Source organism: Coenobita brevimanus, chromosome 2, assembly GCF_032717465.1.
Source record: "Coenobita brevimanus isolate Jiangsu-jjx chromosome 2, ASM3271746v2, whole genome shotgun sequence".
NCBI classification, from domain to species: domain Eukaryota; kingdom Metazoa; phylum Arthropoda; class Malacostraca; order Decapoda; family Coenobitidae; genus Coenobita; species Coenobita brevimanus.
The window spans coordinates 17,223,661-17,295,749 of record NC_136955.1 but is presented as its reverse complement, the minus strand read 5'-3'; the positions used below and the strand labels follow the sequence as shown (position 1 = coordinate 17,295,749).

Below are 72,089 nucleotides of genomic sequence, written 5' to 3'. Positions count from 1 at the left end.
ATGGGTGGCTTGACCAAATACTACAGTAAGATATGTGTATTGGTGTATTATTTGGATTTTGGTGGTGTTTGTAAATACAGTTAAAAAATATTAACTTACCTACAGTGTTATCTTGAATCCATTTCCTTAATGATGTCTTGAACTATCTCGCATGAAAATTCATATTATACTACCTTAACAGGCACAAATTATGTATTGTGTGGTCTACAATGATATATATGACACGTCGTGGAATGTGTTTTCCTATAACACAATATTCTTATATAGTTACACTTGCTACCATCATTGAAATGCTCATGATGTTCAGCACACAATATTAACGGTAACTGAGCACAACCCATATCTATGAAGCTTGCATATTGTGGTGTGGTGTTTAAACAGTAGAGACCTAATGACGAGTTGTCTAACTCCTGGGACTTTACTGTGGCTCTTCCAGTTATGTGTTGAGGAGAACCCATGCAACCTTGAATAATATGCTGTCACCGCCATCTCACGTTCCCTTACGAAAGGAGAGGTTGGGCAAAGCATTATTCTTCTCTATCAGCAAGAGCTGAGAATAGGATGTATAGAACACGTCGAGGTGACGGTAACCCGAAACAAAGTTCACATGGATTCGGTGTGGGTCACTGAGCGTTGCTGTAGTGGTGGTTGTGTATAGAGTTGGATATGTGTTGTGACGGGCGGCCAGTCCCCGCACTTGCCCCCCCCTCCCCCCCACACACACATGGGCTTTCAGTTCCAACCCATGACTGGCATGGGTTGGAACTGAAGAATTGGAACAGTCATGTAGATTAACTCTGAATATTATTTTGCAATACTGATAACTTTTCACTCCACTGTTTTTAACATAAGTATACTGTATATATAATATTGTATATTATCACAAATATTTATTAAGTATATATATAACATTGCATGTTATCATAAATATTAAGCAAAGGTTGGGTGGAATATAAATATATATTACCATTTTCTCATTGTAAGAATAACAAAATTGTGACCTGGTCGGTGAGTAAAACTAGCCGACCAAGGCCCTTCACCCTGATCTTTTTCACTTTTATCCTTACTGTACTCCATTCTCTATAGTACCATTGTGACCAGAGGGGTAATAAGCACCCAGGGCACTGCACCTGTTCCACGAATTCGTAACCATATCGAAACAACTGTAAGACTAAACGTAGTTAAAACCGTAGCTTGCTATTATGGTGGTATAAGTAATAAACTACTATACTCCGTTCTCTAAAGTATCATTGCTACCCGAGGGGTAATAAGCACCCAGGGCACTGCACCTGTTCCGTGAATTCGTAACCATATCGAAACAACTGTTAGACTAAACGTAGTTAAAAAAAAAATTATGGTGGTATAAGTAATAAATAAACTACTATACTCCATTCTCTAAAGTATCATTGCGACCCGAGGGGCAATAAGCACCCAGGGCACTGCACCTGTTCCACGAATTCGTAACCATATCGAAACAACTGTAAGACTAAACGTAGTTAAAATGGTAGCTTGCAATTATGGTGGTTTAAGTAAGAAACTAACTACTCTTTAGAGAACAATTTAAGACCATATATTATGTAGCAGTCCGGTTGACGCCAGACGGTTCTTTTTCCTTAGCCTTGTTCATGTTTGTAACTTTTTCTTCTTATGGATAATCCCAAACCCCAACCATCCTACCCTCCAAAGGGTCTTTCACCCTAGAGTCCATGATCATCCAATTACGAAAATTCATAGCTTTTCCCTAAATTTACTGCAGCCATCAGTGGCAGTGACAATGCAAATACTGTATACGAATGCTCGTTATAAGACGTCTGTGCCGCACACTTGCAGAAGCATACATGTCCGAATGACATCATAGGGATAAATGGAGGGAGGTGAATCGCTGCGGTGCAGGGAGCTTTGTCACACATCTCCACTGAATATAACGTTTTCTATACTGCTGTTCTAACACCTGAGATACTGCTACGTGCAGTAATAATTGTTCTACACGATTATACTAATTATGCTGCTTCAGCCTCGTTTTCTTTTTGTAACACCGCATTACAATTTATATAATTGAATCTTATCAGTTATATAAGCCATCTCTGTCACATTTCTCATGTTATCAGTATCGTGTATAGCGTTCGTGATAATGTTCCAATCACACACAACCTGCCTCTCATCCAGCCCCCACCTCCTCCATTCTCCCCACCCACCCCCACACACTAAAGAGGGCGACATCTGTTGGCCGACCATGGCATTTCCCCCTGCTGTTTCAACTCAGGCTATTCGAACCCTCACTGTGGCCGGGTAGTGGACAAGACTTTTGTGCACGATAGTACATTAAGGGCTGTAGATACTACTGTTGGATTAGAGAGTTGGACAGTAAATGTGCTTGAGTGTGCATGAGCTAAACAGGTGTTTCATGCCCTCTATAAGGGCCAAGGAATTCAAACAAAGAATGAAAAAGAACAATGATCAAAACAGCGGCCACAGAAGTGGGAGAGAGGCAGATGTAGCATCGTAGCGAAGAGAATGTAGTTGAAGGGAGTCAACAATAGAAGAAAAGTTGATGAGACAAAAACATTTTATTTCGTACCCAATTTAGATGGGCCGTTTGAGGCGAACGTGCTTCCATTTGAAAGCTGTACATAGGGATTAATAAATACACAGAGTCGGTTCATCACATCTAACTTCTGCAAAGATATTTTTACCAGATACCCAGTTTGATCTTTCAAAGACAGATTAGCAGAACAGAAATACCAAGGATAGTCATATGAAAGATTATGCCAAGCTGTGAGAGGGGGCAATTGAGTTTTTGAGGCAGTAAAAGTGAAATGCGTGGCATACAACATAGTGCCCCCGAAAACGAAGCAAGTGAGGAACAGCATAATGCCCCCGAAAACGAGACGAGTGACGTACAGCCCAGTGTCCCCGGGAACGTACCGACACCCCCACCCGGACCCCACGGAGTAGCAGCAAGCCGGACTATGGGATGCCATGCAACAATGACATAAGTCAGCCCGGGCCGTGCGCCCCTATAACACTCAGCCGTCGCACCGTCACCATAGCAGGAGGAGGACACTGCCTTTGGGGAGTGGGATTGCCGGATCAGCTAGGGGTGGAGCTGCTCATATAGCTCCAGACAGCGCCCCTCAGGAGACGGCCTACTGCCGCTCCGAAGGTGCTTCTCCAGAGTCGGCCTATTGCCGCTCCTCCCTCCTGCAGAAGGAGACGGCCTACTGCCGCTCCTGCCTTCGCCAGACAGCCTATTGCTGCTCCTAAGGTGCTGCCCCTGAGTCGGCCTATTGCCGCTCCTCCCTCCGGCAGAAGGAGACGGCCTACTGCCGCTCCTGCCTTCGTCAGACAGCCGATTGCCGCTCCGAAGGTGTTTCCCCAGAGACGGCCTACTGCCGCTCCTCCCTCCTGCAGAAGGAGATGGCCTACTGCCGCTCCCACCTTTGTCAGACGGCCAATTGCCGCTCCGAAGGTGCTCAGAGGCACGCTGACTCCCCCACTCAGGCCACGGCCAAATGCCGGGCCTTGGCGCCTAATAGTTGCACCCTTGGGCAGCCACGGCCAATTGCCGGGCCCCACGGCCAAAGGGAGGTGTTGATTGAGTCATCGCCCCAGCAGGAGACAAGAGCCCGGACCTCCAGTACTGGAGCGCTCCAGCCCGGCCTTACGGTCTCCCCTGGCCTCCGCTCCCTACGCCTGGCTCTGGAGAAGACCCACCTGACGGACCCTAGTTCAGGTCGTGCCGCAGCCCCTCCCTGACGGTGCCCCTCGACTCTGGGGACCGTAGTCCTCAGTCACTCCAGACCCTTCCCAGGACGCCTGGGCATGATCTCCCCACGCCCACGAGGCGGCGTAAGACTTCCATCTCCGGCCGAGACATGAGCCAGAGATTTCTGGATCTGTTCGGCCCCAGTCCTGAGGGCCACACCCCTGAGCCTAGCCCGGAGACTGCGGGCCCCTTCGCCACCTGCAACCCCGGACGCGAGAGGACGCCCCTGCGAGTCGTCCCGTACCCTCTCGGCACGCCCCCCCTTGGCGGTGTCCCTATCCCGGCCGAGTTATCGCCGGCGTGTCTCCCCGCCGCCCCCGCGATATAAGTGACTCATGATAAGTGTGGTGTTGCCCCAGAACTAGTAAATTGATTTAAGTTAAGTGTGACGTTGCCCAGACTAGTGTAACAATGATACAGTGACTTAATGGGTGTTGAATATCGGGGCAAGTGAAATCACGGGTGAATGAGTAAAGGACGAGTGCAAAAACTAAGTTCTGGTGAATCAGACTCTCGAGTGACGCCCTTGCAGAAAACTAGTAAGACTATTCCTCCCGAGAAATCCTCTGTAGCGAAATACTCCAATATCTTCGGTTATCAGAAAACATTAGAGAAAGTGTTAACAATATTTTCCCACTTGTATTACCAGTGAATTCCCAATGTCATTCCCTCTCTCCAGTAACTAGCGTGAACGTAAACAAGAAGCAGAATCAATTGTCAAAACCCCTTTGCTATCAGGAAATATTAAGTTCAAATTAATACTACTTACTCTTCCCCATTATTACTATAACTCTGTTCTGACCCGCTGCGAGTCAATCCCCTCGCCCCCCCCCCCTTCCCTGTGAGCCTCACTCCCCTCGCCCCGCGTGCGCCTGTATTCCCTGTACAGCTGTGCACTAGAATTAACTGTATTGGCATCAGTATCAGTTAAGCCAGTATCCTGCGAGATACTAATATCCTAGTTAAGGTTTTCTTTCTTTGCTATATATTTTGTTATCTGCTGTTTTTGTCCTGTGTCTGAATATGTTAATATACGTGTAAAGGTTATTGCCTGGATTTTTTGTGTCCTGCCTCTCTATTGCACTAAGCCCCGGTCTCGAAAGAGGACCCCGCTACACGTTAGGTGTTCTAGGACCGAGAAGTAGAGCCTTTTACACCTAGCATTACAAAAAGTAACATGGTTCCTTATGTCCTAGTCAGCAAGAAGTGACCAGAAATAAGACAGCTGTTCCACAGCCTAATTCCGTGATTGTTGTTGAGATTGCTGTGATGGCCGCTGTGGAAAACAGGTTGAAAAGTGATGGGTGGAATTATCAGCATATGAGTAAAAAAGACTATATAATCATATACAGCCCAATAAATTATTTATGAATATGAAGATGAGAGGGAGGTGAAAGAACAAAACTTTGAAGAACTCCACTATCGATACATTCAAAAGAAGAGCAGTGGCCGTCTAAAATATAGCTATAGAATGACGGTAGAAGAAGTTTGAAATGAGGGCACAGAAATATTGATGAAAACTCTGAGAAGGTAGTTTGGAAAGAAAAAAAATTGTGCCAGACTCCGTGGATGAAAATTCAGATGTCTAGAGCAATGGTAAACAGTTTACTGAAGTACCAAAAAAAAAAAAAAAGTTACCAAGGATATGAGAGGAATTGCAAAAGATCACCAGTGTTGTCCCAGGACTGTACACTTTACTAACACTGGGATTAAGAGAGGGCAGAAAGTACAGTACAATATTTATGGAGATTTTAATTATAGGTAAGTGAGTGTTGGAAGGGGAAGGAGGTGGAAGAGTTCTTCCAGAAACGTCCAAAATAGAATTAGAGAAGAAAGTCTGCACAAAATAGTCACCTTCATCAGAGCAAGAAACAGTTAAAGAGCCACCATAGAGTTAAGTATTAGGAAGAAATGGGGAGAAGATTGGGGGAATATAACAGGATGAGAGGATGGAATATGATGTGGAATGCTCATAGTATCTGGAATGTACGCTGAACCACAAACTTAGCAGAATCCCAAGCAGAAATATATGGTACACATGATTCTGGGTTAAGGTGGTGTTTGTACCATTTGAAAACCACCTGTGTGTTGTGGATAGTATTAGAAACATCTTGATTAAATTAGTTTATTTCCTTCTTTAACTAAATTTTTATATTTTTATTTTCAATTATATATTCCTTTGCTATTCAATTTTTCCATAAGGAAGGAAAGAGGAAAGTATGTTCCCATCCCCAAGATGATAACTTCCATAATGCACGATGTGCACGGAGATGGTTCTCGAATATGTTAAGTATAATCATTCCAAGAAATGTAAGAAAAATAAAAAGTACAGGTACAACACTGATTTCCAGGCATTCTTGGTTCCAGAGCCTTGCCCGATGAAGCATTTTGCTAAACGAATGGCTGCTACATATGTCACATTTAATAATTCAACAGGGAACGGTGGACCCACTAACTTTCTGCGTTATACCCACGTTCTAATTTCAGTTCTTTATGGAACAACTGAGCCTGGTTCGTTATCACTCTATCTGAGAAGGCCATTTTCCACATCAACTTGTCAAAACCATTCAATCATCACTTGATCATGCTCAGTACTTTTACCTTCTTTCTTATTTTTACTAATGCTCATTTGGTTCTTCGAATCACTCTCGGCACAGAATTTCAATATGCTCTGCTTCTTCATACCATAAACAGCTGACCAACCAATACCATGCGTGTCACACAACGTCCACACCAGAACACCATGGTTCATATGTTTTAACAGTTCTACCTTATCCTGGTTTCCTTTTTTTTTTTTTTTTTTTAAGGATAAAAATGTCTTGCATCATTCCCAAAAACCTTATTAATACGTCATTATGATCAGACAGGCGAATGAAAATATATGTGAAAAAATGGGTGGTCAGTGTGGTAGGTCATTGGGTAGCCACGTATCAGACACTGTGGTAACGGCGAACCTCGCGGTGACTGGCTTCCACATAAAAACAACTCCTAAACGTAATAACGCTTTATGCACTCCACACTCACTCGTAAAGGCTTTCAGTACATACCACTGATAGAAATTATCTATTGATTGACCGTGATAGTATTTAAGAATAAACTGAAGTAGCGATATAGTATTTACAGGTACTAATAGAGCTAGAATTGTGATGAGACATGACATATTGGTAAGAACAGAAACTGATGGTTAGGAATGGTTAATAGCAAGAATCTCGTATTCACCAACTGTATTACACTGATAACAGTGCTGGATGACAGTTAGTTAGGAGACATACGAGAGAAATGGATCGTCTGGTTCAAGATCAAGAGTAGAAAAAACTGTGTGAACTTTTCTGTTCCAGTCCCTTCAGTCTTTTTTATGGGTTGTTATTCAGATATCAGGCAAAAAAGTGAGTATGAAGCTGTGGACACTGAACCAAATAATATTTATTCCTATTTACTAAATTATTTGGTTATTAAAGGGTTTCATCATAGTCGTAGTTAGGCAGACCAGATAACCACGATCTGAGTTTACTGAAATAGACTAGTGTTTACACCTGACACCACCACTGACACATGCATCTTCTTTACATGCCACAGCTAGGGTTAATTGTAAGAAAAATAAATATCAGACAATATACATGAATCACCACCAAGGCCTGCAGTGTAAGCAACCCTAGTGAGTATGCACTGGTCAGCACTATCTGTGGCTGCCCGGTAAACTAGTCCGGCGGACGCTATAATTTCAAGTGCCCCTGCACAATTTTGTCCGGATTAAAAGAGATACCGGGCCATCCGATGCCAACAACTGGTGGTGTACCTGTATTGCCTGACGACCCCTTTATTTACAGGACTAAAACGCCACAGATGCAGCCTTCTAGAAGGGTTCACAGGCCCTTCTCGAGAATTTTATAAGGTACTGAGATAAGATGTTAACTGAGTATGCTTGAAAACGAACAAAAAAACAACAACAACAATAAGCACAAATCAGTTGTCAGAAGAAGATAAAATATATTGGAACACTCTCAAGACGATCAGGGATACGGTTAGGAGGATGTACATGCTACAAGTGGTTACAGGATTAGAAAGATTATGGAGGCAAAGCATTATCTGGGATAAAAGGATAGAAAAGATGACAGTTTGTTTTCCAAATATATCACTATAATCTGATCTAATAAGGTGACACCCCAAGACAAGAATGAGCAACCATGTTCACTCAAACTAAACCCATCAGCTCTTGTATGTAATGGTATACGCAACGCACTTTAAGACATCCACATACACATCCCACTGATTTATGATATATCCCAACTGCTTCACTTCTTATCCATTATCCATCAATGTCAGATGGCTATATTATCTCCCCATAAATCAGTTTTTTTCCAGTTTGTTCTGTTCTGCACATGCTTTTCACCCTCCTGGATAGTCAAACCTCTAGGATGACACAAAAATTTTCACACCATCCTTCCATCTTCACTTAGGCCTTCCCATTCATCTCACTCCCATTTCTTGCAATCTGTACATATTCAGTACCAATTTCTCATCACCCATTTCATCCATACGACCATGCTATCTCAACACATCCTGGTTTCCCCTTTTCATTATAACTTGTCTGCTTCTGCACCTCCACCCCACTACCATTTCTCTTCCTGTCAAACATTCTCTTCTCACTGCCTCCAGGGCACTATCATTTCCGGCATCTCCACTCTTTCCCAGTATTCACAAATCAAGCACACGCCACATATATCGCACAATTAGCACCACTTTGCTCTCAGACATATTTATCATTGCCAGAGTATTCACTGAACTGTTCTAGACAAGTGAGAAATGTATAAAATAGGAACGAAGAGTCTGATTGTGTTGGTATTTCTTCTTTTATGCATTTTATTTTGCTGAGGGAAACACCTGTAGTACAAGGGACTTACAAAATTTCCATTTAACCTATCAGGTGACTGGACATCACCTGAATGAGGCTACCACCAGACTGTCATTCATCTACCCGTGCAGGTGGTCCCAAAGTGAATTACTAAAATTCATTCAAAGCAAGAGAATGGAAGCCTATGATATATATATATATATATATATATATATATATATATATATGTATATATATATATATATATATATATATATATATATATATATATATATATATCCCATTGGATCCCAGGGGTGCTGGGCGAGGCATGGCACAGGCTGCGTACGCAGCGTACCGCCCTCCGCCGATAGGCTCATAGGTCCCTGCCCGGGGTTCCCTACTTTATAAAGACTTGCAAAATCCCAGTTCTGTCCAATATTCCGGACACCGGGCTCCAATGGGATATATATATATATATATATATATATATATATATATATATATATATATATATATATATATATATATATATGGTGTTGCCCTCTCAGAGGCCGCTCCCACCGTGGAGTCGGGGGAGTCCCAACCAGCCTCAAACTTGGTCTGGATGAAACTTAACCACGGTCCTCTCTCCCAGTGGCCTACATACGTTCCACCTTACCTAAAACCTATTTCGAGTGGAAGTCTGTCATTGTCAAATTTTCGTTTTCTGAACACACGCCCCATACGGCATAGACCACATCTTACAACTAGACAGCATCACAGTGCACAAACCTCCACCACGGGTACCAGACTACTCAGATCACCACCAAAATTTAATCCTCACTCCCTTGACCCATGACGCACATATTCACAAAATTTCATTCAAATCCATCAGTAACTCTTGATATATATAATGGACAACCAACAAACAGACTAACAGGAGTGAATGCATAACCTCCTCCAGCTTTCTTTGGCAGAGATAAAAAGGTACAGTGACTCAATGAGTGAGTGACAGTTCAGGACAAGCACTGTTTTTAGCCACCTCTGTAAGGCGCCAGAAAGAGTGAAAATACTGGTAAAGTGGAGCAGCAACATTAGCAGCAAATCCATCATATTTTGTGAAAACATCTGTTAACCGATTAAATGCACTCTCTTAAACATGAATTTTAAATTATGATAATTACTGCTACCTCAGGGGTCAGCAATTACTGGTCAGCATTTCATACGGTTATCTTGCCGTACCCATATAGTTCACCCATACTAAAATGAATAAGGCAATAAATTAGAAACCAGAAAGCACTCTGGGGACGTACACCTACGCCAACACCTACATAAATTATTATTTACTGCTGTAATGCTTCTTTGTTACGAGTCTAACGCTTTCACGGTCTTACATAGTCATTTAAATAGACGGTCTTATTTTGCCCCGCTACAAAATCCTAGAGAGTACATACCTTCGTCATTGCCAATAAAATTTATGATTTATACTTGCATTTGGGTTCTGATCCATTTCAAAAATTAATTTAATCAAGTCTTTCTTTGACCCACTGCCCAAATATCCACCAGATTCCACTGAAATCCCCCTGGGGGTAGGGTTTTTTTTCAAGAATACTCCCCCAGTATCCCTGCTTGTCGTAAAAGGCGACTAAAAGCGTTGGAGGTGGGTTAGTGCCCCTCCCCGGAAAACAACTAACTAAAAAAAACAAACAATAAGCCTCGGACAAGGACTGACCAAACGATGACGACCAAGGACCGGACAAAGGACATGGTTATCGGAACGTGGAATGTAAGGGGAGCGAATGATGAGGTGAGAGAGAGATTGTCCAGGTGCTTGAGGGTGCGAAAGTGGATGTATGTGGAATAACTGAAACAAAATGGAGAGGAGAAAGTGTAAGAGAGTGGGAGTATGGATGGGGTATATGTGCAGGAGTAGGTGAGAATGAGAGGGCAAAGGAAGGAGTATGTATAGTTGTGAGTAAACAATGGAAGAAGAGCATAAGACAGTATGGATCAGTTGGGTCAAGGATTGTGTGGGTAAAGGTGAAAGTTGGAATACAAATGTGGGCGATTGTGTGTGTGTATGCGCCAATGCAAGATCGTGCTAGAAGAGTGAGAGAAGAGTTCTGGACAAATGTAGAAGTGTGCATGGAAAAGTTTGGAAGGAAAGAGAGAGTGTTTTTGATCGGTGATATGAATGGTAAAGTTGGGAATGTGAAGGTTGATGGAATAGTTGGTGAGTGGGGTGTGCCTGCTGAGATAGATGAGAATGGGAGTGAATTAGTGGACAGTTGTGTTGGGAGGGGGTTGGTGATAGCCAATACCCTCTTCAGGCATAAAATGATCCACGGGTATACATGGCGAGTGATGAGAAGGGTGGGTGGTGAACTGAATGAAAGGAAGGCAATGATTGATTATGTGTGTGTGGATGAAAGGATGCGAAGATGTGTAATGGATGCAAGAGCTTATAGAGGTTGGGGGAGTGGACTTTCTGACCACTACTTGGTGGTGGCCAGAATTAGGATTCAAGTAAGATGGAGAAATAGAAGAAGGGAAAGACGAGAGGAAGGAGTAGTTGCAAGGAGAGTGGAAAGGTTACAAAAGGATGAGAAAAAGGCAGAGTATAAGAGAGAAGAGGAGGAACGATTGGGCAAATATGAATTGGAGCAGATGGGAGACGTGGAAGGTGTGTGTAGGATATTTACAGAAGAAATGTGTACAGCATGTGATGTGGTGTGTGGCAAGAAGAGAAGACGGAGGGGGATGCAAGGAACAGCGCGGTGGACTGAAGAGGTGAGACAGGCTGTGGCACAAAAGAAGAAAGCATACAATGAATGGATGAGAAATAGGGGCGTGGAAGAAGTTGAGAGGCGGAAGAGAGAGTTATATGTAGAAAGAAAGAGAGAGGTGAAAAGATTAGTAAGAGAGAGTAAGAAGAGAGTGGATGAGGAATTTGGAAGTAATTTGAGCGTAAAGTGGAGGGACTGTAAGAAAATGTTCTGGAAAGAGTGGAAAAGAGTAAGACAGGGTGGAAGTGAAGTTAGCAGGGGAGTGAAAGATAATAATGGTAGATTACTAGTGGAGAAGGGAGAAAAGGTGAGCAGATGGAGAGAACACTTTAAGGAATTGTTGAACATAGAGGATGGAAGTAATGCGAGTATAAGTGGCTGGGGAATGGCTGGGAAAAGGAGGGAGGTGAGAAGATAGGAAGAAATCAGTAGGATAGAAGTTGTGGAAGCAATGAAGAAAGTTAAATCGGGGAAAGCCCCAGGAATTGATGGAGTGTGTGGTGAAATGCTGAAGCATGGGGGAGAGATAGTAGTAGAATGGATGTGGAAGATGTGCAGATTGGCCTAGGAGGAAGGTAGAGTTCCGGAGGATTGGAAGTCAGGTATAATTATTCTCTTGTACAAAGGAAAAAGGGAAAAGAAGTGTTTGGTAATCATAGGGGCATTTGTCTTCTTAGTATAATAGGAAAAGTGTATGGTAGGATACTTATTGACAGAGTTAGAGAAAGAACTAAGAAATTAGTTGGAAAAGAACAGGGATGCTTTAGGAAGGGAAGAGGTTGTGTAGATCATATATTCATTCTTAGATCTTTAGTGGAAAAGTTTCTAGAGAAGGGAAAGAAGTTGTATGCGGATTTCATGGATTTGGAGAAAGCATATGACAGGGTGGGTAGACGAGGATTGTGGAAAGTGTTAAGAATATATGGAGTAAATGGGAAGTTGTTGAATTCTGTGAAGAGTATGTACGATGGTGCGAAGGCTGCTGTGCGTGTGGATGGTGAACTAAGTGAATTTTTCTCTTTGAAAGTTGGGTTGAAACAGGGATGTGTCATGTCTCCATGGTTGTTCAATCTGTTCATGGATGGGGTAATAAAAGAGGTACAAGGTAGGGTAGTGGATGTTGGAGTGGCCATGGTGAGAGAGGATAGTGTTTGGAAACACCCTGTACTGTTGTTTGCAGATGATACTGTGTTGTTGAGTGAAGACGAAGGGGAGCTGCAAGGCTTGGTGGATGAGTTTGGGAGAGTGTGTAAGAAACGGAATCTAAAGGTGAATGTAGGGAAGAGTAAAGTGATGGTCTTTCAGAGAGGTGAAGTCAGTGAATGTACGGCGAGGTTGGATGGTGAGGAATTGGAAAATGTGAGTACGTTTAAGTACTTGGGTAGTGTGATGAGTAAGGATGGAGGTTTGGAGGGTGAAGTGCTTGAAAGGGTACAGCAGGGAAGAAAGGTTGCTGGTTCTTTGAAAGCAGTGATAAGAAACAGGGAAGTGAGCATGGAAGTGAAAAAGTTACTACATGACAGTATTGTGATACCAACTCTAACGTATGGAAGTGAAGCTTGGACGTTGTTGGAAGGACACAATCAAGAGTGAGAGCAGTGGAAATGAGTTATTTAAGAGGAGCCTGTGGAGTTACATGGAGAGACAGGCTGACAAATGAGGATATAAAGGAGCGATGTGGTGTGGATGTGGATGTGATAGGAAGCGTTAGGAGGAACATACTGAGGTGGACTGGCCATGTGGAGAGGATGGAGGGTGAAAGACTGACGAAGAGAGTGTATGTGAGTGAGGTGGAGGGGGGAAGAGGGAGGGGGAGGTCGAGGATGAGATGGAGGGATTGGGTGGAGAGGTATATGAGAGAAGGGGGTGTGAGTTGGGAGCAGGGCAGTGAAATGGCGGGGGACAGGGCGACTTGGAGGCGATTTGTTTGTGGCCACCCCAAACGGGATTAAGGCGTCTGGCAATAGATAGATAGATAGATAGAACTTTTTGAAGTATCTTGTACATTATCAGAGGAGGACACTGGTGAATACATAATTTCATCAGCAGAGGTAACAAAATAAAATTACTCATTACCTACAGTTTGAAAATAATGTGCTTGGACCTACAGAAAGAAAGATTAGTGTGAATCTCTTGAAAATACTAACGACTTCTGCCATACAAACCGTGACACATGAGATATGCTTAGGTTCAGATTCATTCATTTTATGGGCTTGATGTCTGCCGAGTCTCTAATGAAGGTAATACTTAAGTTCTAAGAAAAATTGCAAGTAATCATCAATTAAAAGGTTTATTTATTCCAGTACTCTTAATTTTTTCACTGGTAAAGCAAGAGAGCCACATGAAATATAAAACATTCACATCCGTGCTGGCTGATACTAGAGTTATACCCTTCCATGATCGTTTATAATTTATCCCTAAGGTAGTAAGTTAAGTCATTCCAGACGGATGGAGCCAGTAGGGGTTCCATCTCAGAGGCAAGTGTGTCTGGCCACTCTTACCTTTTATGTCGAAACGGCGTAACCTAGCCCAGGACCCATATGCTTCTGATGGGGAAAATGAGGATTAGAACATGGGGGAGGATTTTTTTTTTTTTTTTTTCACTATAACCGTATGGAATGCGTTCAACCATTTGCGGACAGCCATTACAATACTTCATTATTATACCTAATTCCCTGAAGTAATGGCGAGAATTATATGTTGGTGTGCCATAATTTCCCAATATCCAGAGTTTGGTTAGTAATAAATGGATGTCCGGGGCCTACCATATAATCAGAATAAGTGGTACATTCAATTGGTAAGCTTCATTTGCTACACGGGACGGCTAGCATGATTAGCCTGGTGTGTGATAATTTGCCATGAGCCAGTGTTAGGTAAGCAATGAATGGATGTGAGGGGTATAACACATAATTAGAGTAAATGGTCTGTACTGATTACTATGGGCAATTACATCCTGGTTTTACAGTGCCGTGGTTTATTGAAAAGGGGAAAAAATGGCATACATATTGAAATGGTGTTCAGTGTATCTTCAAAGGAAGCCCATTTTCATCATGTGTCTATAATATCTTTCAATGAAAAATAATACATCCGCACACCTAATGATGACAGATTTCTGATAACGCTGCCACAAAATAAAGATAATTAGCTTAACAAAAATATACGTACATCAATGACCATGAACAATTCCCTCAGTCGATTCGTCCATTGATTAGTGAGTTCTCCCTGAAATATTAATTGCTTAAAGACTATTTATTTTACCTAAAACTTCTCATGGCACTAAAGAGTTTTCTTCCTCCTGGATATCATGAGCCACATTTTCGTTTCATTATACAGTATTAAAGTGTTTATTGTAACCCACAAAAAAAACACACACAAATGGCTAAGGAAGATGTGCTAGAGAGCCTCTTGAATCCACGGTCTATCTATCTATCTATAGACCAATGCCTTAACCCTATAAAGGGCAGCTACAAACAAATCGCCTCCACGTCGCCTTATTCTCTGCCATTTGGCTGCCCTCTCTCCAAGTCATACCTCCCTCTCTCATACGTCTCTCCACTACATCTCTCTATCTCATCCTTGGCCTCCCACTCCTCCTCTCCCCTTCCACCTAGCTCATATAAACTCTTCTAGTCAGTCTCTTATTCCCCATCCTCTCCACGTGGACAAATCATCTCAAAGCATTTCGCATTACACTTATAATCACATCCATGTCAACACCACAATGACCCTTTGCTTCCCCAGCTGCTTGTCTGTCTCTCCATGTATTTCCACATACTCCTCTCAAATAACTAATTTCCACTGCACTCACTTTTGATATGTGTCCTTCCAACAGGGTCCAATCTTCGCTTCCATACATTAAAAGGTCACAGTATTCTCAGTCTAATTAATAAACTAGTGCTATGTATGTATATGTCCGCTGTGTGTGCGTTTGTTCATTTCTTTCACTAGAACGGTAATAGATATCGACCTAATTCTTCTTGCATTAGGTCGGGGTAAGTTCAGGGAGTGTCACAAAATTCCAAACAAGAATTTTGACGATTGTGCACGATGCGACGGGGCGATTTTGCTGGAAATCGCCACACGCGAAAATACACGAAAATTATTAGTTTCGGCTTTTTGATCAGAATTTGCCATGGTGGGTTCATTGACGGTATGAAAACAAAGATAAAGGTATTTGCAAACATGTTGTGATGCAAAGGCTACTATACCTCATACCAATTAATCTGGCCAGGCATGTATGGCAACACTGTTCCAGCCGAGATTCTGATTGGCTGGAGGTGTTTGTTCGATTTCGTTGTTGCTAAAACTGATGCTCTTTTTATTATTAGATGTGATACTGAGTTTGTCGACAATACCATCGTCAAAAGCAATAAGAATTCTGTTATATACTTATCAACAATGAAATTCTCGTAGGAAGATAGAGATATTGAGTTAACAAAGTATTATAACAGTCCAAGTCAAGGTCAGCGTTCGAACAATTCCTTTAAATCTCTAACACTCCGTAATATAACAGAAAATTAAGGAAACCTGCTTAATCTAAGCGTTGGTATAACACACATTTAAAATTTAAGATCAGTCCGTACTGTGATAATAGAGGAGATATAATGCAATAGTTTTCCTTTAGCCTACTTTGATTTTTCGCGATTTTTTCAAACCTCCCTCCCCGCAGAACTCGTCTTTCCATTAGAATTTTTAATTATTCAGAGTTGTGGCACGATTTAAGGGTGCGGACTGATCTTGAAATTTAAATGTGTGTTATACCAACACTTAGATTAAGCAGGTTTCCTTAATTTTCTGTTATTACGGAATGTCAGAGTTTTAAAGGAATTGTTCGAATGCTGACCTTGACTTGGACTGTTATAATACTTTGTTAACTCAATATCTCTATCTTCCTACGAGAATTTCATTGTTGATAAGTATATAACGGAATTCTTATTGCTTTTGACGATCGTATTGTCGACAAACTCAGTATCACATCTGATAATAAAAAGAGTATCAGTTTTAGCAACAACGAAATCGAACAAACACCTCCAGCCAATCAGAATCTCGGCAGGAACAGTGTTGCCATACATGCCTGGCCAGATTAATTGGTATGAGGTATAGTCAATCCCGCAGATTTATGCGGACAAGCACTCGCACCTCTATGTATTCGAATGTCTCTGAATTGTCAATATAAATTACACTCCAAGAGCAAACATTCTCCTAGGGAGGAATGGTCTATCTATCTATCTATTGTCAGACGCCTTAATCCCATACGGAGTGGCCACAAACAAATCGCCTCCAAGTCGCCCTGTCCCCCGCCATTTAATTGCTCTGATCCCAGCTCACACCCCCCTCTCTTATATACTTTATCTCTCCACTCCATCCCTCCATCTCATCCTTGGCCTACCCCTTCCTCTCTCCCCCTCCACCTCACTCAAATACACTCTTCTTATCAGTCTCTCACTCTCCATCCTCTCCACATGGCCAAACCACCTCAGTGTGTTTCTCCTAACGCTTCTTATCACATCCACATCCACACCACAACGTTCCTTCACATCCTCATTGACAATCTGTCTCTCCATGTGACTCCACATGCTTCTCTCAAATAACTCACTTCCGCTACTATCACACTTGACTTCAGTCCCTCCAACAAGGTCCAAGTTTCACTTCCATACATTAGAGTTGGTATCACAATACAGTCATGTAGTAACTTTTTCACTTCCATGCTCACTTCCCTGTTTTTAATCACTACTTTCAAGGAACCAGCAACCTTTCTTACTTGTTGCACCCTTTCAAGCACTTCACTCTCCAAACTTCCATCCTTACCAATCACACAACCCAAGTTCTTAAATGCACTCACATTTTCCATTTCCTCCTCATCCAATCTTACTGTACATTCACTGACTTCACTTCTCTCGAAGACCATAACTTTACTCTTCCCTACATTCACCTTTAGATTCCGTTTCTTACACAATCTCCCAAACTCATCCACCAAGCCTTGCAGCTCCCCTTCGTCTTCACTTAACAACACAGTATCATCTGCAAACAACAGTACAGGGAGTTTCCAAACACTGTCCTCTCTCATTAGGGCCACTCCAACATCTACTGCCCTACCTTGTATCTCTTTTATTACCCCATCCATGTACAGATTAAACAACCATGGAGACATGACACAACCCTGTTTCAACCCAACCTTCAAATAGAAAAATTCACTCAGTTCGCTGTCCACATGCACTGCAGGCTTAGCACCCTCATACATACTCTTTACAGCATTCAACAACTTCCCATCTACTCCATAATTATATTCTTAATACTTTGCACAATCCTTGTCTATCCACCCTGTCATATGCTTTCTCCAAATCCATGAAGGCCGCATACAACTTCTTTCCCTTCTCTAAAAACTTTTCCACTAAAGATGTAGGAATGAATATCTGATCTACACAACATCTTCCCTTCCTAAAACCTCCTCATTCTTAATTCCTCTGTTATTTCCCTAACTCTGTCAATAAGTATCCTCCCATTTACTTCTCGTATTACACTAAGAAGACAAATGTCCCTATGATTACCACACACTTCTTTTTCCCTTTTTCCTTTGTACAAGTGAAAAATTATACCTGACTTTCAATCCTCTGGAACTTTACCTTCCTCCCAGGCCAATCTGCACATCTTCCACATCCATTCTACTCCTATCGGTCCCCCATGCTTCAGCATTTCACCACACACCCAGTCAATTACTGCGGCTTTCCCCATTTTGACCTTCTTTATTGCTTCCACTACTTCTATCATACTGATTTCTTCCTGTCTTCTCACCTCGCTCCTTCTCCCAGGCATTCCCCAGCCACTTATACTTGCATTACTTTTCATTCTCTATGTTCAACAATTCATTAAAGTGTTCTCTCCATCTGCTCAGTTTTCACCCTCCTCCACTAGTAATCTACAATTTTTGACTTTCACTCCCCTATTAACCTCACTGCCACCCTGTCTAACTCTCTTTACCTCTTTCCAGAACATTTTCCTACAGTCCCTCCACTTTACACTCAAATTCATTCCAAATTCCTCATCCACTCTCTTCTTACTCTCTCTTACTATTCTTTTCACCTCTCTCTTCCTTTCTACATATGACTCTCTTCCGTGTCTCAACTTCTTCCATGCCCCTATTTCTCAACCATTCATTATATGCTTTCTTTTTTTGTGCCACAGCCTGTCTCACCTCTTCTTTCCACCATCCTTTTCCTTGCACTCCCTTTCGTCTTCTCTTTACCCCACACACCACCTCACATGCTGCACATACTTCTTCTGTGAATATCTTCCACACACCTTCCACGTCTCCTATCTGCTCCAATTCATATTTTCCCAATCGTTCCTCCAATTCTCTATTATTTTCTGCATTTTTCTCATCCTCTTGTAACCTTTCCATTCTCCTTGTATCTACACCTTCCTCCCTTTCTTCCCATCTTCTATTTCTCCATTTTACTTGGACCTTGATTCTGGTGGTTGTCAGAAAGTCCACTCCCCCAACCTATACATGCTCTTCCATACATTACACACTTTCACATCCTTTCATCCACACACACACATTCAATAATTGCCTTCTTTATATTCACTTCACCACCCACCCTTCTCATCACTCGCCATGTATACCTGTGGATCATTTTGTGCTTGAAGAAGGTATTGGCTATCACCAACCTCCTCCTGGCACAAATGTCCACTGAAGCACTGCCATTCTCATCTATCTCAGCAGGCACATCCCACTCGACAACTACTCCATCCACCTTCACATTCCCTACTTTACCATTCATATCACCAATTAAAAACACTCTCATTCCTTTCGAACTTTTCCATGCACACTTCTACATTTGTCCAGAACTCTTCTCTCACTCTGTTTGCACGATCTTGCATTGGCGCATACATGCACACAATCGCCCACATTTGTAGTCCAACTTTCATTCTTACTCACAGAAACAAAAATTTTCTCTTCTCCATGCTGGGGAAGAACTAATGACGATGCAGTATCTGTTTTAACAGTATTGCATGTGAAAATCGAACTTTATCATTGCTATGCTTGTGTGTGTTAGGGGTGGTAATCTCGTGCGGTTAGGAAGGTTACTATACTTGTTATATTATAAATTGGCCTAGATTTTTTTTTTTCCATTTGCAACTTATTTCAAGTAGGTCAAAAACATAAGAAAACATCATTGTGGCTCTGCGTCTTTTCTACGGCACTCCTTCGTGACTGGCACCAAATTCTAGTGTTAATCTATTGTTACACCCCAGTATTAATGATGGAGAGATGGAGACAGGGCAGTTCTAGGCCAAACTAGAGGAAAATGGATATAACATCTTTTCCCTACTGGCTTATTTCTGATTTCGTTAACATATTCTTGCGTGTTATTCATGTAATGTATGTAAAGACGGGCCTTTGAATCTGCATGTCACTGGTATAGCGGAGAGGGTGCGAACACTTGTAAGGACATTTTACCAGGACCCACTTTGAATGTCAGCCACAGCCTGGATTCAGACCCTGGACTCGGGGCCAATGCATCATAAGAACAGTACGTTGCCCACTAATCCACGATATACTTCATAACTCTATTCCCTGATTCTTGACGGTTACGGAAGATCCCTAACATCTTTTCCTAAGCGATTTAATTTGCTTATCATACCTGTCCTCTTCTGTGTTACATCTTTCTCTATGTTAAGGCCTTCTCATATCGCCATGCTCTGCGTAAACAACGTACAAAAGGATATTTATCAATCATTTCCAAAAAATCAGTCACTAAGGAAAAGGCGTTAGGAAACTTCCTTAACCGAGGAGAATAAAAGCCATTGTGTAAACAAGACTCACACGGTTAATCCTTTGCTGTGACTTACGAAGCTTTAATTACAACAGCGCTTGAGAAGGGACAGCGGTTGTTAAGTTTTAGTCTCTCTCTCTCTCTCTGTATATATATATATATATATATATATATATATATATATATATATATATATATATATATATATATATATATATATATATATATATATATATATATATATATGTGAGGGGGTTGACTTACCTTTTTTTTTATAATAGACCAAAGGTCAAGATCAAATGGAAAGGTCAGCTTAAGCAGTTTTCATCCACTGTTTACGAAACTTAGGGAAAACCTTAAGGGCAAGGCAAGGATAAATACATTCATTGTTGAGGAGAATCAAACAAATATCAAGAACACAGGGAAAGGTCAAAGGCCAACGTCACGGAGCAGTGTCAAGTCAGTCTCTTTTCATCTGATTTGGACCAAACTTCCTGAAAGTGAGGATTAAAAAAAAAAAAAAAAAAAAAAAAGGATGAATGAACTCAGTTCTTAAAGCAATCAGTTGAAATTCAAGGTCATATGGCAAAGTCAGTCACGAGACCAATTGAGGGCGCGGGTATTACACTCTTTGAGTGCTCCTTTTTGTTTCATTTTGAACTACTGCTCAAGAGATTTTAGCCAGGCAGATAAAGAAGTAAAAAAGTGACCTTTATTAAGTCTGGCTGTGAAAATACCAACACTGCATTTTACTGTGACTGACGAGAAATAATTTTACTTAGATGCGGGAAGCCACTTCTAGCCAGAGGGTTAGAAATGGCCATAATGAACTCTGACTGTAAAGTAACAATGCAACATTTTATAACGACCTATGCTACAAAATTTTATACAGCTCAGGAAAACTCAGAGCAGACAAAGATTAATACTATCAGCCCAAGGATTAATCTCTATCCTTGCTGCCTCCAGATGATTTTCCCAAGCTAAAGAGATAGTGTTCATACCGGAGGGGTTAGATGTAGCCTTCATTAACCCTTTTTCCTTTTCTCAAGATGAACAGAACTGGTCTGGTGGTGCAGTAGCTTAATTTTAAAAAGTTTCTCTGCAGTCAATGAGTAACTTAGAAAGTGGTGATATAGAAGGCTGTTTAATGCCATTCTGTCAGGTTGCTGTTGTTATTGTTGTTGTTCAAATCCTAAATCGCTGCTAACGGCACTGGCCGTCCGATATGGGGTGCTTGGGAATGCCCGGCTAATAGGTATAGCAAATTTTCATTTCCCACTACAGAGTGAAATGGCCGCCAGTTTCTTTTGTCACCACAGCATCAAACAAGCACAGGAGAGGTGGGCAGACGGCATAAGCAGTCACCACGTGCCATGGAAAAATTATTTCCAGTTCTACCTCATCCAATTCACTCATTTCCGCCGCCTCCCACCCCACCCGCCCTGTCCGTGCCACCTTCACCTCCGCCAAGCTGCCCACTCAGGCATGGAAGGGATTAAGTGCAAGTGCCAAATGGAGGAATATGGAGGTGCTAGTGTTGCCCTGACTGGGCTGCCCTGTCCTGTGTAGATAGCCCTCCCTAGTCACGGTTTGTGCACTAATTTGAACGCAGCCTTACCACAACTCCAAAAGTGACCTGTCTTCGTCACTTTAGCACTCCACAATGCATCCACCTAGGCGCATGACGAAAATTGCAGTGGAGACACAATGGATTGGCGAGTATTTTGGCCTTTACTGAATTTTTTAGGTAGTGTAGTTGCTGAGATATGAAGGTTCGAAAACAAGCAGCTTCTGTATTTATATCCATGTACAGTGGGCAATGTGCAAATTTTAATGCCTATCATTTGGAGTTAACTCAGGCCTTTTTAGCCGAGCAAACCTGTTGACCGAAGGAAAGCAACTATTTCTGTGGGGCTATCCTATAGGTACAGTACAGCATATGCACCACTTAATGATCTGGCAGACAGCACCTCACCAGGATTGGACCAAAGTCCTTCCCTCAGCGGCGTGCAGGGAAATATGAGGAGGTTTTGATCCCGGTTGGATACAGCAATTTGTTCCTTTCACCCAGGGTACACAGAGCCACCAGGTGTAGGCTCTTCGTCACTGCCTGCTAAGTCAAGTAAGCTCCTTTAGTGTAATGACGCCTATTGAGCTTTATTCTTTCAACTTCAAAGCTTTTTGCATTTAAACACAGGAAAGATCTGCCTGATGCATTTCAGTCCACTAAGTTACTCCACACTCCATTTGTTCGTTCGGCATAATATATCCTTGCATCCAGCACTTTCTCTCTCTCTCTCTCTCTCTCTCTCTCTCTCTCTCTCTCATGGGTGATAGAGCCTCAACTTTACGTTTCCCTCACTAGTATAGTCGTAACGTGTGCCTGACATCTTCATTCACAGTACCTTCTATAGGCATAGGCCGTAAGATCTCTTGAGGTACAACTTGCCTCTCTCTCTCTCTCTCTCTCTCTCTCTCTCTCTCTCTCTCTCTCTCTCTCTCTCTCTCTCTCTCTCTCTCTCACACACACACACACACACACACACTATCACCTTTCCACACACTCACAAATTCACCAAAGGCCGTACTCAGTATAATCTCCATATTTTCCAAAGCTCCCCACCCTCCCTCCCCTTCTCTTATAAGATGCGGGCAGCAGCTAACACGTCATCAGCCCCAAATTACTTTCCGGATAAAATAGTGCCATAATATTGAAGCGTAGGTTATTACCATTCTCGTTCATCTTTTAGCTTTCGTCCTTTAGCTCTCCCCTCCTCCCCTCCCAGACACGAAGCTTATGATCTATAACACTTAGCAGGAGGATGTGTTTTAATTTTATACTTGCTGCTGATAGATGATTTTTATTTTACTTAACAGAGCTTGCAGTTTTCACGGGGCTAACATCTTGCTTAGGATGATCTCTCTCTCTCTCTCTCTCTCTCTCTCTCTCTCTCTCTCTCTCTCTCTCTCTCTCTCTCTCTCTCGTTTGTCAATGCTTGTTCACCCAATTTCTTTCAATTATTCGCTGTTAAATCTCTTTGTTACTGCTTAAACACTTAATCACTGCCTAATTTACTGAGCTCCCTTACTCTCTTTTCTCTCTTTCCCTGACACTTACCGGTATATATTATGAAGAGAAACCTGTACTTTTAAACAGGAAAAATAATTCTAACTTGCCGTAAGTGCTTGGGATAGATTAAAAGCATCTACTTGCCCGAGTGCCAGGGGGTTATCTCATCCTCTTCAGGCCCACATTGGAGGCGGAGGGACATTGGTTACAAGACTGTGACAATGTGACATACCATTTACCTGGTCGTGGTGTAGTGGTATGCTGCCTGGCTCTCATTTGAGAGTCTCGGGTTCAATTCTCGGCATATTGGTATTATAGCGGATTTTTATATAATATTTTCTTTAACTTAGCCAAGATTTTAGTCATCTGCAACTTATTTCACGTAGTTCGGTGGCGGAAAAAGACAAAACTACAGATCTACGTCCTTTCCAAGCCATTTTCTTTACAGAAAGCATTATATTTTATTGCTAATCTATTTTAACAACTCAGCATTCGTAAGGGGGAGATGGCAACTTTAGGCCAAGCTGGAGTAAAAATGTGCAATTGTTTCTTCCTATCGGTATGGTCATATAAAAGTCTGTGGAGAGGGGAGCCTTCATGTGGTGGCACTGATATTCTTGGACAGTGGAGTTGCCTGGGTATACTAACTTCCCTTAGTCCCCACTTTATCCCATCAAAGGAAGACGGCAGACTGCAGGAAGAAGACAACTTACGTCAGCAGTGCATTGGGTTCACATTTCAGATGAACCTGAGTCTACAACAACAGCTACTGCCACAACTATACTCGTTTCACTCTACCCCGATGCTGACTTTTGTCCTTTTGAGGCTTATTTCGCAAAGCTCAGTGGCACTGCTGAAGCTCTACGTGCCGTCCATGACACTTCGTCGTGACTGTCATAGTCTAGCGTTAATGCACTGGTACAGCTCAGCATTCAATATGAAGATATGGACATTTAAGGTCAACTTAGGTAAAATGAATATAATACCAATACTACTTACATTATTTTTATTTCGGCCAGCTGTGCGATTTATCTTTATGAATTATATTTATAGGAGGCTCATATCAATACTGCTGACATCAGGTTAATAGCTTATTGCCCTATGCAAAGGCTCTGCATAGTCGAGTTTCAAAGTCGTATTTTTTAAACTGAATGCCCGAAGTGTGAGCCTCTTGATTTTAGATGGTCATTTATTATTTTTATCAGTGGTTCATAAAGAGCGCTTCACTAGAAACCCATCATTCAGCTGGTGTGTGTGTGTGTGTGTGTGTGCGATTAGAAAAGAACAAAGTAATGCCAATAGGTTCTGATAACGCCGACTGAACCGACCCTGCAGCACACAAGGAATCACCCGGCGGAGTAGAAGAGGAACGTCATAGGCCACGCTGTACAACAAAAACAATTGCTAAATGTAGTTAGCCTGCATCTCACATTACAGAGTGAAGCTAGGAACAGTACAGAAAGGTTAGACGTGTTCTATATACCACTACATGCTTCGTAAAATGAAAAAAAAAAAAAAAAAGGAGGCTCGTCAACTTCATCCCCTTTCAAAAATAATGCGATCATTAAACCAGGCCCACACCAAAAGCGTACTGACGCGAACGGATACAGGCGGGCCACTATAATCCTTATATGGTCCGCCCCACTGGAAGCAGGCTGGTGCGGGCAAGAACTTCTAAGGGATTTACAGTGATGCGGAATTCCCAGCAGCACCCTTCCGCGCCAGGAAGCACTTGTAATGGGCACTCCATAGCATCCAGATATACAGCTATATTATGAACATAGAGCATACGAAGATGTGTGCAGTCTCCTAACTTATAAAGCTCAATTAATAAATACTTTAATACTGCAATCTAGAGGTGAGCGATGCCAGCTATTTTATATCGATGTGATACCGATGACCGATGACTTTTTACTAGTATCAGCGGTATCGATTATCGATACCGATACCACTACCTTTGCTCAGGGCTATTTTTTTAATATATAGCCTAGGGGTGCCAGCACCGCTGCGAAAATGATCTCCGGTCAAGGTCAGTGGTGTGACTGACATAGTACGGTCACACGCCCGGCGGCCCGGTAACGTGGTACGACAGGAGACAAAGACACCCGGCTACTAGATGCAAAAATATTATCCCTGCCTTTCAGCGTACTAAATGATTATTTCTCTGCATATTGAAATTACTTAATTTCTCCTGTCAGCGTACTAAATAATTATTTCTCTGCATATTGAAATTATTTAATTTCTCCTTAAAAATGGCCAAACTGGAACATTTTTCTATAGTAATCGAAATACCGATACCTAGGCACCAGTAGCGATACTTAAGCTTAAATAGCCGGTATCGAAAGTATCGATATTTTGTTATCAATACGCCCACCCCTACTGCAATCCACTTCATATGATGCAATCACCAACTAGGTAAAGAGGTCAGTCTCTGTTCATACGTCCTTTGCTCTATGGTCGTATGCTTTAACTTGATATCGAGAATTGGGATGCAAAAACCTCAAAATCTTGACGATGATTTTTGAAGTACTTGACAATGATGGAACGTATCTGGGCTTCCTATATGCTGACTGCATTTTGTGGTATGGTTTGCGGACTGACCACACGTAATTACCACTGGCGATCCGTAAATGATTGCCAAAAATTGTGAGTTTGCATTCCACTTTGCAAGATAAGGCTTACAGTCCTTAATCTTCTCATAATCATGTCACCTCTGCATTTAAATTTAGGCTAGCGATGGTTGACTGTATTTAGAGTGAATAATAAGAGTATGTGTCAATATCGTCTCCTTTAATTCCCTCATGATTCAGTCAACTGTGATGCATTATTTTACCCTTACATGAGACGACGTAGTTCAGCTGAAAATGAAACATGGGATCAAGTTAATAATAACGCCGGAAGTTGAGGATTACCTTCGTCTCTCTGAGCTCAGGTTAAATAACGTGTCCAAAATTCGAGTCGAGTTTTCGTCATTACCGTGGTGCCAAGAAGAAATATTTTCGTTCACGCAGAAAGAATAAAAAAGAGTCAGGATTATTTGTATCTCGCCAGACTTAACCACTTCCCTCCAGTGAGGTACTTTTCATTTTGTGTTTGCTACCTTCAGACGATATTACTCAGCTTAGCAGAGACGTTTCGAACTGTAGGATGTAAGTTATTGTTGTTCAGCGACTCCGGTTTCTCTGGTCGAGCAGCAACATCGACCGCAGGCAAGCAACCTCTCCTACTTGCCTGACCCTCGTAGTGAACCAATGTTCCCTTGCAGTGCAGGGAAGTGTGGAGGTTTGGTTCCTGGGTGGATGCCGCATTTGGGTATCTCCACCAAATTAACAGAGGCATCACAATATGCCTCAATATCGCCCCGTAATTTTCTTATACAGGTATGTTACTAATCAGCGCTGCAAATAGTTTCATGAGTTACAGGAAAACAATGGACTTGCCACTCAGTACAGAGCCACCCGAAGTAGAAGAGTAATAAAACTCACAGGATGAGTGGGAAAAATAAGAAGCGAGGAAAACACAGAAAACAAAATAATAAAAGCGAGAGAAGGAATAGGCAGCACTAATCGAGTGAGTGGATGCTGGTCGCCACCACCTAGTAAATCCACCATTGCATTAATTTAGTATTAACATCATAAAATCATCTGGGGGTAGTAATAATTAGTTGTAAAAAGACATTACCGTACCTAATGGGTAAACGCCGTCTAGACACACCTGTTCTCTCTTAGTTGGCATGCTTGGGGGAAGAGGTTGTGTCGTCGGAAGCACTATTGGCCTGCAGCCAGAAATTCCTAAGTTCTATTCTCGGGCCGGCCATGAGCTCACCCGGCAAGGTCTTCTCTGCTCCATTCTGTCCGTACACTCTGCTACGCTTATATGTACTACTCGGGGGTGGTGTGTTGGGTATTTTACATGGCACCAGCGTATTTATATACTTCGCATATACAATGGTCTGGCTGTTGTAACGGGTTGCTTGAAAACAATACGAGACGTAAACTAATACACTAGTGTCACTAAGCTCTCCAACACACCTCTCCCTGTAATACCTGTAAGTTGAGGCAACTGTATAGTCTCAAAAAAGTGTTGGCTGCCCTAGACCCGATGTTTCTGTTAATGCGCACAACAGGTAGATTCGACAAGGCTGGCATTTCTAACAGTGGTCTGTACATTTCCCATTTGTTTTCGTGCACATGATAATCACCATATATGTAGTATAACACATACACACTGGAGAACAAGCCAAGATTTTTTATACCTTATGCAGAATCAATACCGTTTTTTGTAACCCAGGTGATTCATATTAGATAACGTCCGTTCCAACAGTTGGGATGCCAGGTAACAGTATAATGTCCCTACGTTTGCATGAACCGAATTTACCGTCGAACTGTTTGGAATGCAATATACATTAAACTGAAGTGATCGAATCATACTTTGAAAGCACTGAAATGTGTATAAAATTGCCATATCAAATAATAACATTGTAATTTATTGTAATACCAACATTATTTCCACCTGAAGTGAATTAATTCAGTGGAGACAGTTCTAAAATGTAAGTCGAGACAGTGTCAAGCGCACTTACGGGTTTTAGAGTCATCACATAGACCTCTCAAATATCACGAGGCGTGAATATCACCCTTTGCGAAACAGGCCTAACCTTATTGATATATTTAGCTGATATACTATATTACTCTATTAAAGATGGCCACTATGACGCAATACTAAATCATGCCCCTAAATACAATCTGGTAACTTTCCCATACTAAGATGGCAAGCTTGCCAACATATATACATAATCCAGGTGTGTACAGTTATTGTTTAGAAGGCTTCGTCCTTTGTGTCACAGTGTATCAATAAGGGAAGAGGTCGATACTTTCTTTGGGAGGCTGTTCCAAAAACTGAAATAGAAACTGGGTTATAAATTCCATATTAGGGATGCCGTAGTATGCGACTGTGGCGGAACTGAACATCTGCCAAACTGACGCTCAGATATAATAGCTACGGATGCAGGCCGTCTCCTGATTTTGTAAACTCTTGAAATACTAGCAAAAAATATTAAGCTGGCCATGCTCCCCTCAGTACTTAAAGAGTAACGATTAATAATGAAAGGAAAAGGTTTGCAATCGGTAGATAGTGATGCAGCATGTCTTTCTACCAAATCTTAATCCCTGTATATCAAACAACTTCACAAATTATTGAAAAGTGTGTATTATTGCAATGATATCGAATTTTTTTAAATTAATTCCTTTGACTTTATCTGCATGTGTATACATTAATGCAGGGGTGGGGAAAGTCCGGCCTCCGGGCCGCATCTGCAAGAGTATATGATCAGGTCCGCGAGACAATTCATAAATGCAATTCTATAAACATATGAACGAATATATATATATATATATATATATATATATATATATATATATATATATATATATATATATATATATATATATATATATATGTATGTATATATATATATATATACTGGGTTACAGTTGATTTTAAGTTAATAATTTTGTATGGCCCGAGAATGATGTTAAAAATATCCTAATGGGCCTTAACAGGAGAAAGGTTCCTCACCCTTCATTAATGTATCAAATTTGTTTTATATGTTTTGTTTTCTGTATGTAGTTAATCATTCATTTATTCATATGTATTTATAGTTTTATTTTTCACATTTCAGTTCTGCTGCTATTTCCTTATTTTCTTCTCTTTTCCTTACTCATATTTTGCTTTCTTATTTACCTTTGTATCTTTAAATGCATTAAACATTTCTTAGTTTCATTCCTATTTTTATAAACGCATTTTCTCCTCTGTCCCTTATTTCTAATATTCTGCTTTCATTTGTCAGTCGACACTCCCTTTGTTACCCTTTCATTCTCCATGCATTATAAATTTCCATCTCTCTTGATACGCTTCTCTCAGGTGAATACATACATACATACATACATACACCCGTGAATATTGCATTAACACAGGGAAGCAAGCGGCACCGTAAGGCTTAGTATTCGTCACAGAGGCAGCGGGGAAACGACTCTATTGACCTGCCGTAGTTGGAGTAGCGAGTTGGTCAGCTGTGAACCAACCCTTGTGCTTGGCCATGCGAGGTTATTGCCATCGGTTGTGACTCGCTCTTTCTTTCTGTTTCTCTCATTCGGTCTATCACGTTCTGTGTGTGTGTGTGTGTGTGTGTGTGTGTGTGTGTGTGTGTGTGTGTGTGGTATTCTGTCTGTCTGTCTGTCTGTCTGTCTGTTTCTCTCTCTCTCTCTCTCTCTCTCTCTCTCTCTGGCGTTAGCTGGAACAGAAAGCTAGATTTGCCCTGACTACGATAAGGTTAATGGAGACACAGAATAGCACCAAACCCTCTTATCTCACTCCCGAATGATTAAATCGTCTGAGTCCGCTGGAAAAAGAGTTGTCTGGACCATGAGAGGGTTAAGGCAGGACATACCGAGCAGTGTTTGGACTTAACCCTTTCAGTGCCATGACGTATTTTTGCAGTTTATCTTTGCTTTCAGACTGTTTTACACAGATGAGGGGAAACCATTTGGTGTAATAGTTGTAGCCAATCAATCAGTCACTCACTCATTCAATCAACCAATCAGTTATTTTGTAGTACAGCTACAGAGACTAATTAATAACGAACCATGAAAATTCTTAGTACTAGTAGTAGTAGTAGTAGTAACTATCAAAAATTCTTCGACTATCTTACTTCTACGATGGAACACATTCAATCCATTTCTCCATTCTCAGAAATCTTCATTCTAGGAGATTTCAATGTTCACCACCACCTTTGGCTCTCCTCTCCTTTCACTGATCCACCTGGTGAACAAGCCTAAATCTTTTCTATCCTTAATGACCTCGAGCAGCTTGTACAGCACCCTATCCGTATCCCAGACCGCCTTGGAGAGAGCTCCAACATACTTGACCTCTTCCTTACAACTAATCCTTCTGCTTACATTATTAATCTTTTCTCTCCGTTGGGCTCCTCCGATCACAACCTTATCACCTGAACCTGTCCTATCACTCCGGTACGGCCTGTGGACCCTCCAGGGAAACGTCACCTGTGGCATTTTGGAGCCGCGGATTGGGAGGGCCTCAGGCAGTACTTCTTTGATTTTCGATGGAATGATTATTGCTTCCATGGCCGGGAGCCATCTGAGTGTGCCTTGCGCATTACGGAGGTTATTCTCTTGGGCATGGAAGCATACCTTCCTTTCTCATATCCTTTGACTAACACAAGAAAGCCTTGGTTTAATCACGCTTGTTCTAATGCTGTCCGCAACAAGGAGAGGGCCTACAAAAGATACTGGAGCCAACCCACCCATTAGTCACATCATCTTTACGTTTCTGCCCGGAATCATGCTAAGTCTGTTCTTCGCTCTGCTAAAAATAATTTCATCCGTACTAAATGCTCTCAACTCACCAACTCGAATTCTTCCCGCTCCTTCTGGCACCTTGCCAAAACCTTTCTAACACCTTTACCTCATCATCCTCCCCTCCTCTTTTCTAATCTGATGGTTCTGTAGCTATTTCTCCTACTGATAAAGCAGATCTCTTCGCACAGACTTTCTCCTCCAATTCCACCTTAGACGATTCCGGTGCTGTTCCTCCATCACTTCCCGCCTCTGACTTCCTCATGGCTGATATTAAAATTTCTTCAGCTGATGTATTTTCTGCCATCACTGGCCTCAATACCCCACTACTAACAAGGCATATGGGCCTGATGGAGTCCCTCCTGTTGTTCTCAAGAACTATGCTTCTGTGCTTACACCCTGCTTAGGCAAACTCTTTCGCCTTTGTCTGCCAACTTGTACCTTTCCTTCTTGCTGGAAGTTTGCTCTCATTCAGCCAGTCCCAAAGAAAGGTGACCATTCCCAACTCTCCAACTATCGTCCAATTGCTTTAACGTCCTGTATTTCAAAAGTTTTCGAGTCAGTTCTCAATAGAAAAATTTTAAGGCATCTTTCCTATCACAACCTTCTTTCTGATCGTCGGTATGGGTTCCGTCAGGGACGCTCCACTGGCGATCTTCTCAACTACCTTTCAGACTCCTGGTCATCCTCCTTTCGGGACTTTAGCGAAAGCTTTGCCATTGCACTTGACATCTCAAAGGCTTTCGATCGAGTCTGGCATAAATCTTTAATTTCCAAACTGCCCTCCTACGGTTTCTATCCTTCTATCTGTGTCTTCATCGCTAGCTTCCTTTCTGGTCGTTCTATAGCCGCTTTTGTAGACGGCCATCGTTCTTCTCCTAGATCTATCAACAGTGGTGTTCCTTAGGGCTCTGTCCTATCACCAACTCTCTTCCTTTTATTCATCAATGACCTTCTAAGCTGTACATCTAACCCTATCCACTCATACGCTGATGATTCCACCCTTCACCTTTCCATTCGGTTCCCGCAACGCCCATCTCAGCAGTTACTTCAACAAACAAGGGATGAGGCTATGGCACACCTAATGTCTGACTTGGCTCGATTCTCTGACTGGGGTAAAAATAATCTTGTTGTTTTTAATGCATCTAAGACTCAATTCTTACACCTATCAACCCGTCAAAATCTTCCACAGGTATACCCACAAATGTTTAATAATATTCAGCTTAATCCTGCATCATCGTTGAACATGCTTGGGGTTTCATTTACTCGGGACTTATCTTGGAAAGATCATATTACATCTCTTGTAAAATCTGCTTCCAAGAGATTGGGTGTGCTAAGCCGACTCCGTTCTTTTTTTACCCCTGCACCATTGTTGACTCTATACAGGGGTTTTATCCGCCCCTGTGTGGAGTACAACTCTCATGTGTGGGGAGGCTCCCCACATACAGCTCTTCTCAATAGGGTGGAGTCAAAGGCTTTTCGTCTCATTAACTCTCCTCCTCTTACTGACTCCCTTCAACCTCTGTCTCTTCGCCGCACTGTTGCATCTTTATCTCTTTTCTATCGCTACTTTAATGGTCACTGCTCCTCTGAACTGTCTGCATGCATTCCTCCACCTCTACGACGGGCGCGTAGCACCCATCTAGCAGCAAACTCTCATCCCTTTTCTGTCCAACTCTCTAATGCAAGAGTTAACCGTTACTCCCAGTCCTTCATTTATGCAACAGGCCAGCTCTGGAACTGTCTCCCTCTGTCTGTATTTCCTGCTGCCTATGATCTCCGGTCTTTCAAACGCAGTGTGTCCAGGCATCTCGAAATGAATGGATCTCGAATTTGGCTCTCTCTTGTATTTTGTTTTTCTCTTGGAGGGAACTCTTATTGCGGGCTCATGGCCTTTGGTTCCTTCTTCCTCGCATTAAAAAAAAAAAAAAAAGATATTGTGGTATTAGTAGTAACTTCAACCCCAGGCTCATCTGCACGTGAACCCAGCGGACTGCAGGCTGAAGATGCCCTCCTCCTGCAGTCCACCATCCTCCTTTTGGAGGAATAGGGAGGGAGCTGAAAAACACATGCATATTCGTAACTAGGCAGCTCCACCGCCTGGTTATATCGGCGCCACCACACGAAGGCGTCCCTGTCCAGCAACCCCCTGGGAGTGAAAGGAGATATTGAAAGTCTAACTAAATCGCAGTCAGTCTTAAAAGGCCCTTCTGGAGACAGCAGGGATAAAATAAGTAAATACGTCCTCTGTTTGAAGGGGTTGAATTGATTGCTGGTTGGTGATTCTTTTAGTAAGTCTGACCCTCACTAGATAAAGCGTCTGGCAATTGATAGATATGTAAATGGATACTTAGATGAAGGGATGGGTAGATAGATAGATAGAGGCAGAATGTTGGATAGCTAAACAGACGCAGGGACGAAGAGATAGATATAGACAGATGAATAAACAAGTAGACAGATCCGTAGGTAAATGGACACACATAGATTGACAGATAGATAGGTTAGTGGGTAAGTAGCAGGCTTGGAGTAATTGTAATTGTAATTTAATTGAAATATAATTAATTACACATTTTTAAGATAATTGTAATTGTAATTGTAATTCGTTATTTTTAATGATGTGTAATTATAATTGTAATTGTAATTGTGTTTTTAAGTAATATAGTAATTATATTTGTAATTGTAATTGAGCATTTAGGAGAAGAACAATTATAATTACGTCACACAAATACTTTGATAAACGTATATAGTATGATATACTGAACAGAGAGAGAGAGAGAGAGAGAGAGAGAGAGAGAGAGAGAGAGAGAGAGAAGGGTGGCTTTGCTCTGAAGTAAACATGTTACACGAGACAGTATTATTAGATGATAAAAAAAAAAGTGTATAAATGTTTTGAGCAATCTGCAATTTTTTTTTTATTTACCTGTGTATAAGTAATTGAAATATAATTGAACACAAACTAGGTTGTAATTGTAATTGCAATTGTAATTTGGAAGTATTAAAACTGAGTAATTGTAATTGTAATTGTATTTGTCATATTTTTCCTTCCATGTAATTGTATTTGTAACTGTAATGTAATAATGGGCAAGTAATTCTAATTGTAATTGTAATTGACTGAAAGCATATGTAATTACTCCAAGCCTGGTAAGTAGGGTGATAGATAAATAGATCAATAGAATGACGGGTGGGTAGACAGACAGGTAGGTAGGTAGACAGATAGACAAATACACATTGGCAGATAATATTATATGACTGCAGGACAACAGACTTATTTCATGTACGGTACTGAGTAAACATAAAAATAATTGCGTCCATAGAAACCAAATGCGTTGCTGAATATAATTAAAATCTCCTTGACTATTAAAATATCCCTCAGCTGAATGAACTCCAGTGTTGGATAGAATAAAACAAATATTATACAAAGTAAAGATTACACAGTTAACACTCTTGCTCTTATGACTCTCTCTCTCTCTCTCTCTCTCTCTCTCTCTCTCTCTCTCTCTGTTAAATAAAATGGTGTGGCGTTAGTAGGAATAAGGTGCAAAGAACCCGATTGTAAGAGAGATAATACTGACCATATTAAAACTCTCAGGCTTCTATGATCCACTCTTGGCCGAATAAAATCGTGGCTTTAGCTGAAAAAAAAAAAAAAAAAACTGAGTTAGCGAGACCATGAAAGGGTTAAACTAGGACAGAGTCATCTGGCTACCACTATTTTCTTTTTCACTAAACAAATTGGTCTTGGGTTTACATGAATAATAAAAGATACTTAAGTTCGTCGAAAGCAGCAAATAATAATAAGTAGACAGCATTGAGAGAGCGCATACCCCCGCCTGTGCCTACACCAGACAGCTCAGATCACCACCAAAAGTTAATCAACTTTTCCTTGTTCCATGGCCTATATATCCACAAAATATAATTGAAATTTATCTATAATTTTCTTAGATATCTTGTGGACAAACAAACAAAAACAGTCCTGAACTGAAAGTCTAACTCAGATCACCACCAAAATTTTGTTAACTTTTCCTTGGCCCACGACTCACATGTCCACAAAGTTTCACTGAATTCCATTAGTAACTTTTTAAAATATCTTGCCGATCAGCTAAAACACACACACACACACACACACACACACACACACACACACACACACACACACACACACACACACATACAAATAGGGGTAAATACATAACTTCTAATTTCGGTGACACAGGTAATATTAATAAAGGCAATCTTTAATTCTAATCTTACGAGTAACACTCTAATTGAACTAAATTATCTTGTGGTAGCAGGAATGAATTTTCCAGGTGAGTTCATAGCAGCGAAACGATTAATTAAGAATTATATATTAATCCATAGTCAAGACAACTTTTATTTCTCATCCATTTGAAGCCGCACGATATCATTCCCCTGAGAGTAAGTAAAGTGTTAATTAAGATAGATATTAACCCCCTTCTTGGTCAGGGCAGCTCTAGATTTCCATTTTTCCCTGTCTCCAGACTATTTTATTCAATTGAGCGTGAATATCGGAACCTGAAACTTTTAGCACTCCTTTCAATTTAACCCGTCCTAGAACTGACATCTCTCCATCTTCACTGCCAAGCCGTAACGATAGACTAACACTTGAATATGGTGCTAGTCACGAAGAGGTGCTATGGAAAGAATGTAGAGCTACAGTATTGTCTTATTCTGCCATTAAGCTAAGGAAAATATGTTGAAAATGGACGGAAACTGGGTCAAGTTAGAATAAACAAACTATAGCACTCTTTCTGCTAGTAGTCCTCTCGATTAAACTAAATAGTCGTGCATTGCCCTGGATACATAATGCGAAACTGTGCCCTCAACTAAAATATATATATATTTTTTTTAAGCTTATGACTGTTATGTTTTCTTGTAGCAGAGAAATATCGTCTAGGATTAGCCTAAATAAACCATATTTGCCTCTAAAGGAAAGAAATGGTACAGGAATAAAGTTTTTAACTCTCCTCTTCGTATGTTTCTCTCAGGTGAACAAAATCACGCAATGTTTAATCTAGAAAAAGGGAAATATATACACGCTTATATGGCAATAAAGTTTAAAGTTATGAACATCTTTGTCACTAAGTTTTTTCAATTCTGAACAAGCTCATGAACGCTAGTCTGAATAAGTACATGGCTCTACAGCAGACAATATTTGCATTAAAAATAATCCTGTTTCTGTGTGGATATCTCTCACCTGAACAAAATCAGCTTGTATTTATCTAACATTAATACATATATGTGTGTATGGCAACGAAAAGGGCAATTTAATGCACATTCTGACCCCCATATTACCTCTCATTCTCCCAGCTGAAGAAAATCGTCTACCTTTACCCTGAATAAATACTTTCCAATGGCGATGACAGAATTAAATTGTAAAATAGCAACTTAGCCCTTCCAGTTCGTTTTTCAAACCCTGATCTTATAATCTCATTAACTGCAGATACTTTTCCTTAAAAACAATGAGATGCAAGTCAAAATGATAAAAGCAGTCTATAACTACTGCCCAGTATTTTTATAGCATTGTATTTTCCTCGAGTTAACTCCTGAAGATTATAGTAAGAGCATGAAAACCCTTAGCAATCAAAGGCTACGTTTAGCAATAAAACGTACAGGTGAAGGGTAAAGTCATACTTCAATCTCTCCGGTTCAGTGATCTATTGTCTCTTATATTTTTGCCGTCACCAGACGATTATATTTATTTTAAAACGGTCCCTTTGTCGAATTCTTTACGTCTAACCTTACTGTAGTTAAATTCATGAAGAGAGAGAGAGAGAGAGAGAGAGAGAGAGAGAGAGAGAGAGAGAGAGAGAGAGAGAGGGTGGGGGGAGATTTTGAAATTGTGAGGCGGTAATTTAGACTGTATCAACCTCGCCTAATTTCTAAAAGCTTCTTCTAAGATGCGTAAATCCTTTGAAACCAGCGCGCGCGCACACACACACACACACACACACACACACACACACACACACACACACACACACACACACACACACACATACAGAAAATGAAAAACACAGGCTCTTACACATACACAAAAAATACCCACAAACAAGTACACAAACAGCAAACTTACTCGCACAACACCCATATAAAAAAATGAATATAAAAACACATAGACAAGAACACAGAAGAAACACATACATACAAAACACACACGCAAAATACAATGTAAGCACACAACACATTCATAAAATTCACACACACACACACACACACACACACACACACACACACACACACACACACACACACACACACACACACACACACACACACACACAGAAAGTTAAAAACACAGGCTCTCACACATACATAGAAAAAATAACTAATACAAATACACAAAAAGTACACTTACTCGCACAGCACACATGTAACAATATAAATATAAAAACACATACGCAAGAACGCAGAAAAACACATACTGTACGTACAAAATAAACACTCAAAATACAATGTAAACACATAACACAGTCATGAAAATTCACACACACACACACACAAACACACACACACACACACACACACACACACACACACACACACACACACACACACACACGCACGCACGCACGCGCGCGCGAAATGCCTCATCAAAAGAATGCTTTAATCAAATATCCCCAACACAAGGCTATATATTTTGCAACACTGGACTCAGAGTTTTGCAATACTGGAGTTTGTGTCCAATTTCAATTACCATATATCAGCGAATAGATATATATATTTTTTCCTATTCCCACACACTGGCCCCTTATCGTGAGCCATATCCAAATGTTCAAAACTTGGTGCGCAAAGGTCTGGAGAGGCTATTTTGCGACAATTTCTAGAGGATTTGGTGATGATGAAATATGTCTCACTTTTCTATACTGTTGCTGACTAGTTAATAGAAAACGGCTGACCTTCCTATATCATTGCTGACTTTATATTGGAACATTCTTACTTCTGTGTCTCGTTGCTGACTAGACGATAGATCTTGTCTGACCTTTCTTTACAGTTGCTGACTAGATAATAAAACAGTCTTTGTGTATCCTTGCTGACTGCTCCCTATAATATGGGATCCACTCTAATTACATCTAAATATTATAGTTGCTGCGCGCGACTATGAGGTTGTTATTATCGTGCCCTGGCAAACTACCATTCAAAAGTGCGTCTGATTTCGGGTATATATGATATGAGACGCATGTGATTCGTGTATAATATGTTCGTGTCTAATAATATTGGTGTATAATATATTCGTGAATAATAATATGATTCGTGTATAATATGATACAAAATCGGACGCACTTTTGAATGGTAGGTTGCCAGGATACGATAATGACAACCTGAGTCGTGCGCCGCGACTGTACAGTAGCCCCTTCACAGATCAGCATAAGAAAGAATGCTTGCTTACATCTTCGTGTTCTCAGGATCCAAATATCACCTAAGGACTTTATTCATTTTAGGGGACTTACCTAGCAGTGAGAGAGTTAGATATTATGCCCATTAATCCCTTGACATCAGAGCAGCTGTGTGTCCCTCTCTCTCTCTCTCTCTCTCTCTCTCTCTCTCTCTCTCTCTCTCTCTCTCTCTCTCTTTCAATTATTACCTTAGCTCCCTCCACACAATTTATAGCACATACAAAATTCACTCTATATTCAAAAGTATTCCCTCTACAAGCTAATATTCCAGCACTATCGTTCTCTGTTAATCCATTGATCCTCTGGGTAACTGAGTTTTATACAGGAATTATACAGGTCCATCCCCAACACTAGTATTTGTTGTTTCGTTTCAGTATTCCGTTTGCCCAGCCTGATGCTTTAGGGAAATATTTTTATCATTGTTTTTCTTTATTTTCGTTAATCTTTGAATTTGTTTCACTCTGGTTTTTGTTTTTAATACTCATTGTTCCTCCCCAGTTCATACACAAAGTCAGCACCCTTTCCCTGTGTAGTCAGCACCCTTTCCCTCTGTAGTCTACATCCTTTCCCTATGTAATCAGCACCTTTCCCCTATGCACAGTCAGCACTCTTTCCCTATGTAGTCAGCTCTCTTTCCCTATGTAGTCAGCACCCTTTCCCTATGTAGTCAGCACCCTTTCCCTATGTAGTCAGCACCCTTTACCTATGTAGTCAGCATCCTTTCTAATGTTGACAGCTTTCTTTCCCTATGGAGTCAGTACCCTTTCCCTATGAAGTTAGCTCCCATTCCCTATGTAATCAGTACCTTTCGCCTATGCACGGTCAGCACTCTTTCCCTATGTAATCAGCACCATTTCCCTATACACAGTCAGCACTCTGTCCCTGATTAGTCTGCATCCTTTTCCTATGTTGCCAGCACCCTATTCCTTGTAGTCAGCATCTTTTTCCTCCGTAGTCAGCACCTTATTCCAGTGTACAGTCAACAGCAATAATCGTATCACTCCTTCTTTCTTCATAGGTTTTGATCCTCATAAATGTGCTTCAACAACACAAACGACTTTCACTAGACGCAAAACAGTGTGCCCAGTGTCGGTTCCACTGAATTCACCAGAGTTTCGAAGTTCCGTGGACAGAGAAACAAGAGAGGTAAAAGGACAGATGTTATTGATAATGCTTCCGCGTGAATCCTTTTTTCATCGTATATTTGACATCTTACCCTCATTTGTCATATACTAGCCATTCTTGCTTGACTTTCAGCAACATTGTTTCCAAGAGTGTGTGTGTGTGTGTGTGTGTGTGTGTGTGTGTGTTTTTCTACAGGATAACAATTAGATATTGTAAATAAATAAGAAACTGTTCAACTGCTGTCAGCAATGTTTTACATTTCTCGGGCTGCTTTTTAATGAAGCGAAATTCCAAGTAGAGAGGTTACTGTTGAATGGTTTGGCAAATTCTCGCTAAACTGGTATATACGTTTGAGGTGAAATTAATGAAGGAGTGAAGTAAAATTCAAGTTTTTTTTTTTTATTGATAATGGGTGCATGACCTCATTATGTTCTGAAATGTTTTCAAGACGTAATAAATATCCATCATTATCATCATCGTCATTTGTACTCCTTTGTACTCCTTTATCTTCCAGATCACAATTTTCACTAATGTATGAAAGAACTGAGTGAACAGAATCCAAATCTGAGAACATAAATCTGAAGAGGTAGGAAACTTTCAAGGAGATGACTTCCATTAAGCCCCGCACAGTTACTGTCAGTCAGATTACTATACAGTATTATTAGGGTTGACAAGATTTTAAGATATTATAGTAAAGAAGTGAAATTCCATCATCATCAATATCATCATTATCATGAGCAATAATAATAATACGGTCTTCCTACCCGTATTTCCCACTGATATATAAAGGGTAGGGGGGAGTGACCGATGGATCTAGAAACAACAGTATTAAAAAAAGAGATTCAGTATAACTGTCAACAGAATGCTCAGGTTTCCAACTCATTTGTTTATTGTATTGTATTATCCCTTTCTAATCAAGAAAGCAATTCTCATCACCCACAGGGGTAGCCAAATATAATGCGTTTCCTTAACTGTCATTCACTCCATTCATTCACTCTCTGAGTTGCTGTACCTTTGTGACCTTTGTGAAGACTAGGATCCTGGCTTTATGAGGGGCGGAAGGAAACCGACATTTTGCTCGGTGGTAGACTTCCATTGGGTCAGGTTTCAGGCAGAGTGGGACCCCCGCGGGCTGGTCCCTACAGCGGGGCCACCCCAGCTGGGGTCCCAGCCAATGCCCATTAGACACAACCATATTTGTTTGCTTGTTTGTTTGTTTGTTTAAAACACGTTTTTTGCACAATGGTAAAGTTTCACTCCACACAGGTTATAATCAGGGTGGAACCCCCGAGGGCTACTTCCTATGAGAGATGACCTCTTGGGGCCCCAGTAAACTCCATTATGCACAGTCATTATTACTTTTTTTTTTTTTTTTATCATGAAATGTTGCAAAAAGAGAGACCTTATCCCGGGACAGGTGCTGCTTACAGTAGGGTTTGAACCCTATGGGCTGCCCCCACGGAGTGCTGGTCACCAGAAGTTCTGGTCAAAGCTATTATGTACGGCAATAGTTATTGGTCAAGGAATACGGAATTTTGTATGTAAGGAGACGTTCACCCCGGCCACGTTTCGGGTAGGGTGCGACCCACCCCCAAGAGTTCCCGTATATCCCGGCCAAGACCGTTATTCACATCCATTAGTTTTAAACTGATGGACGTTCACCCGAGCCACGTTTATGGCAAGGAGAGACCCCCGAGGGCAGCCCCCACAGAATGGCAGACCCAAGGGAGATCAATATCATAACTTTTTACCTGGGAGCACGAAATTTCCCGCAGTGGTCGATCTTCACCCAGAGCACAATTTCACCAGGATGGGACCCAAGGTTAACTCCCCTTACAATATTTCAGGGGTGGGTACAGCTATCAAAGGTGTCCTTTGTCTTGTGTCTTTTATTTTTGATAGCTGAAAAAGAGTCTATCAGCTTTAAGGAGCTTCCTATAAATTAAATTAGTTATACTAATGTGTAAAGCGTAATATGCATATGTGTGTGTGTGTGTGTGTGTGTGTGTGTGTGTGTGTGTGTGTGTGTGTGTGTGTGTGTGTGTGTGTGTGCTCAATGAATGGCCATAATTTCGTATTCAAGAGGGCGAAATTTTGCGCAAAGGTAAACCTCCACCAAGACCAAGTTTGGGGAAGTGTGGGACCTGTGGGAGCCGCTGTGAGGACGGGGAACACTATTATGCATGACCATAAATTTGCCTAGGTACACGATATTTTTCACCGTGCTAGACCTCACTCTGACCTAGTTTTATAGCCAGAGTGGGACCCCTGCTAATTACGACCATTGCTAACCTCACCAGTTCAAAGACGCTTCTGAGATGAATGAAATTTCTGGTGGTAGCAGGAATATAACAAATATTACGGACTCATTCTAAAGGGAACAAAATTCATTAAACCCCACAGTGCAAAGGGTGTTTTCTAGGGCGAATAAAGGAGTCAAGGGCTAGCTGGAACAGAACACGAACGTATTGACCATAATAATAGACCATACCAAGGTTTCAAGACGATGTATGAAAACTGTTGAAGCAAAATTCCAACTCTTTATTTTATTATGAATGAATAATTTACAGACTCATGGTCGGAACAATCTGCATTTTATTCCACATCACACAAGACAGTTATATTCAGCTAGTAGTGACGGATAATACTATACCCATTTTACCTTAACTTGGCCCAGGTTTTTATCCCTTTGCAGTTTGTATCACGCAGCTCAGTGGCAGGAAGCGAAAATATTATGGCTCTACATCCTTTCCATAGCACTTCTTCACTACTAGCAATATATTCTGGCGTTAAACGATATTCAAGTTGAAGAAATGGCAACGTTAGACCAGGTTAGAATAAAACCAGTATAGCAGAATTGGGACAGCTACATTCCGACAAATTTACTGTGTGAATCCTGGGATCGTCGCTTAAGTAGGCTTCTTAACATCCCTTCCTGAGCGATTTATTTTGCTTCTTATAGCTTGTCGTCCCCTAAAGTGTTATTGAAATTATTCTAATATCACTATTCTTCAAAACAAACGTACAAAAGTATATTAACTGGTTGAATCCAGTAATAAATCATTAAGAAAGAGGTGCTACGGAACACCAATTATCGAAGAGAATTCAGCCTTGGGGCCTGAGAGTGTCAATCCTGTCACCATTAATCCTAAAAATAAATAAATAAATAAATGAGACTCGATAGTATTTCCTTCCAACTTAAGCAAGACGATTTTATTTAGATGACAATGAGTCATGGCAGCCTAATGGAGTTAGTACCATCACCATTAACCCCCCTCCCCCATGGTCTGAACAGCCCTTGTATTATTATCGTCCGCATTTAGCAAGGCGAGGCGATATAGCTTTTGTTGGTGTGTGTCTATATGTCGATATACCTTTTCCCCAAATATCTCGAACATTTGTGGACGAATTTTCACCAAACATTCAGGAAATACCAACCATTTGGATGTGCAGAAATTTGTTTCTTTTGGTGCGGATTTGATCAAAGACGACCAGATCTCAGCAGCTATACATTATTTTAAATATGGATTGGCTTTTGTGAAATGCGTTGACTAAAATTCCGTAGAGTTTGCGAACTTCCTTCAAATTTGGTTTGTTGGTAAACTGTACCTTTGCCAGCAACATATTTTGGTAGGTGATTCGCATTCGGCTCCCGAATGCTTTTGTTTCATTATTATTATTATTTTTATTATTATTATTATTATTATCTTTATTATTATTATTATTATTATTATTATTATTATTATTATTATTATTATTGTTATTATTATTATTGTTATTATTATTATTATTATTATTATTATTATTATTATTATTATTATTGTTATCATCATCATCATCATCATCATCATCATCATCATCATCACAATCACGCTAAGAATGAGTCACAGGAGCCTAAGAGTATAACATCTTGTTAGCTTCAGCCAGCTTATAAAGGCGATATCTAAAAACTGGTGATCTAAACCATACACATTCCCTCTATTAAGAACATATCTCTATTAAAGCCTCTCGTAATTACTCCCTGTATTACTCCATCTCTTCCCCCACCCCATTGAAATACACGTAAATTGGTCTGCCTTCCCCTCTATGTTATTTTGCTTCGGGCCGTTCAGTAGTAAAGGTTAAGTGCCAATTAAAATCTTGTGCATAACTCTCATTCTCTACCACTCTCCCTTTTTTTCTCTTCTCTTCTCTTCTCTCTCTCTCTCTCTCTCTCTAACCCATCTTGTTCAAAAATTCCACCTGGGAACATGAAAATTAAAGTGGATTTAGGTGATAAGATTATTCACAGGCAAAATAATATTAACCAGAGGCCCTCCCAAGGGGCGAATCACACCAGCCGCAAGCCGATACATATCTAGCGCGGTTAGGAATATGACCTTGACCTCGACCTACTTTCACCAAATTCTGACTCGGAGAATTTCATCCGTTCTACACACCTGTACAATTCTGTGATGATATCTTGAGAGATTGCGAAGTTATCATGGTAACAGACACACAGACCTTGACCTACTTTCACCAATTTCGAACTCGTGATCGATTTTTTCCCTACTACACACCTGCAAAATTTTGTGACGATGTCTTCAGCAGTTGCGTAGTTATCGTGCTAACAGACTCGCTATCGCGGTTGGTAATGAAACGCATAGAACTCGTACCCAGAAGTGTCGACTGCACCATTCCTTGCACGGCCTTGCCATACAACCTCCATGACAGGGTGCACTGTGCATTGAAGTGAGACTAAACATGAACTATGTTGACCCCATATGCCCTTGACCTTTGACACCTTGACCTTTTTGACCAAATCAATTCATCATCCTTCATACTACATCACTGACAAAAGTCTGGTTGAAATCTATCGAGGGGTTCCGAAGATATCACGCCCACACCAATATGACCTTGACCTTTGACCCCATGACCTTGCTGACCTAATCAGTTCATCGTCCCTTCATATTGTATGCCCACAAAAGTTTGGTCAAAATCTGTTGAGAATATAGCGCCCACAAGGATAAAACAAGCCATCCCCATATGACCCTGACCTTTGACCCCTTGATGTAGCTGACTTAACCAGCTATCGCCTCCTCATACTGCATCACTGACAAAAGTTTGATTGCAATCCGTTGAAGTGTACAGAAGATATCGCCCCCAAAAGAGTGCTATAGAAGCACGGACCCACACACGCACACACGAACGGACAGACCAACCATTTAATGCCTTCTTCACCATAAGTGGGGGAAGGAATATTAATAATAATAATAATAATAATAATAAATGAAAATAATAATAATATAATAATAATAATAATAATAATAATAATAACGAAAATCATCATCATCATCATCATCATCATAAAAAAAATAAATAATAATAATAATAATAATAATAATAATAATAATAATAATAATTTGTTACTTAAATACTTGTTTTGTAGCCACAATAAGGAAGCTTTGCCATAACTATTTGTGGTATGTAAAGTATGAAATTCTGGCATCATAAACAAGTCTGTGACCTTAAGTAGTTCAAGGCCAAACATATTTGAAACATGTAGGCTACTTAGATTAACAAAAGGTAGCTTCTTCTATCAACAAAATCAGAAGACAAAGGTGTGGAAGAACGCATGGGTACATTATACAATTGTTCTAATAACTGGCTGACTGTATGCTAAACTGTTACCATATTCCTTTCAGATAATAAGAGGAACCACAGTTATATTTCTGTAAAGTTACAGCTTTACGGCTTTTGTGGTTCTAAAACGTGCGACAAAGAAAACGCTGAGCAGATTTGAATTCGGTACTTTCCACTAGGCTAAATGGCAAAATATTCAGCCAAAATTCTCTGCAAACTTTTTTTTTATCATAGAATTTTCAACCAAGTAGCTGTATTTCAATTAGCCACTGAGATATTTCATTTTCAAATATGCAACTTTTGCACCATAAACGAGTATATGACCTTTAAAATAGGTCAAGGTCATTTATATTTGGCACAAGTACTTGGGTTACCCTAGGGTACCTTCTTGTATAATATCATCAAGATCTAAGAAAAAAAATGTGCAAAGAAATAATAATAAACATACCAAAACAATAAGCTTCGCCATATATATGAGGGAGCTTAATAATAATTTGACGTACTTCTGAACATAGCTCCTAGCCACAGTGCCATAGCGAGTGGGTTAGTCAAGAAATTTTTCAAGGCTCAATTTTGCCAGGATAACGATCAGCTAAATAAAACCGTTAGGTGTTAGTTTCAATGAGCTACTCAAGTACCTCTATAGCAACCCTAGTCTTTGCCTATAGTAAAGCACCCGGCGATGGAATTCAATATCCACGAAGAGGAAACAAACTGCGTGTAACATTCTGACCGGCACGGAAATCACACTCGAGGTCCTGCAGTTACGAGATGGATTTACTACTACTCCATAAAGCCGGATCCCCAGATTAGTAAAGGAGTGCACACACACACACACACACACACACACACACACACACACACACACACACACACACACACACACACACACACACACACACACACACACACACACACACACACACAGTACTGGAACCGAGCAATAAAGGAACAATAAAAATCAAAGTCAAAACCCTTCCTCTATCCAGTGTGTCCCAAAACCTCATTACTTCGGGTCCGGAAAAATTGATTGGATCCGAACCAGGCCTCTTGAACGTAAACAAAGAGGAAACCCGGGAACATTGCCGCCCGAATATGCTCGAACAAAATGTGAAGCTTCGAGGAAAAGATTCGAATATTTGCGGTGAAAAAATTGTGGAGTGAATATCTGCAGAGAGAGAGAGAGAGAGAGAGAGAGAGAAACGGAAAGACAGATAAACAGATACTAGATAGATATATAGAGAGGTAGATTGATAGATAGACAGATGGATGAATGGATAGATAGATGGATGGATGGATTGATGGATGGATGGATAGACAGAGTGATTGATTGATTGATTAATTGATTGATTGATTGACTGATTGACAGATTGATAGGTAGGTATACAGACAGATAGATAGATAGACAGACAGGTGGATGGATGGATAGATGGATGGATAGGTACAGACATACAGACAGACAGAGAGGCAGAGGCAGAGACAAAGTTGTCAAAAGAAAAACTGTAATTAAGTAATGCATGATGAGTGGTGGCGTGGCATGAAATAATACAGTACTGTAGTACCTTACACGAGTTATCTGAGAGGAGCATGTGGAGTTATATGGAGAGACAGACTGACAAATGAGGAAGTGAAGGAGCGTTCTGACGTGGATGTGGATGTGAGAGAATGCGTTAGGAGAAAAACACTGAGGTTGTTCGGCCATGTAGAGAGGATGGGGAGCGAGAGACTAACGAGGAGAGTGTATGTAAATGAGTTGGAGGGGAGGAGAGGTAGGGGGAGGCCAAGGATGCGATGGAGGGATGGAGTGGAGAGGTATATGGGAGAGGGGATGTGAGCTGGAAGCAGGGTAATGAAATGGCGGAAGACAGGGCGACATGGAGGCGATTTATTTGTGGCCACCCCTTACGGGATTAAGGCGTTTGACAATAGATAGATAGATAGACCTTACACGCAGGGGCACAAATTCTCCTACATTTCTTTTTTTTTCTCTCTCTCTCATTTTCACATTTAAAGTTTGTCTTCCATATTCCCCTTTGACGTATTTTATTAAAGAGAATCATTTTTGGACAGAGGAATATACCAAGCTTCTCTCAGTTTAGGAATAATGGCCAGCAGAGGAAAATGAGAAGAAGAAGAGGTAAAATAATAGATGAACAATTGTTTCACACTGTTTATATGGAAGGTGGCGTGGAATGGCATTAAACTGTAAGGATATAATAAGTTCCGTACAGACAAGTTTAACATTATTGCTCACTTAAGTAGCCAAATATTACTTAGACTTTAGCTTAGTACTGTGAAGTGCTTCCAAGGCCATAAAGATCATGGCACTAGGTTTGGAAGCCTATAACTCATAATTTCCTGTATATCGGTATGGAGTGGATCAGAATTTTTGTCCGCAGTTGCATATGAGGAAGAACTATGCTGGACTAGGATAAAAATGGAACACACAAAAATAGTTGATTAGTTAAGCAATGTCCCTCTAAGTACGACAAGGCTTCGAGAAAGTGTAAAGGATGAACAGGACCCTATACAGTTGCTGATAACATTCCACTTGTTAGTCGACTGAATATTAAACAATTCCACAATATTTTGAGAAACTTGTAGGGCTCAGGAGATCGCCTCAGTGAGCCCCGGAAATCATTGTTCACTTTCTCATGCTTAACGTTAAATAATTGCTAAGTATTATGTCGACAAATGAGTGTGGCATTAATCGTCAAGAAGGTAATCTCGTTTAAATACAGTCGTGTACATCTGTGAATGAATAAACAGTGCCACACCAGAAACACATTGTAAAATACACAGTCATTAACCAGTTCACTATTAGCGCATTGGACAGCACTTTCAACTTGCAGCAAAAAAATAAATAAATAAATAAATAAATAACAATAATAATAATAATAATAAAAATAAAAGATGGATAGATAGATATATACAAAATGAGAGAGAGAGACAGACAGACAGACAGACAGGCAGGCAGACAGAGACAGAGACAGAGAGAGAGGTTCTAGTGCCAGCCAGATTCTTAGACAAAGTTCGTTTCCCGAATGTCCATGTTCACCCATCAGGAAATGTAGGACATGTATAAAATTTCGATTGCTACCTGTCGTTTGTGACGGTAAAGAAAAATAAAAAATAAATCAATTGCTTTGATAACCCTCGTGTCATCGGCAAGCATAAATTCTAAGGTTCGTATTCTCGTCGAGTAAGGAATCTCCCTAACACTTCCTTAGCCATTTATTTTTGGATATGGGTGGGTAATATCCTCTAGTGCGTTATTTTATGCAGAGTCTAGTGATTTTGGAAGGATTTATGTAGCACAGAAGAGAATAACTAGGTGTAATAAGCTAAATAAATCACTTACGAAAAGATGTCAGGAAGTTTCTTTAAATGACAACAATATGGGGTTAAATTTCCTTATTCCATCACTGTCATGAACCATATATTTACTATCTACTTTTTTCCTCAGTACGATTTTGATATGAAATTTTAAGAAAAAAAACTCTCTAAAAGTTCTACCCAGTAACTACAACTCGAACAGTCTCTCATAAACAAAATATTCAGGTAAGTCTGGAAATAGCAAAAAATGTAATAGAAATAATTTTCTTTGATGGGGTTAATATGCTACCTGTGGCAAAGTAAAATTATATATATATATATATATATATATATATATATATATATATATATATATATATATATATATATATATATATATATATATATATATATATGAACATGCGCTCCATTAGCAGGGTACACATATATAAAGAGAAACTAAACATCCCTGGGTACATAAACTGGCACCTCTCATACTAGCAACAGGAAAATACTATCTATCTATTTGTCTATTGGCAGACGCCTTAATCCCGTAAGGAGTGGCCACAAGCAAACGGCCTCCATATCGCCCTGTCCCCCGCCATTTCACTGCCCTGCTCCCACCTCCCACCCCCTGTCTCATGTACCTCTACACTCCATCCCACCATCTCATCCTTGGCCTCCCCCTCCCTCTCCCCCCCTCCACCTCACTCACATACGCTCTCCTTGTTAGTCTCTCTCTCTCCATCCTCTCCACATGGCCAAACCATCTCAGGGTGTTTCTCCTAACTCTTCCTATTTCATCCACATTCACACCACAATACTTCATTTCCTCATTTGTCGGTCTGTCTCTCCATGTGACTCCAAATGCTCCCTTCAAATAACTCAGGAAAATACTCAGTCTCAAATATCCACTTCAACACAGAGTATAAGTATGTAAATAATTCAGTAAATAAGTAAGTTTAATAATAATAATAATAATAATAATAATAATAATAATAATAATAATAATAATAAAAATAAAAATAATGATAATAATAATAATTATAATTATAATAATAATAATAATAACAAGATGAAGAAGATGAAGAAGAACAATAATAGTAATAATAACAATTAGTTACTTGCCTTCTTATTGTGTAGCCACAAAAAGAAAGCTTCGCCATAACTATTTATGGTATTGACTGTCTTTGTAGTTATCCAAATGCTGCTCTGGTGTTCACCGCCTAAAAACTTCATATGAAAACAACATGTATGTTTGAACAATTTTTTGTTGTTAAATATAGTTCAGTGGTGCAAAGTAACAGAACTAATGAAAGCAATTTTTATGCTCAGGTGTTTATCAGACATCAATTGATTGCATATAATTTGGCATCGTATACTATGACCATTAAAAGCAGTTTAAGATCTTTTTTATTTCGAATATGTACCTAGATTAACCTAAGGTAACTTTTTCTGTAAAATATCAACAAGATATGAAGACAAAGGTGTGGAAGAAGTAAATGAAGCACGGGTACAAATTACATTTGTCTCAATAACTGGCTAACTGTATGCTTACCTGTAATCATATTCCTTTCAGATAATGAGAGGGACCGCAACAATATTACTGTAAAGTTACAGCTTTACAGCTTTTGTGGTTTTCTCTAAAACGTGTAACAATTAAAACATTGAGCAAATTTGAATTCCGTTCCTTCCACTGGGCTAAATGGCAAAATATTCGGTCAAAATATTCAGCAAACTTTTTTATCATAGGATATTCAATTAAATAGCCGCCTCTCAATTAGTTTCTGACATGTTTTAGTTTCATACCGGTATATGCAGTTTTTGCACCAAAAATGAGTGTATGACTTTCAAGAATAGGTCAAGGTCATATATACTTGGCACAAGTACTTGTGTTACCCTAGGGTATCTTCTTAATAATAATAATAATAATAATAATAATAATAATAATACATAATAACAGCATCAATATCATCATCATCGTGACTCATTCCCAGCTAAAGACTGGGTGAGATACGAACTACAAGGAAGGAAATGGAAAATATCAAAGAAGGATAAGTAATATCAGCATGACTAATAAAACAAAACGACAAAGACAAAAATAAAGGAAATAAATCGATGTTCCTTGGCAAATGCGTGAACAAATAAAACAATGAATAAAGCAACAACAAAGTCTCGGCTGAATAAAATCGTCTGGCGTTAGCTGGAAGGAGATACGAGAATAGATGCGACCAAGAAAGTAAAGAAAAGGAAAATGCAGTACTCTTTCCACCTTAACTTGGCCCAGGTTATCGTCTGCTGCTTATTTCACGTGGCTCAGTGGCAGAAAAAAGACAATGCTGCGGCTCTGTATCCTCTCCATAGCACTTCTTCATGACTAGCAATATATTCTAGTGATAAGTCATTGTTACAATTCAGTATAAATAATGGAGGGATGGCAGTTTTAAACCAAGCTAGAGTAAAAAGAGTATAGCAGAATGAGACAGAGTAAAATTGTAGGGAGTTAGCTGGAATGAGATGCAAGAGAGGGAGAGGCCATGAGAGGGCTGAGTGCAAAATATGAGAGAGAGAGAGAGAGAGAGAGAGAGAGAGTAACCCTATTATCTCCGACAGCCTCATACCCCAGCGAAAGATGCATGGAAAGTACATGTGCAGTAATTCAGTGGCAACAGTGGAAGGAGGTACACACACACACACACACACACACACACACACACACACACACACACACACACACACACACACACATACGATCCTTCACGAGCTGCAAGAATATGGTGATTGGGGTGTATGAGGTGTGAAGGAGGAGTAGAGGAGAGAGTGAAGAGGAACAGTACGGAGAGTGAGAGAGAGAGAGAGAGAGAGAGAGAGAGAGAGAGAGTGCGGAAGGGGAGAAGGATGTTGGGAGGAAGAGGAAAAGGTGAGGAATGTGAGGAGAGGAAGGGGAAGACAAGGAAGTGAGAGAAGAGAGACGGAGGAGGAGGAAGAAGAAGGGAAGATTATAGGAGAGAGAAGGGAGTGTGAGAGAGAGATTTTTTACATAAATTCTCTCACATTAGAGAATAAATTACCTTGACAACAAGGAATTTCCTCAAGATTTCGCACATATCATTTTCTTTTTGTATTTATTTTTCGTATTCTTTTCTTTTTTTCAATGGACATTTATTCTTCAAGACTTTCTTTCACAGTAGGGGGAAAGGAAGAGGGAGGGAAGGAATATATTCTATAGCAGTAGTCGTGTGTGTGTGTGTGTGTGTGTGTGTGTGTGTGTGTATGTGTGTGTGAGTGTGTGTATTTTGGGCAGCCGAAACTACACGTTCAAATCACACCAAAACTGGCACAAAAATTGCTAATAAAGTAGCTGATGCGAAAAAACTTGGTCCCATCACGATTGAAAAACTTTTACTATATTTAATGAGCGATCACACTTTGACCAAAAAACGTCGCTTCCGGCGCCGGGTCGGTTGCCGTGGCCGAGTGATTAATATCTCGGACTTGCGTGCAGACAACTTGGGTTCCATTCCCGAAGCGAGGTGAGGGCGCCTTTCTTCGGTAAGGAAGTGTCCTGGTGCACCAAAATTGGCATGAAAATCGCAGAAAATTCGCTGATGTCGAAGAACTTGGTCCCATTTCGATTGATGATTTTTTATTAGAGTTAAGAGCGATCAAAGTTTGGTTCGGAAAACAGTTCATTCGGTACTGGGACTTTTAGAAATCGAGTCTACTTGAGCCATGTGCCCTCCGCAGGAGCAAGTGCAAGAGGGCCCGAAGGGCCCAAGAGCACTTCTTCTATATCAGTGGTTCTTAACCTTTCTTGTGTCACGGGCCCCTTCGAGAATCTGGTGAAAGCTATGAACCCCTTCCCTACAAAACTGCACATAAGCACATATACACAGCATTTTGCATGCAATGAATATACTTTATTTTATTGAAAACTACCTCACGCAGCGTATGACATGCACAAACTATAAAACAGTCTTTACAAAGAATTATTTTCTTACTCTTTTTCATGCAAAAATTAATGGCCACTCGATGAAAAAATGAAATACATCCAACTTGTGCAAATTAAACAACACAAAACTTTAATTCTGCTCAAAAGTTCATTTCAACGAGAGGGTTGTTGTTGTTTGGCTTGAACAAGAAGATGAAATTGTGGAGTGGTCTTTGACAAGGAAACACTTATGTCATCATTGACATCCAGGTGATTTCGACTTTTCACAAAGTATGTAGTAGCAAACTGAATCAGAGCACCCATAGCTCGCGTTGCCAGACGCGGGTAGGCTTGTGTCAACGAACACCAGAATTCAAGACTTCGTTTTTTATTTATTTATTTATTTTGGGGGGCAGCTAATGATGCCAAACGGCATCACGCAATATCACTAAATTGTTCTCAATTATTCTGACCTTCACGGACCCCCTGAAGCCCATCCATGGACCCCTTGGGGGTCCATGGACCCCAGGTTAAGAACCCCTGTTCTATAGCAAGGTGTGTGTGTGTGTGTGTGTGTGTGTGTGTGTGTGTGTGTGTGTGTGTGTGTGTGTGTGTGTGTGTGTGTGTGTTTATCTGTCAGTCCCTCTTCTCCTCTCTCTCTCTCTCTCTCTCTCTCTCTCTCAGTAAGGGAGAAGGTGTTATAAAAGCGTCGCTCAGAGCAAGATGAGGGGAAGAAGAGGGGAAGGAGAAAAGATGAAATGAAAGAGGAAGATATTGTTCCTCTACTTATAAGTCTTCATTTTCATATCGTTTCCCTTAACTCTTCCCTTTTCTCCGCCTCCTCCTCCTCGTTATTTTCCTTTTCCTCTCAGTGTCTCTCTCCCCTCCTCCATTTCCTTTCCCATCCTTAGATTGTGACTGTGATGATGTTGATGATGATAATAATAATAATAATAGTAATGATAATAATAATAATAATAATAATAATAATAATGTTGATGATGATGATCATCATCATCATAATCATAATAAATTTCATATTACCACCATCTCCCTCTTGCCTGATTCTTAGCGCTGTTGTCATCTCTTCGAATATTCTCTCCTCCTCCATCTCTTTCTCTTTCTCCTCCCTTCCTTCCTCCATCCCATTTCACTTTATCCTCTCTGTCCTCCTCTCTTTCCCTTCCTCCATTCCTTCCCAGTCCTCAGCTGATAATATTCCCATGATCTGTTTCACGTCTGATCCTACCTCACTCCCGTGTCATTGGGAATATTATCTTCTCGTCTTCTTATTAACATTCCTCTTCTTCTTTCACGTCCTCTTATTCCCCTTCATTTAGAACTTCATTTTTATTTACATGTACCAATATATCTTCCTCTACAGCTTTCCTCTCTGCTCTGCTATCCTTCCTTTCAGCTCATGGAAGTAGGTAAGATCATTTTTTTCTCTATATCAAACAGCTTCAAGAAAAAAGCCTCTAGGTCTATTGCCGTTCCCTTTCCTTTACGCCTTATATTACATGTTTTCACCCTTTTTCCTTTCCCACATCCTCCTACTTCTCCTTCCTTCCATCTCCCTCTCTCCTTCCTTTACTTCTCTTCGTCTCTCTGCCCTACCCCTCCTCCCTTCCATCTCCCTCTGATCTTCCTTTCTTTGTCATCATCTTCCTTTCCGTCTCTCCCTCCCCATCACTTCCACACCCCAAATTATAACTTTATTTTTCCCATCATTTTCTGTACTTTGCCTCATCTATATATTGTTGGCTCTATGAATTTCCTAACTTGCTCTACTCCTCCTCTAAATCTTCTTCCTTCACCAGCTTTCCTTATGCGCTTTTCTCTGACTCTACTTCTTCCTCCACCTCTTCTAACACTTCCTCCACCTTCTTCTCTGAATCTTCTTTATTCTCCACCATTTTCCCTCCTCCTCCACCTTTTCTTCCTCCCTCTCCTTTTAATGTCTTGAGTCTATCATTTCTTCCTTTCTCTTTCTGTTCACCTTCCATTTTATCTTCCTCTTTCTTTCTCCCTATCCCTCTCCCTCTTGCTCTCCCTCTCCTTCTTCCTTTTCTTTCCTTCCCTTTTCCCTTTCCTTTTCTTTCTTCCTTCTCCTGTTCTTTTCCCTCGTCTTTCTTCACATCTCCTTTTCTCTCTTCCTCTCCTCTTTCACCCTCGCTTCCCCCGCCCTAGCTTCCTCCTACTCTTCTTCTCCTCCCCCCCCTCTCTCTCTCTCTCACACACACACACACACACACACACACACACACACACACACCTTTCCTCTTGCTTTTCTCCTTCCCTTAGCTTTCTCCTTCTTCTTTCTCTTCCTCGCTCTCTCTCCGCCTTCCACCTACTGGATAATAACCTATTGCATGATTGTCCTCTATGCTTCAGTCTAACCTCCTCCTCCTCCACCTCTTCCTCTTCCTCCTCCTCCTCCTCCTCCTCCTCCTCCTCTTCCTGACTATCATCTTTTTTCTTGTTCCCTTTTTCGTTCTCCTTCTCCTCTCACCCTCCCTCCCCTGGCTCCTTCCTCATTTCCATCTTAATATTCTGGATTTTATCCCCACATTCTCTCTCTCTCTCTCTCTCTCTCTCTCTCTCTCTCTCTCTCTCCCTTACACACACACAAACACACACAAAGGGAAAAGGGTTATGTATGTGTCCCACAGGGTATAGAGAGGGGAAGAAGAGGGGACGGGGAAGAGCAGGATGGGTGGTGGAGGAAGATAGTGTTCTCCTTCGTCTTTGTTTTCATTTCCCTATTTATTCCTTCCCTCCAGTCCTCCTCCTCCTCCTGCCTCTCTCTCTCTCTCCCGTGCTCATATAATATTTCAACTCTTATTTCTCTCTCTAATGTTAGGAGGTGGTGGCCATCATCCACTCCCTTAATGTAGTGCTTCCTGCTTGTTTCTTCTTATCATGTTATATCTGTGTCTGCCCTCCTCTCATCCTATTTCCCCCTTTCCTTCCTGTCACTTTTTATTGCTCTTCTTATCAGGTGGCTCTGCACTCAATGACAAATTTGTTTTCTGTTACCCAGGAAACCCTTCACATCGTTGGGTGGTAACCATTCATTCAGGTCACGAATGAAGTGTAGTCTACTATGGTGGCCCTGTTAAACGGGAGGAGAGAGCAAAGTGTGGCATCCACCCAGGAACCAAACTTCTACACTTTTCCTCGCTCCTCCCTGAGGTTCGGCGCTGTCAATCACAAGGAAACATCTGGTCACTAAACGGGACGGCCCTACAGGGATTGTTACTTGCCTGTGGTTGATGGGTCTGCTCGGCCAGACAGACTGGGCTTGATCAGCAACAACTGCAATTTGGTCTCTCTCCTGATCCTCGCTATACTGCCACCTCGGTATTCTCTCCTCCTCCATTTAGTGCCATATCTCTTCCTTTCCTTCCTCCACCCCGTTTACCTCTTCCTTCCTTTCTTCCTGTTTCTTTCCTCTTCCAGTCCTTTCTGACCCTCAGATAACAACAATATTCCTCCTATTGTGGCCCGTGATTCGTCTTTTATTTCTATACCTGTGTTTTTAGCTCTACGAAGTTTACATCTTCCTCCATCCCTGCATCTTTCTCTTTCTCTCCTCCACCTCATCTCCAAATTCCTCTCTTTCTTCCTCATCCACTCCTGCTTCTCCAGTACTTTCACACGTTTTGATAATAACAGTTCCTTGCTACCATAAATTAATGCTTCCTCTTATATTTCCCTACGCCCTTGGTTTCATGATTATTCTAACTTCCTCCGCCTCTGCATCTTCCTCTTCCTTCTCCTCCTCTACCTCATCTCCCTAGTCATCTCTTTCTTCTCTTTCCTTTCTTACTCCTCTCGCCCTGCCACGCCCTTTGATAATAACAATATTCCTACTACCATGATCAGTGTCTAGTCTCATCTTTCGTAATGTTGTTGGTTCTGTGACTAATCTGTTATCTTATACCTCTTCCTTTAGCCCTTCTTCTGCTTCCATTTTTTATTCTAATTCTTCCTCTACCTCTTTCTCTAGGCTAACTACAGTATGATATTCTCAGTACACCTCCTCCACTCATTCATATTCCTCTTCCTCCTCCTCCTCCTCCTCCTCTTTATCTTCTGCCCTTCGTCATCTGTTTGCCTCCCCCTCCCCTCCTTACCCTTCCTCTCGCTAACCCCTGCCTCTCTCTCTCTCTCTCTCTCTCTTCCCCACTACCTCGCTCATCATCTAACCCTCCCTCTTCCTCTCTCGCTCTCTTTCACTCTTCCCTTTCCTTGTGCTTTTTCTCTGCCCTTCACTTTTGATTTTCTCCTCCTCTTCTCATCCTCTCCCTCTCATTCTTTCCCATTTCCCTGTCCTCGTTTCTTCCTCTGTCTCTCTCCTTCTCCTCTTTCCCCTTTAATTTCCTCTTTCCCTTCCTCTTCCTGTCCTCTCCCCATTCGCGTAATAATAGTCCTTCAACCTGTGTTCTGCCTTGCATGATCCTCCTCTATGCAACTGTCGTCTTTCCTTTCTTCCTCCTCCTCCTCGTTCTCTTCCTCCCCTCCTCTTCCTCCTTCCTCTCCTCCTCCTAATCCTAATCCTAATCCTAATTCTCTTTATTCCTTTTTCATCTTCCTTTTTCTTCTTCCTTCTCCTCCTCCTTCCTCATCCTCTCTCCCTCCCTCCCCACTCCCCTTGCTCATTTCCATCTTAATATTCTGTTTTTCACTCTCTCTCTCTCTCTCTCTCTCTCTCTCTCCCTCACCTGTTTTCATTACTGATTAATTAAACTATTTCTAACCTCTCCAGCTTGAAACGTCTATCTTAAGCTGAATAAACTCGTCTATAGTCCGTTCAGTTTAACCTAACAAGAATTCTTAACCCTTTTCAGCTCAGTTGATGGCCAGGTGTAGTTAAGCTGGAAGACAAATTTGACTAATTACCAAGGAGACTTCTTGTTATTTCAAAACTACGGCTAGTCAAATTTTTGTTAGAGCAAGGTACCTTTAAAATGCTCTAACTTGAAAAATAAAACAATTTTCAGTCCAATCGGGCCACCGGTTCCAGAGATTTGACTCATTTCTGGCCTTTTGCTTCAAAATTAGAATTTGGTTTTAGTGGAGGGGAACGATTCAATCTCGGTCCGGTATTGAGATTACCAGCATGACAGAAGAGAGAAGAGTAACGTGTTTGTTGTATTATCACTCTCTCGCCCCTCCTTCCTCCCTCCTTATACTCCACAAATTGTACACTATAATGCTATAGTATAATTTAGTACAACAGCAAACACTACTGTTCTGCCCCTCTCTTTTCTCAACGGGTGTCCCAGCAGGAATAAAATAAGGGGAAATTCCTCGCTCAGTCTCCCATACGGCATGTGTAATTCAAATTTCTGTTACCTTCCGACTGAAAATAGGAAATGACTTCACATGAAGCGGAGGCCGCCAAAGGCGGCCTTTAAGCAGTGAATATAAACCGACTATAGTGATAAAAATAAAAAACGAAAACCAATCACGCTACTTAAAGGGATAAAACTTGGTAACTCCTCTGCTTTCTTTATAACCTACCTAACCTTAACCTAATCTAACTAAACCTAACTTTACCTGACCTAACCTAACCTAATCAAATCTGACCTAAAACCTAACCTAACGTCACCTGACCTAACCTAACCTAAGCAAATGTAACCTAACCTAACCTTACCTAACTTCACCTGACCTACCCTGACTTAACCTAACCCAGCTATGCAATCCACTTGACATCAGATCCTTCAACCCATTCAATGGCTTGTTATGCATCGTTACTTAGCCTAAACAACAACTTGCCTGAGATGTAAGGCTGTATGTTCGTCTACGTATTGACCTATTTATATCATGCAACGTAATGTGCTTTCTATATCTACATGATGCTCTCTCTCTCTCTCTCTCTCTCTCTCTCTCTCTCTCTCTCTCTCTCTCTCTCAGTGGCGGCGGCATCAGTGTGTTGACGTTTCTATCCCGGGGGAATATCTACCTGGCGCTACCATCAGCTCCCCTGATGTACTGAGCAGGCGCAGGGTGGAGGGGGGAGAAGGAAGGAGAGGGGAGGGAGTGAGGGAAGGGAAAAGAGGGGAGAAGGAAGGGGAGGGGAGGGAGTGAGGGAAGGGAAAAGAGGGGAGAAGGAAGGGGAGGGGAGGGAGTGAGGGAAGGGAAAAGAGGGGAGAAGGAAGGGGAGGGGAGGGGCGAAAAAAGGAGAGAGGAGGGAGTGAGGGAAGGGAAAACAAGGGAGAAGAAAGGAGAGAGGAGGGAGTAGGAGAAGGGAAAGGAAGGGAGCTGAAGAAAGGCGAGGGGAGGAAGTGAGAGAACGGAAAGGAGGAGATAAGGAAGGAGGGGGGAGAGAGTAAGGGAAAGGAAAATAGGGGAGAAGGCATGAGAGGGGAGAGAAAGGGGGAAGGGCAAGGAGAGAAGGACCGAGAGGGGAGAGAATAGGAGAAGGGAAAGGAGGGGACAAAGAAAGCGAGGGGAGGGACTGGGGGAAGGGAAAAAAAGAGAAAGAAGGAGAGGGGACGGAGAAAAGGAAAGGAAAGGAGGGGAGAAGGAAGGAGAGGGGAGGGAGTACAAAGGAAAGCAAAAAGTAACAGACTTGTTGGTCCTTTTGTGGCTGTTTTGTATAGGGAAGGTTATAACTACCAAAACTAATCTATCAGTTGAAAACAAGGATAGAATGAGGGAAGGGAAAGGAGGGGAGAAGGAAGGAGAGGGAAGGGAATGGAGGAAGGGAAAGGAAGGGGAGAATTTCAGAGGGGAGATGGGAGATGGAAGGGAGGAGTGGAAAAGAGATAGAAATGGGAGTTGGGTGGGGAAGGGTAGAGAGAGGGAGAGTGAGAGAGTGAAATGGCAGTGAAAGGAAACGCTGAAGTAGAATTTGAATTTGATACATTTATTGAGATACACAATACTGTACATATAAAAATAGTAGTTGTACAATATCTCAAAAGGAAGATGATACTTAGGTAGTCATCTTCCCGAGCTTATTAATGTATTAGATTACAATATACTGTACGTGTGATTGGTCAATAATTTTAAAGCGGACTAATTAGTAATCTTATATACAGTAATCAATGTATTAAACTGTACAGTGAGTATAGCTGAAGTAGAGGGAAAGGAAGAGAGACGAGTGAGCGGGAGGGGGGGAGGGGATAAAGGGTGTGGAGGGGTAGGGTAGGATTGAAAAGAGATGATTGGGAAAGGTGTGGGGGAAGGGGAAGCAGTTAGAGGTGAGAAACAGAGAAATAAAAAGAGGCAGTGGGTAAAGCATGGGAGATAGAGCTGTGACGGTAGAGAGGAGGAAAACGAAAAGAAAGAGAGGAAGGAGGAGAGGAGAGGAAGTGGGGAGTTAGGGAGAGGAGGAGAAAGGCAGAGTGGAAAACAGAGGAAGAGAGAATGGAAAAGTGTGAAGGATAGAGATGGATGACAAAGGGAAAATGAAGGAATCCAAGGAGAGAAAAGAAATACTCAGAAATGGTTAAATGGAGAGGGAGGGGTGAGGGAATGGAGTAGGGGAAGGAAGAGAGAGGGAGTGGTAAAGCGGGGTCAATGAGAAGGTGAAGGGAAGAAAGAGGACTGATAAAGGAAGAGGGAAGACTGGAGGGAATGAGGGAGCTGGGAGGGAAAAATGGGGTGAAAGAGGAAAAGGGAGAGTGAGCCAGATGGGGGGAGGGGTTGACAAGGGAGTAATGAGTTCAAGCAAGAAAAGGAATGAAAGAGGAAGGAGCATAAGAGGAAGGGAGGGCGCGGGAAAGGAGAGAGTAGATGAGAAGAGGTGAAGTAAGAGGAGAAAAAGCGAGGGAAGGGTGGAGAGATGGTGAAGGCGTTAAAGGAATGGAAGAGGAAACATGAAGAAGGGAAGAATGGGGAAAGGAAGACCGAAGCAGGGATGAAGGAAGAGGAAGGATTGGAAAGGAGGAAGAAAGAACGTGAAGCAGGGTTAGAGAAGGAAGGAGAGGAGGAAGAAAGAAGGATGGAGAGAGGAAAAAGAGAAAGAGGACGATGTGTAGTGGAGGAGGGAATAAAGTGGGCTGCAATGGAGCTGATGCAGGGAGAGGGAGAGAGATCCATGGGGAGAGAAGGAAGGAGAAAGAAAAAAAGAGTGAAAAAGGTGAAAGGAGGAAATGAAGTAGGGATTTGAATTAAAGAGGAAGAAAGGAGTGAAAAGGAGAACAGCAGTAAGGAAGGGAGGGAAGAGTAAAAGAAATGAATGAGTCTGAGTATGACAGTAAAGGAGAGACGGAGAGATAGGGCTGGAGGAAGAAAAAGAGGTGGATAAACGAAAGAAACGAAAAGGGAGAAGGGTAGGTGTTTGTTGGGAGGGCGTGGGAGAAGGAATTGAAACAGGCGAAAGGAGAGGAGAGGTTCAAAAGGAGAAAAATAAGAAGCTAAGAGAGGGAAAGGAAGACAGAGGACGGGTAGAGGATGGAGTGGGAATTAAAGGGTGAGGAAGAGAGAGTAGGAGGGAGAGACTGAAGCCATTTTGTATACACCCTTCAAATAACCTTCAAGATTCATTTTTACTCAAATGTCATCTTCTTTTTCGACTAATATTCTTTTCTTTTAAATATTTTCCGTGTACATAACAATATAAATGGTAACGGAGAGAGAGAGAGAGAGAGAGAGAGAGAGAGAGAGAGAGAGAGAGAGAGAGAGAGAGAACTATTACTTGACAAATGGCCAGTCATATAACGCATTTTGAAGCTCCGTGTAAATGAGATCCGATTCAGTGAGATACGCTTCAAAGCCTCGCTCCGACCTTCTTCCCTATCTCTCCCTCCCCATTACCCCATACCTCTTCTCCCCTCTCCCTCCTTCCTGAGTGACTCTCACATCCGTATCTCCCCCCCTCCCCACTCCCGACCACCACCCTGTCCTACCCCTGAGTGAGAGAAAACCTTAACTGAGACAGAAATGAAGTAAAGGATTGATTTGTCTGAGGGGAGAAAGGTAGAAAAACGAAATTACTATGAGAATAATTAAAAAGACAAAGGCCATACATCTCGTCTCCCTCTACGATCCCCCTCTTCTTCTTCTTCTTCCTCCTCCTCCTCCTCTTTTGTTCATCCCCTTCCAGCATCTCCCCTCTCCTATCTCCTTCCACCACTCCCCCTTCCTCCACGTCTTCCCTCTCCCTCCATCTCCTCTTCTTCCTCTATTCCCTACTTCCTCTATTCCCTACTTCCCCCTCCTCCCCCTCCCTCTTCCTCCACCCTGTCCTCCTCTATCTCCCCGCTTCCTCTTACCTCCTCTACCCTCACCTCTCTCTCTCTCTCTCTCTCTCTCTCTCTCCTCCATACCTCATTGTATTAGGAAGAATGATGTACCTGTATGACTGCTTTATTTCATAGTGTAACGCACGTCCATCTTAGAGTAACAGCGACCACTGAAGGGCAATGCATTAACTCTGCTACTGAGATCAGATGAATTCCATGTAAAAACTAAAAGACGAAGAAAATGGTGAAAATGTTTGTCAACGTGTGTCGAGAATTGACTGCTTTACTGTTTTTGTTTCGTTTCTTCTCTTAAACATGGGTCTATCTTTGAATATATGAAATGGCTTCGTAGTGATGACTTTGAGGGGAAGGAAAAGCGGAAGTGTTTGTCTTCAAATGGAACAAAGTGAACTGTTTCTTTCATACTGTTTCGTACTATAACGCTGTGTTGTTTACCTCCGGGTAATGGTAATTACCTAAGAGGAATACTTTGCTCGCGATATTAATATCGGGTGAATCCCCACAAATATCTGGAGAGGAATGGGTTAATGAAAGCATTTCTTGGCTGGGTGTATCAAAGAGTGAAGCATCTTTTTTTTTTTTTTTTTTTTTTTTGGGGGGGGGTTGTTTTAAAACTCTTGATGATAGTTTCTCATCTACTAACAGTGATATAAAAGCTGAAAAGATCGCCTGTGTGACCTACAATGTCTCCCCACTGATGATTTGGAAGTGAGGGAAAAAGTGAAGATGTACCCTGCCTCGCTGTGTCGAAAAGTGTGAAACATTTGGAGGTATTTCCTTTTACACATTAACATGAGCCTATCTTCAAATGACATTGGCATCATAAGGCAATCATGTAATTTATACTTTTGACATACCAGACGTTTTTGAGATGAAGCATCTCCTGTATCGATAATTCTTGTCCCAGTGCGTAAAAAATTGTGGTTTGTGTTTCTCATATCGCTTGGATGTTCCACTCGAGCATGTAGGTGTCTGGCTTCCAGTAATATCAACATCGTAACACCAATACATCACCTGTGCTTCTGATTTTCACCTCACTTTCAACTAATGACCATAGGCGAGTACAAGAGTGAATGTTTTGTTGTTTCAGTGTATCGAGTGAAGTGAAGCATCTCGTGTTGTGTTGCTTTACACTCTAACACGTTTTGATCTCCTTGAGAAGTGAGATCCGAAGGTTAATACAATTTGTTTAAATATCAATTATATCAAATGACTTGCTACTGCTATTAGGAAGGCGAAAGAAATAGTAAAATAAATTGTTCAATGTTAGAATGTAAGTGATGCCATTTTCTTCCAGTTAAACACATACTCTCATGAATCTTCAATCAGTTGTGACGTCACCAGTAGGCTATATCACCAATGCTATGGACATCACAAGACTTCATAGTGATGACTCTGATGCCAAGGAAGCTGTTAAATTGCTTTATTTATAATATACCACATTGTTACAGACGTTGCTAGTTTCTTTCGATACTACTCCCCGACTCTTGCTAATTGTAATATAACCGCGAAAGCAAAACATCAATTTATGCACTGTGCTGCTGACATACAATGACTTCGAGACCGAGGAAGAAGTGAAATCTCATATTAAATATATGAAAATGACAGTGTACGAAAATCAGAGTGTAAAAAGAGATGCCCCGCCATTTTACACTCCCTGGCAACCACTTACGTGAATTTTCTGAGGCCTCAACGTCTGAGTATTTGTATTTTTACTCGCGTATATTTACATTTGTATCGGTCTATCAGTTTACATATTTTTATTGATATGGGTTCCACCAGCCTCTCTCTCTCTCTCTCATTATTTGGATTAAGATACAGTATATACGGGAATATAACAAATAAGAGGATTCGTATTTCTGGCTTAAAATACTTTGCGAGCATGGAAGGCATGACAAATACCGAGATCCTGGATGCATGAAGTTGGTGGCAAAAGACTGAAAACGAAATAGTATACCAGGCTGAGGAGTAACTGCGAAAAACGAGAAATGAAGAAGAATAAGCAGACTATGCCTGTTTAGTTTTTGAAATACGAGTATCACAGTCGGCTTGATGGCCTAGCGGATGTTCAGTGATGCCCAAAAAGAGACTGGCTTATTTATTTATTTTCTTATATAATAGGAAAGCGGTTGTGTTTTGTTCCAATTGAAGGAGGTTCTAATCACGACGGAAGAAGGAAACGGTTTAAGGACGTGATTTTCGCAATAACTTTATAATCTACCATGAGACCAGCCAAAATGTCATAAAGATGCCCCTGCTAATACCAATGTACAAGGCCTGTTTGAGACAGCCCAGGCACATACTATATTCAATGTGGATGGTAGGTGCTTGCGCCAAAGTGGTGACGTGTGGAGGCATGTGGAACGTAGAACTGCCAAGAATTAGGGAACGGATTGTTTAGCCTATGTCAAGAGTCGGACGCATGAAAAATTATATATATATATATATATATATATATATATATATATATATATATATATATATATATATATATATATATATATATATATATATTATACGTGTGTGTGTGTGTGTGTGTGTGTGTGTGTGTAAAGCTACTAGCTGAACAGACAGACAGACGTGTGTGTGTGTGTGTGTGTGTGTGTTAAGCTACTAGCTGAACAGACAGACAGACAAACAGATCGACTCAAATAATTATTTATGCCTGAAGCACTACAACTGTACTCAGAAATATCATTCTGCCAGATGTATCACTCCAGGTTTTGTTCAGTGTTTCTGAACTCTTACTTAAAGTGTGATGGACTCCGAATCCCGCGACACAGTGCTTCGAAACTCCTAATGTACTATCTCATTGTTTATGGTATATCGGCATGTCGGGAACAGTACCTCAGTTCAAAATGTTCTAATGCAATCTTTTACTTGATACTCTGCAGAAACTTATGCATTTAGTTTAACGTTCTTCCAGCACTTTCCACTTCGTCCCCTCACATGTGGACCCGCCCTCTCTGATAATCCGGCTGAGGACGTATTAAAACTTTTCATCAGCAGACTCAGAAGATCAAGCTTATTTTCACTTCTTTATAACTCACTGAGAATTTATGAGAATTATAAATTCTGATTTTCCTAGCGAATGATGTAGACAAGAAGAGTGTTGTAATATTATAACCTGACTTTAAAATACGCCATAATTTAATAATATTAATAATAACAATAATAATAATAATAATAATAATAATAATAATAATAATAATAATAATAATACAGTAATAATGACAGCCACAGTAGTAGTAGTAATAGTAGTAGTAGTAGTAGAAGCAGGAGGATGAGGATGAGGAGTAGGGATAGCTATTATTATTTATTATTTATTTAATTTATTACGCAACAGCGTCAGACAGTACATGTGAAACATGATACATATGGAATCCTCGGAAACAGCTATGGACATATGTATACATATACATACATACACATACACATATATACACATATACATATATACACATATACACACATACATACATATTCATATACATATACACACACACACAAATAAAGACAAAACTCATAAACATGTAGGAACATTACATGGAGGTATATGCCACACAGGGCACAGTGAGCTACTTAAACCCGCCAAAACGAGGGTGACGCACCAAGAGTTCTTCTAAAACTTCGTGGTTTAATAAGTGTCGACACACCACATCAAGCGGCTGGCCCTGGGGCAGCAGGTGTCGAACGGTAGGGCACTCCAGGCAATAATGCTCTATAGTGTCGGAGCGAGGCGAGTGGCACAAGCGACACTCAGCGAAGGGAGGCTCCCCTTCCAACCCGGCGACCTGCCACTGTTGCCGGTAGCCCAGCCTCAGACGAGCAGAGACAACATTGTGCCTCCGAACCATGAGACCCCGGCGACGGTAGGAATACTTGAGGCGGCAGACAGACTCGTAATGGTTGATGGACACGCTGTAGGGCCTCTCTGCATCTCTGCGGCGTCGCACAGGGAGGAAAGCAGCGGTGCGAACTCTGGAGAGGTAACAAGTCAGGGAGAGAGGGCGACAATCACCATGAGGAGGCAAACGGCAGGCTTCCTTCGCGAGTCTGTCGACTGTGGTATTGTGGCGTAAACCAACATGAGATGGCACCCATATAAATATGACAGTCAAGTTACGATGAAGCAGTAAAGCCAGAAAAGATAAGATCAGTTGAACAACTGTAGATTGTGTGGGCCGAACACTGGATAGGGACTGAAGGGCAGGCTTGGAGTCGCATATGATGACAGCATTTACTCCCCGTTGGCAGACAAGACTAACAGCATCCAGAATGGCAAACAGTTCACACAGTGTGGAGCTGGAGTGATCACGGAGACGTCGGCCAACCCAACCCCCTGGGGGTGGTTCCAAGTCGGGTGAGTAGACAGCACCACCAGCAGCACCATCCGATTGCAGTGACCCGTCAGTATAGAGGTGATATGGTGCTGTGATAGAGGACGTCACTGTCGCCACGTGTTCCAGAGCCAGCTGCAGCTGTAGATAAGGTGGGTCAGACCTGGAGGTGGGAGTGAAGCTCACCTCTGGCATAGGCAGCACCCAGGGTGGGGGGTTGGGGGTACTTCTGCAACAAGAACATCCAAATTAAGGCTGCGGAGCATAGAGGAAACAGATTTAATAAGAGCACGTCCACCGCGCAGAATAGGAGGAACTGGGGAGTTTGGTCTCAGAGAAGTCCTGACTAACTGAGAGTAGTGGGGTGAAAGTTGTGGGAAATGGAGGCACTTGACAGTGAGGCGAGTGACATTAGAATAAATTCTTTCTATTAAAGGCGGAAGCCCCAGCTCACGCTGCATGTTCACTATCCTGGTAGACATGGGACAGCCCAGAATTACTCTCATTGCTCTATTCTGAAATTTTTCTAAAGGCTCCAGAGCAGTCCTAGAAAGCTGAATCAAGGCAGGGGAGAGATAGTCAACAACAGAGCGAATGAAAGTAATATAGACTGTCCTGGCCACATGGATGGAGATTCCCGAAGAGTTGTTGGTGAGCCACTGAAGTGGTGCGAGTCGGTGCTGGAGGCGATCCAACAGGTCACGGACGAAGGGATGGCCCTGGCGCCTGGCGGAGGGAACAGCTGAGATCTTAACAGGTGCCCCCAGGTAGCGGTACTGGAAACACAAGGGAATGACAGTCCCTCCGATGGTGAAGTCAGGCAGAGCTTGAGGAGGGCGGCAGGAGAATATTCTGCTCTTATCTGGGGAAAGAATAATGCCACAATGAGAGGAAGCCACATAGAAGGAGTCAAGAAACCGCTGGAGATCCCTTGGCGAGGAAGAGTGAACACAAATATCATCGGCATAGCATGTAATCGTAGTTCCAGGAATATTAGGGAGAGAAGTGAGCAACCGATGCATCAGTACATTAAACAAAAATGGGCTAAGAACACCCCCTTGTGGCGTACCAAGATGAAAACTGCGTCGAGGACTGTACACACCACTGAAAAACACGCGAGAGGTCCTATTACTGAGATAGCCCCGAATCCACCGCAAGAGATTACCCTTTATCCCAAAGTTGACAAGTTGATCCAAAATGATGTCTCTGTTAGCTATATCGAAGGCACTCTGAAGGTCGACGAAGGCCACCACACTGTCCTGGGAGAGGCGAGAATACAAGTCAATGAGGCAGTGGTGCGTGCTGCGCTGAGGAAGGAAACCATACAGATGTGGAGAAAGGCGGTCCTGAAGCCTGTACATGAGACGGTTGAGTAAGATCCTCTCCATCACCTTGCAGAAACAAGAAGTAAGGGAAATCGGCCTGAACTTCGCCGTGCCAGGCTTGGGGATGGGGACAATTGTACTGCTGGTCCAGGCTCGTGGTACACAACCGTCTCTGAAACAAAGATTGTACAATTTAAGTAAAGGGTTACCAGGAACTTGTTGGAGCAGACGTAGCACAGCATAGGTGATACCGTCATCACCAGGGGATGAAGCCTTACCTCGAGAGAGAGCACGACGCAGCTCCGACTCGGTTATCTCCTCTGCATCATCATCATCATCCTGCAGCAAAGCAGACATCAAACGAAGCTGACGGGCAGGAGCACAGGAAGAGAGTGCATCTTGTATGTGGTTGGGAAGACTTGCTGGGGCAGACTCTTCCGACCAGGCATCGACAAGGTTTTGAGCGTAGACAGCGGGAGTGTGATGGCGAGCAGTGGCGGGCGTCTTCTTGACAACTCGACGGATGAGGTGCCACATGGAAGCCACACTTGTCTGTTGGTTAATACTGTCCATAAACCGCTGCCAGGACTCAGTAAGGACACACTCCTGCAGTGCGACTAGTGCATCCCTGGACGTTTGATAACGATGGAGTGTGCCAGGATTCGGGTTGGCTTGAAACAAGAGCCCATCACGTTCAGCCTTCTTCTTCGCCTCTTGTATACGTGCATCAAGCGTCCAGGAGTGGGCGGTACAGCGGCGCTGCAGATGTGGGCGGGAGACATACTGCCTGTAAAAATCATGAGTGGCAGAGACAAGATCAGAGTATAACTGGTCAGGTGAAGAAAGATTAAAAGTAGGTACCATCTGGGCCATATATGATATGTACGTCGGACAATACTTAGGGGGCACAGTAATGCGCAAACGAGCAGCAGGAGCAGTAGAAGCCGCAGGCAGAGAATAACGAAATCGAAGTGCGACATGATCAGAGAATAAGGCTGGCACTGAGGAGCATTGGACCCGAGACGCTATCAAGCCGGACGTGATGACGTGATCCAGAGTGCCTCCCCGGGAGTGAGTGGCGCCGCCAGTATCCCAGCGTGCAAGGTGATGCCTGCGGACGTAAGAAATGAGATGAAGACCATTACGATTGTGAGAGCCAGAACGATCACCTAAGTCAGGATGCCGAGCATTGAAATCTCCCATATACACCACCCCACGCACTGTAGGAGGAGGAAGAGCCTCAAGAGAGAGTCTGGCAGGGGCGGAATAGACATTACACAGCTGGAGCACGCCATCCCCAAGTGTGACCTCAAAGAGCTGGAAAGTCATGTCAGGGTCGGTGGAGTTGCGGAGAAGGCGGTGTGGTAAGGAGCTGTGTATGTAAGTCAACAGGCCATTCCTTACCAGATGGACGTACGGAATATAACCTGTAAGGGGGAGCTTGCCCAGCGGCAATTGGCCGGCCTGGGAACGCTTCCTGGAGAAAAATAACACTAGGGTGGTGTCGAAAAACAAAGGTCTTGAGTTGAGCGAGCTTAGCATAATTGGTGATACCACAGACGTTCCAGGAGATGACATCTAGCTGGTAATCAGGAGCGAACCTTATGCTTGAAAGAAGGTGACCGGGGAGTGGAGGCAGATGAACGACCTGGGTTAGAGAACGAACCAGAAGGGAATGACTCACAGAGTTTTTCAAGGCGAGAGGCGATAGTACCCATCTTGTCGGTGAGGGTGGTGACGGTGGAGATGATGCACTGCTGAGCCTCAACCAAGGTGGAGAGTTTGTTATCCGAAGAGGCATGAGCTGCAACCAGCCCGTCAATCCTGGCTTCAAGAGCAGAAAAGCGGTCCTCGAGAGCCGTACATCGTGCCATGAGGGAGGCAACAGCCTTGCGGAGGGTCAGGTCAGGAGCCGAAGCAGTGCTGGTGGGAGGAACAGGCTGAGGTGGTGGTGGGGGTGGCCCGGGAGTGACAGCCCGAACTGGGGCCCGGCGCCGAGCACAACCATGCCACACGTTGACCCCTGGCTGAAAACAGCGTGGACACTTCCACAGAGACGTGTCCCGAGGAGGTGGGGGTTCTGAGGTGGATGCGGAGGCAGCAGGACGTGACGGCTCACCCTTGACAGGACACGTCCTGGATTCGTGGCCAGCCGCACACCAGGCACACTTCGGCGAAGCAGAGCAGTACCGGGAAATGTGTCCCACGCCCCAGCATCTGTAGCACCAAGGCTGGTCATTATGGAGTTTCTGCACCTCACACTGTGGAAGACAGGGAGGAAGTCAAAACTAATAACTGATGGAGGTGGGTCGGGAAGGCTCCAGACGACAACAATCCGGTTAATGGGAGAACCATCCTGCATGAAACGACGGGCAGAGTACACTCCAGGATATCCCTTGGCAAGATTTGGGTCAACGTCAACAGGGAAACGGGTGAGGATGTAGCTGGGGTACTTACGTGGCCTCTCCGGTGAGTCCTGAAGAACGAGTGGCAGCGAGCAAAACTCACCAGATAAGACTCTGTTAATGATGTCCTCTCTTTGTCTAGAAATGTAGACAAACCGGGAGGTGACTGCAGCCATCTTGACTTCTGCCTTGTCACGCTGTAGTTGGAAGGCCCTGTTAACCGAAGACAACCATCGCAGCTTCGTATCCGTGGAAGGGTCGCCACTGAAGCAGAGCTTGACGTAGGCATCTCTCGGGGCAAATGCAGGGCGGTGAGACAAGGGCCGGGAGTGGGAAGAGGGAGAAATACCAGCAAGAAGCTGAGGAGGCAGACAGACAGGCACATCACGCACAGATGAGTCACCTTTGGCAGTCTTGGTGACAGGAGGCACACATTCACCGTCAGGAGAGTCCTCCACAGGCCGCTTGTTAGAAGTGGACGGGGTGGAAGGCTGTATCCCATGATGAGTGATCAAAGACTGAAGGGGCTGTGAGGTGGCAGGCACAGGCAGTTCAGGCCAGTGGTTCACGGTAGGAGAGGCATCGTCGTCAGACATGGCTAAATCATTTTCCAGGAGTGAACCAGCGTCCGACCCCGAACACTCCATCGGGCCAGGCAAGGCCTCGACAGAACACTAGCGAAGCACTCAGCCCACACTCACAGCAGCCGGTGACTATATCAAAAATCCGAACACAAAGAAACAGCTTCGAAATACACAAGCAAGCTCCAGGAGGAGCAGAGAACGTCCGCACTCAACGCAGGCTGAAGTGGGACTGTAGGGATAGCTGTAGTAATAACGAGTGCTCGTGGGCCCTTCGGGCCCCTCGCACTTGCTCCTGCGGAGGGCTCTCGCGTTTATGTGCTGTTCTACTGTAGTGTAACGTTGTCACTTGGATTTTTTGCAGCTATCCAATTGATCGTGTTAATTGCAGCTTCGGGAATGGAACCCAAGTTGTCCGAATGCAAGTCCAAAATACTTTAGTTGTACCTGTGGGCAAAAATTTCTACGGAGATCCTATGCCGGGCGCCAGGAGCGGCGTTTTCGGGTCAAAATGTGATCGCTCACTAAATACAGTAAAAGTTTTTCAATCGTGATGGGACCAAGTTTTTTCATATCAGAGACTTTTTAGCGATTTCTGTGCCAATTTTGGTGCGATCTGAATGTGCAATTTCGGCTGCCCAAAATACACACACACATACACACACACACACACACACACACACACACACACAACAGACACACGGCTAGTGCTATAGTATATTAGACAGATGCTCGTCGGCCCTTCGGGCCCCTTCCACTTGCTCCTGCGGAGGGCTCTCGCGCTGCTATACTTTTTTTAAGTTGACCTATAGGCAAAAAATTCTACGGAGATCCTATGCCGGGCGCCTGGAGCGGTGTTTTTGGGTCAAAATGTGATCGCTCATTAAATATAGCCAAAGTTTTTCAATCCTGATGAGACCAAGTTTTTTCACATCTGCGAATTTTTTGCGATTTTTGTGCCAATTTTGGTGCGATTTGAATATGTTGTTTCGGCTGCCCAAAATACTGTACACACAGACACACACACACACAGATACACGGTTAGTACTACAGTATATTAGATTATGAAAATAATAATAATAATAATAATAATAAATAAATAAATAAATAACTGAAACTAGCAGGTTAATGATGCAGTAGACAATAAAAAGTTCATAGATTCATTTTTGTTATCCATTTGCATAAAGTTGCACGAATGAGTAATTGCATCCTGATGTGTGTTCAGTGACATTTTTACCTGCAGTCACATAATGAATCTCAGTGTTCAATACCAGCGCATGTACAAGAAAAATACTGTAGCTCTATAACATTACTAATCCATCCAATCCGATGTTGTATTTTATTCGACTGTTTTTCCTCCTTCTTGATAACTTCATGTGCCTCTGGGGAGATCTTGGTGTGATTTGTGTTTGAAAAAAGGGTATACATCTACATCTTTCGACCTAACCGTTTGTCTGTCCATTTATATATCTATCTATCTATTTATCTGTCTATCTATCTATCTATCTATCTATCTATCTACTTGTGTGTGTGTGTGTATATGTATGTGTGTTAGTGTAAGGCACAAGTTATTGGGAAAAAACAAAACTGGAATACTGAGCTTTTGTCTATTATTTCAAGACATGTTCAGGGTGCCTTGAAACAATAGACAAAAGTTCGCTACTCTTCATTTTTCTGTGAGTTTTATGGAGATCAATAAAGTCTTAAGGAAACACTTTGCATCAGTCAATTCCCTGCCCAACCAAACATTGAACGCGAGTCATTTCAGGCAACAGATTATTTCTCTAGCCACTCGAGCACAATCCCCTTATTTTTGGAAGTCACTCCTAAAGGAAAACACATGCCCGGAGGTAGCAATAACATACGAAGATACGCTGGACCGAAAGAGTTAATAAGCTACGCTTTATACTGACTGAATCAAACATCAGACAAGCAAATTTTATCTTGCATTAATCCTATACCAGACGGCTAATCCATATCAGCCTGACCATAACTTTTTGAAACGACCACATACGTACAGTTAAATACAGTAGTCCGTTGTTGGTTAATTAGATGTGTGACTGATAATAATGGACAAAGGTACATATTATCGCCTACAGATGGAAAATAACATGGGTTCCAGACCAGTGCGTGAAATTTAGGCGTTTGTGTCTCTAGCAATGAAAGAAGCAGGAGAGGCGAACGGATTTTAGTACATGGCTGTAAAAAATCATGAATGAAAATATCC

The 72,089-nt window shown here is 41.9% G+C and overlaps 1 pseudogene; it reads right to left on the bottom strand.

Annotated features, from left to right (window-relative positions):
* Positions 1 to 26,936: 26,936 nt before the first annotated feature.
* Positions 26,937 to 69,716, bottom strand: LOC145391703 (uncharacterized; annotated as a pseudogene).
* Positions 69,717 to 72,089: the final 2,373 nt, after the last annotated feature.